This window comes from Pinus tabuliformis, chromosome 7 (assembly GCF_031772625.1).
Source record: "Pinus tabuliformis cultivar Carrire ecotype Pingquan chromosome 7, CPIR1, whole genome shotgun sequence".
NCBI classification, from domain to species: Eukaryota; Viridiplantae; Streptophyta; class Pinopsida; order Pinales; family Pinaceae; genus Pinus; species Pinus tabuliformis.
The window spans coordinates 470399288-470471376 of NC_142293.1; the positions used below are offsets into that span (position 1 = coordinate 470399288).

Consider the following 72089-nt stretch of genomic DNA (forward strand, 5'->3'; position numbering starts at 1 on the left):
GTAAGCGGTAAATTTAAAAAATTTCAACATGCAGTTTACCGCTCCAAATTTCAAAATTTAAAATCTGGAGTGGGCGGTTTCAATTTTGCTCTTTCTCCACGCCCATTTGAATTTGCTGCTAATGCCTTGACCAAAGCGAGTGGAGCTATCCATGGAACTGGAAGGGTCTTTCATCTTGGAATTCAAACGGGTTACAATGACAGCATGTTCCTTCATCAAGGGGTCTTTCACGCGCTATGTGAGAATGGCCAATGTTGTAGGTGCAATTGTCGTTTCTATCAATTACAGGTTGCTATGAAACATAACCTTCCGCTGCCTACCAATGATTACCCACTGCTAAATTATTTTGAGAAAATATTCGCGTGGAATCACAAAGGCAATCTTAAGGTAGATACTAGAATGGAGGATCCAGATTATTGAAGGATAAGTTAATGGAATGGGTTCACAAAGTTGTAGCTTATGTTTGTTGCACATATAACCTAAAGATAGCGAGAAATATATGAAGTAAACGCCCAAACTTGGGAGCAAGAAACTTTGTTGAAGAAATAAAAAACTGCAATCCTGGCATATTTCAGAAGAGCGAAGAGGAAGGACGCTGAAGAAACTAGAAGACAGTGAGAGAATTAGACAAGAATTTTGTCTAGTTGATACATATCCATTTTACACAAGGAACATGGGGTCTCCATGACCGACGGTGGAGGTGAGACAAAGGCAGTGGTTTGGTTTCTATTTGGATTATGGATTTGTGCATAAGTTCAATAAAACTTCACTTCACGGTGAAGTTGAGATATTCGGGCATTTAATCAATAAAATCTGTGCAATAAACATGATGCATTTTGCGTGCATGTCTTGGAATATCATATGTGGCATGCCTGTACTCTATTTCATAGATTTATGGATTTGTGATTTGTGCATTTGCCCAATGGTTTGTCGGTGAGCGTGAATGTAAGACTTGCGCCATATTGTAATATGTTTCTGGATGATTTTGCCAATGTGTTGGAATATCATATTTGGCCCTGTGTGCGTGTCTTACTTTGTAAAACCATCCGGTAAAATTCAATAACAATTCATTTTAGTGGCCAACGAGATGGAAGCTTTTATGGTTTTCCTTACGGAGGAGAGGGAATTTCACAATTTTCCTAGGGAAAACTTAATGGGGTTAGTAAGAGGTTATATGGAAAGTTTAATGTTTAGTTAGTGCTACTAGGAGGTTATATATCTAATTTCAAGGAAATTTGAAACAATATTATATAAATATTTTTAATTTAATAGTAAAAAGATAGAATTTTGTTTTTAAATTTAATCGTTATTTTAAGATTAAATTATTATTATAATAAAATAATAATTTATTGTATATTTAATTATTATGTAAAAAGTATGGAGTGAGCTTTTAGGTAAAAAAGTATTTGAGAAAGCTCTATCTGTAAGAATATGTGTTTCTCTATAGAAGATTAGTTGTTTAAATTCTCCATAAACTTTACCAATAAAATATTTGTGTGGAGGGGATCTTTTTTCCTAAAAGCAAGAGAGTCTCACTCATAAATTTGGTATCTTTTTTCCTAAAAGCAAGAGAGTCTCACTCATAAATTTGGTAGTAGAAAAATTTAATATTTGATTATGATGATTAATATCCATTGAGGTCAAACTCGTGCACTAAGGAAATTATTTCAATTATTAGATTTTCTTTTGGAAATAAATTTGGTCTATTAGATTAAATGTTCAATTAGAATTTTTTAGAATTTTATTTTTATGTTGTTTAAATTCTCCATAAACTTTACCAATAAAATTCTCTTGTGGAGGGGATCCCTTTTCCTAAAAGCAAGGGAGTCTCACTCATGAATTTGGTAGTAGAAAAATTTAATATTTGATTATGATGATTAATATCCATTGAGGTCAAACTCGTGCACTAAGGAAATTATTTCAATTATTATATTTTCTTTTGGAAATCAATTTGGTTTATTAGATTAAATGTTCAATTAGAATTTTTAGAATTTTATTTTTATGTTACAAAAATATTAAGGGTAGTGTTTCAAAATTCCCATAATTTTGTTGACTTAAAAGGTTAGGAGGATTGGCCATGTGACCAATCTTTTGAAAATGAGATATAACCTCTATATACTTAGGAGATTTGAAGAGAATTTGTTTATTTATCTTCAATCTTTTTTTGGGTGAGAATTTGTTTTTCATTTTAAATCTTTTTAGTGTCACAAAAGCAACAAGCTCTTTCAAAATAATTTTGAGAAATGAGCAATACTCTTTCACTTTAAAACTCATAAGAAATTTTTTTTTTCTTTTTTTTTTTTTTGTTTTTTTTTTTTAATTTTTACAATAAAAATCATAGAAATATAATTATTTCTATAAATTTAAAAAATATATAACTATTTATAATTTAATTAAAAAAGTTTTCATATACATTTAGTTTAATCTTAGATTCATTAAAAATATAAAAATATCTCCAACAAACAAATTCAATTTGAAATCATTAGCAAACATGTTTATTTGTCTTATGGTTTATGAAATTAATGTTAAAATGTATTTGTATTAAAAATATATATTTATTTAATAAAAAAACATTATTGTTTATCATTTAAGAGTTAATTTTATAAAATATTGGTGTGAAAAAGTTGTTTTAGGTGTAGTCTAATGAGGCGGAGGAGTTGCCCGGGAAGTTAAGGAAATTCCGGTCATATTTAGAGAAAATCCGGCAAGGATTTTTGTAAATCCAAGTTATAGTTGTTAAACTTCAAAATTTTAGGTGTCCTAGACGTTTTTGATGGTGCTGAATCCATTTCCACAATCAAAAACATGATTCAAACACTGCCTCTACAAGATTTTTTGAAATTTTTTTGCTCGGATTCTGACCACTTTTGGTCGTCTGGGCAATTCCTCCGCCTCGTTAGACGACTCCGTTGTTTTATTATGATTATGTGTTTTTTATAATTTAATATGAAATAGGTGTGCAATTTCTTCCATGATCAACATGAAGTTGACACATGAGATTTAAAAGAATATTAATAAAACAACTCACTCCTTTGAGACCAAGGTAATAGAAAGTAGGTTAGATTGGGTTGATGAGAATTGGAGTGTAAGTCAAAGGGACATCCCTAGGACAGTCAAAGGCAATACGCAAATCCATCAATCATGAGAGGAATAAGTTGGGAAGGCATAGAAAATCCTCCTTTGAAAATCTTGTAACACCAACTAGCTTGGATGAAATCACTGAACATCCTACTACAAAGTGTCATATTTATCATCTTTGTCCATCTTCAGATGGAAAAGTCAAGACGACACTTAGTAGATGCCCAATCATGTTTCCAATGCCATAGGTAAGGCTAGAATTTGGAGAAATTCGCAAGCACTTTTGGAAGCTTTCAACACAACACTGATTTTGGCACAAGTCTTTGCACTTCAAATTTGCACACTTTATGGATACATGAGAGGATGACCTTCTTGGAAAAAAGACGACGTTGTTTTCAGGGTATCAGTTAAATGTATAATTTTTGGTACAGGGTACCCACAACACATCATTGTTCGTGTGCATGGTGAGCAATACATCGTGTGCAAGAGTACCCACCAATGATTTGATGTGATACTTGATGAAGTGGTTGGAATACATTCAATTATTTTTATTATTAATATTTTTTTATCAGTGAGATTCACCCCTATTTTAATATGAATATTTTTCAATTCACCCTCATTTTAATATGGAGATTTTTAACTTATCAATAGGAATCTTTATAGTACCATGATTCAATACCATAAATCCATCTTAACTCTGGATCTAGTAAGCATCGATCAATTCTCTCAATATGCAAACCTCTTTTTATGTGCAAAACATGAAAAAAGTTCACATCTCGAGATTTGATTCCTCTTAACTCTTGGTAGATATGGAGAATTTATGTTGATAAAATGTTCTAATTATAAGACTTTTTATTTTATTTTATATATAGAATGTTGGCATTCAAATATTTTATTTATGATTCACAATTTTCACATTAAAATGTTAATACATGCTCCGCATATTCGGAAGTAGAAACCATCTCTCTGTATAAATGAAAATAAATATAAATGTTACATGTCAAACTCCATATTAAACATTGAACAATTACAAATATCCCTCATACCTTAAATGAGGAAGAAACTTCTAACTTCATCTTCCTCTATGTGATGGACACCAAAATAAACTTCTAACTACTGCAAGTGGTGATTTAATAAGGCATCAATCTCACCTTGATATGTCTTGATGCCCTTCACTTCCATCTTGAATAAGGAACGTGAATGGTTCGTGGCACTTGAACTAGGTTGTTATATTTAAGGTTCTTTCCTAGAGTCCTTCTCTAGTTCTTCTTGATCCCGTGATGTTCCCTCTATGTTGTAGCGGCTACAACCATCCTCCAAAATTTTGCCTTGGCTTCGTTTTAGAGCATCCCTACCAACCATCCTTAGCAACATGTCTTGCACTGCCCAAGTACTTATGCTTTCAGTTGAGTTTCTTTGGCTTATCATCTTGTGTTCGCTAACTTGTTTGCCTTTCCCCCGCAAACTGACTTCTCGTGACTTGGTCTTCGACCGGTTCTTGTGCTAACATGGAGAATTGTGCAGAACTGGAGGGAAACCAACCTTGCTCTCCGGAATTGCACAGTGCATCATGGCAACTAGCTACTCTCCAAAATTGAGCAGAGCATATGACCGCCTTCCCCATGAAAATTGCGCAGAGAATGCAACTTCCTTCCCCAAGAAAATTGCACAAAGCAATCCATCATTGGGCTTGCTCTCAGAATTTGTGCAGTTCTGTTGGCAGCCTTGGCTTTAGTCCAGAAATTGCGTAGAGCTTAAGGGGAAGCTAGAGCCACTCAGCGTAGAAACTGCGTAGAATTCATCCCAAGGCTTGTTGTCTGTTGCAAGTGCTCACAAGTTGACTGGTTCCCTCCAGGACTGTGCAATCTTGCCTTGCATGCATGGGCGACTTTTTCCTCAAAAAGTAAAAGGAAAAAAGAAAAAAGAAAAAAACATCCCTAGATTTTAGGGATCTATTTTTAGCAACTGGGGGTTACATGCAAAAGCCTTTTTAGAAAACTCTTGCCAAGTGTCACTTTTTCCTAGAATTGTGGCATACACGTCATAAGCCTCGATCTTGTCAGAAGTATTTATTCGACACTTCAGAGCTCATTCTTCACTTCGATCTTGGAGCTATGATATTCCCAACGCATCTAGGAACCTTCGGCACACTCATTGCAGCTTTTCCAGGAAAGTCTGCTTTTCATGTCCTTTGCTTCTTTTCTGTCACTTTTTGTATTTCACTTTGTGTGAGTGTTGTTTGCTTGGTTTTATTGAACGCTTGCTTTAGTTTTAATGCATGTTATCTTGTAGGAGCATCCTTTCAAGTTTTGCATTGTATTTCCTTGTTGTTGCATGCAGGTCATTTTCTCATGTGTCCATAAAGTGTGCAGATTCAAAGTGCAAAGACTTGTGCCAGTATCAAGGTTGTGTCGAAAGCTTCAATAAGTGTTTACGGATTTGCCAAATTTTAGCCTTACCTATGGGATTGGAAACACAATCAGGCATCTACTAAGTATCACCTTGACTTCTCCATCTCAATAGGATGAAGATGAGAAATATGCCAATTTGTAGTAGGATGTTCAATGATTTCATCCAAGCCTGTCGATGTGACAGGATTTGCAAAGGAGGATTTTCTATGCCTTAACTTAGTCCTCTCATTGGTGATGAATTTACATATTACCTTTGACTATCTAAACAAAAACAATAAGATAGTGCTTGGTAACAAGGCGGATCCTAGGGATGTCTCTTTGACTTAAACGCCCCTTCTCATCAACCCAATAGGTTTCCCCACCTTGCAGCTGATTTCAAAAATTATCATTTTCCTTGATGACTTCCTCATGTTGTATCTTTAGATCAATGATTTTCATGTCATTACTCTTATGGCTACTGTCACTATCTTCTTGAGCTAAAATTGGATCCTCTACTGCTATGAATGTGGAGTCCTTTTTATCATTCTCTTTCTCTTGAATAATGCAATGGGGTTTTCCAAAAATTTATAAATCATGAACCCTTTCTCTTCCATAAAAACTATGTAGCTTGTCTGTCCATGATTTTTTTTGTAGTCACACAATGTCTCACTTTAGCAACATCATGATATGATAGTCCTTTTAATATTATATTCCTGTCTTCCTCATTAAATTCATCCTACTCACCATATTCAAATGAGAGAGAAAATATTCACATCAAGAGTTAAAAGATGTGCTTCAAATTTCATCTTCCAAAGCATATAATTTGGTCGATGTGTTAGTGTCCTATTTTATAGTAATCAAAGTAAAGCTTAGTATTTTATATTATTTTGGTCAATTTGTAAAGTGCTACTATGATCCGATAGAGATCAAGACTTAGTGTCAATAGGGTATACTAAATTTTGATTGGTAAATAAATTCAAGTTATCAAAATTTTAAAAGGATTTAGGTTTAATAAGTCTAGGGTAATGCATAATCCAAGTCATGAGTGAAATTTAGTTGTGGGTCATTATTCTCTCATCATTCAAGAAAATTAGTGGTGTATTTTTTAGTTAGTTTCTAGGTCAAATTAAAGATTTCAATCATAATATTACCACTGTAAGTTAATGTTGTGCTTTCCTTTTTTGTTGTGCATCTCTTTTTTTCTATGCTTCAACATTCCAAATTTGAAAAAGAAATCATTTCAATTAAAGGATAGCTTCTTGGCTTCAAAAAAAGTGAGAACTAGTTGAAGGAACTTTTCAGTGTGTTGTCGAAGCAGGGGAGGCTAACTGTGATGCCATTCTTCCCACGTCCTTCTTTGTTGAACAGGCCAACAAACCCAATGTTTGTGCCTTGATTCTAAGCATTGGGATTGCCTAGAATAAGATAAGAGGAAAACAGAGTGATTAGGGGGCTAAGGGGAAAACATAGTGATTAGGGGGCTCCTTGTTGCACAAGTCTGCCACTTTCATTTCAACATTTTGGACTTGGACAGTGTTTTGCAAGTGAATATTTACACAGATTAGGGTACGGACATATCAATAAAATAAGTGTTCAGTTTGTGCTTTGCTACGAAGTGCTTCATTTCTTTTGTTCCAAATCAAGTAGAGGAGTTTGATCCTAAGAAGCTGCCACTTTGCTTTAAATTCAACGAACAAAAGGAGTTTGTCACTTGTTAAGGTGATTTTCTAGGAGATGCCTATTGGGAGTATCTGGCTACAAAGTTAGATCCAATTTCGGGCGTCATATATCTTCTCATTGTAGCCCACAAGTTATATACATGAACTGTTAAGTTTGAAGAAACTGGAAATGCAAAGTATATGGTTCAACTGTTTCATGGAAAAAAAAATAGAAAATAACAATCGACATGCACGCATTCTCAAAGCAAGTGGCGTGCTCTGGAAAATCTCTGTTTGTTCAAGGTATCCAACATGAAACTGTGAAGTCGCTGTTGAAAATCCTGCCAAATTCTTTTTCTTTGCACCTAGAAGCTGCACATTATAAGCTAACATTTTAGCTAGTGAAGTGAGACCCCCTGTAGTACCCATCAATTTCGCTGCAACCGGACTCCTTGCAATAGCAGATAAATTGGGGGCAATGTGTCCCATCCTACTCTCAAAAAAATCCAAAACCTTCTTTTTTGTTGCATCAACTGCAAGCGCTCTATCACATGCATCTAAAGTATTTGGCAAGTTTTCTTCTGATATAGGCTTACCACTAGTGGTAGATGCAGTGACAGAAATAACCATAATGATTGCTGAAGGTAAAAGACCCTCAATATCAACCAGAGTTAAATCGATCTCATTTCCAATTTTCTTTACAACTCGAGCATAATCAATTGGACGGTGTACAAGAGATTCTAACTCAGGAAACTTCAACCATGAGTAAAGGGATAACCATGAGCGTAACGACTTATGATGGTTCTACTTATCTGTCATGAATTAATTGCTTAACTAGGTGAGGTGCATTGGATTAGGTGTTGCATTTGGGTTGTTGGTGTGACAAGGGGTTTGGGGGGATTATGGTTGGAGTTTGTTGGCACAAGACTCATATAAGTTAGTTGAGTATGAAATTATTTGGTGTGGTAGTGATTGCATGCCCATAACGCATGAGACAACTTTAGATTAGCATGTGATAGCAATACATGTGAGATAATTGCATTAATGGAAAATGTAGAATTTGAGGTGAAGTTGGAGTTCGTGGTTTAATGAAGGCAAGAAGTGCATAGACATAGCTAGATGTGTGGTGACCAAGGTGACATCATTTTATCAGAAAAACCTTGGCCACATTTGTTTGGGTTAGACAGGCCCACTGGTAGACCATTATGACTTAGATGAAATTCTGTCAATCAACAAGTTCAAGTTTTTCATATTACCCTTCATAAAATTTTATAAATCTTCTATTGTTGATCACATTGGAATGTCATAGTTGCCAACCAATCTCTTTCTGTTTTGAAGCTTCAAGGCTTCTCTGTCATTGGTGGTTTCTTTGTGAGTTCTTTTAGGTAACCATCTAATCAATGGTGATTGGTTGAAAAATAGAATCCCTTTTGATATCCTCTCCCTGGAAATGCAGGCGGAGGTAAGTAGAAAAGAAGGGAAGGTCCTAAACATTTACATGTTTTGTTCCAATAAGCCAGGATTGCATGCCACTTTGCTTTAAATTCAACGAACAAAAGGAGTTTGTCACTTGTTAAGGTGATTTTCTAGGAGATGCCTATTGAGAGTATCTGGCTACAAAGTTTAGATCCAATTTCGGGTGTCATATATCTTCTCATTGCAGCCCACAAGTTATATACCTGAACTGTTAAGTTTAAAGAAACTGGAAATGCAAAGTCTCTGTTAATCTAGGTTGTCATTGATGTCAATATAGCAGTGTTTGTGATGGAAAATTATTTGATACATGACTTCCCATTGATCATAATGCTCATAGTGATGATATGATGAGATGGAGGACCCAAGTCAATTAAGCAACAATTGAACAGCAAATGACGCAGTAGGTCAATTAAACAACAATTGAACAACAGTGTTTGTGATGACAAATTCTTTGATACATGATTGCCCATTGATCATAATGCTCATAGTGATGATATGATGAGATGGAGGACCCAAATCAATTGAACAACAAATGACGCAGGAGGTCAATTAAACAACAATTGAACAACAGTGTTTGTGATGAAAAATTCTTTGATAAATGATTGCCCATTGATCATAATGCTCATTGTGATGATATGATGAGATGGAGGACCCAAGTCAATTGAACAACAATTGAATAAAAAATGACGCAGGAGGTCAATTGAACAGCAATTGAACAACAATGTTTGTGATGGCAAATTCTTTGATACATGATTGCCCATTGATCATAATGCTCATAGTGATGATATGATGAGATGGAGGACCCAAGTCAATTAAACAGTCGATCATGATGGCTATTTGAAATCATCATAAGGTAACTTTGCAGACTCTGTGTGGGCAATATGAAGAATTGTGAAGACTCCTTCATATGAAGACAGGTTGTCATTGATGTAGCAGTGAAGCTGTAGATTGACAGAACACAGTGAAGAAGATTTTGAGAGAAATCTAATACAATCAAAACATTTCTTGACAAAGCAAAACTATAATGTCGGAGCCCTTGGGGTTGGTGCCTCAAAATTGGAAGGATTGATGTCCTTGGAGTAGGTGATCCTAAACACATGGTTGGTGCCTTGAGAAGATAGGGTTGGAGCCTCACAAATGACCAAGTTGGTGCTTGGCAACATATTGGAGCCTTATATATATTGTACCTGATTTATTGTAAAGATTATATTAATAAAAGCATTTATTCCTATTGATCATTTTGTGGTCTAAATATAAATAATTTAACTGGTAAAAATGACAATTGAAAAGAAATACTAATTCACCCCCCCCCCTCAATATTTCCAACAGTCTCTGGTTCAACTGTTTCATGGAAACAAAATTCAGCAACTAACAATCGACATGCACGCATTCTCAAAGCAGGTGGCGTGCTCTAGAAAATTTTTGTTTGTTCAAGGTATCCAACATGAAACTGTGAAGTCGCTGTTGAAAATCCTGCCAAGTTCTTTTTCTTTGCACCTAGAAGCTGCACACTACAAGATGCCATTTTAGGCAGTGAAGAGAGACCCCCTGCAATACCCATCAATTTCGCTGCAACCACACTCACTGGAATAGCAGACAAATTGGGGGCAATGTATCCCATCCTACTCTCAATAGGTTAACTAAATATTGTAGTTGGCTACCACCCCCACCCCCACACATATATCATGTGTTTGTACTTGTGTATACTACTGTTTAATGCACGTTTACATGCATATAATTTAATACTATCCATTTCACATATATGGCATTTTTATTTAATATTTAAACATATAATTTTATAAAGTTCTTACATTGAAATTGGATTAAGCTCAATATTATACAATGAAATTACACAAATTCATGGCATTTAATAAATTATTCATATTGAAAAAAATTAATAATAAAAATGAAATGAATTTGAAACCATTAAAAAGGAACCAATATGAACTAGCAAATATACTACATATTGATAATAATTAACAGCTCATTAAATTAGTAAATATGCTATAAATTGAAGGCAATTAATGGCTCATTAAACTGGAAAATACACTACAAATTGGTGGCATTTAATTACTCATTAAACTAGTAAATATATTATAGGATAATGAATCAAATCAACCAATTAATAGCTAATAGAAACAAAGCTAAAATTTATTAAATTAGTAAATATGCTATAAATTGAAGGAAATTAATGACTCATTAAATTAGTAAATATGTTATAAATTGAAGGCAATTAATGACTCATTAAACTGGAAAATACACTACAAATTGGTGGCAATTAATTACTCATTAAACTAGTAAATATATTACAAGATAATGAATCAAATCAACCAATTAATAGCTAATAGAAACAAAACTAAAATCTAATCATGTTGTAAGGGACTGATCATGTTACCATTAGTCTCCTCCCTAAACATAATAACTCATCTATATGGTTTAGTTTTTTTGTAATAACAAATAATTAAATTTGTACTTGTTAGTAGACCATTGTATATCTACCTTTTGTCAACCATGACTATGGTACTATGTAAATTAAACAATATAACATCTTGTAAGAAAATTTTGGGTAAGAATGTATTCACCAATATTAATATTAACTTTTGTTTAAAGTTCTTCATCGGCAACTATCTTTGAGGATATGGTTGTATTTAAGAAAACAACTTAAAGTGATTGTAGAATCTAAAAGAAATCTTATAATTAAATCCTTAAAATGACGTTTAAAATTTGAGAACTATCAAAATTACTTTAAAATTGCATCAATTGATATTTGCATATGTCATCAATAAATAAGCATTTGAAAATGGGATATTCTTTGGTTGCATTGATTTCTTGATAATATTGTGGAAAATAATAATTTTCATTGACTTTAATGGTAATATATATGACAAATATATTATATTTAATTCAATTTGACAATAATTTAACTTTAAATGATTGGTTCACAAATATTGATTTCAATAATAATACAATCATGTATTAAATACAAGCCCTAAGCCTTTTACAATCTTTCCTAGTGTCATCATTCATTGAACATTTGAGAAAATGAAATTGGCCAATTACATTAATTTTAGCAATATTAATTAGTTGCATTAACTTAAGTGATAATGCATTTCAAAATGATTAGTTATCTCCATGAAGATTAATTAAATCATGTAAAATATATTGTGGTAATTTAGGGGATTATATAGTAAAAGTTGTTACCAATAATGCAACAATTCAATCACAAGATAAAATATAGAATATACATGCATACATATATGGAAGAAAAGAAAATGGAGAGTAATTATGGAGTCAACAACAAGTATTCTTTATTAATATAGGTATGATCTAATTTTAGGTGAGATTCTAATTTTGTTTTGTTTAAAATGTGTTTTTTAATGCATAAATGGATTAGGGTTCTTATTAGGGTGTTTTTTAATGCATAAATGGATTCTCTAATTTTCTAGGAGAATTTAAACAACTAATCTTCTATAGAGAAACACATATTCTTACAAATAGAGCTTTCTCAAATACTTTTTTACCTAAAAGCTCACTCCATACTTTTTACATAATAACTAAATATACAAAAACTTATTATTTTATTATAATAATAATTTAATCTTAAAATAACAATTAAATTTAAAAACAAAATTCTATCTTTTTACTATTAAAATTAAAAATATTTATATAATATTGTTTCAAATTTCCTCGAAATTAGATATATAACCTCCTAGTAACACTAACTAAACATTAAACTTTCCATATAACCTCTTACTAACCCCATTAAGTTTTCCCTAGGAAAATTGTGAAATTCCCTCTCCTCCGTAAGGAAAACCATAAAAGCTTCCATTTTGTTGGCCACTAAAATGAATTATTATTGAATTTTACCGGATGGTTTTACAAAATAAGACACGCACACAGGGCCAAATATGATATTCCAACACATTGGCAAAATCATCCAGAAACATATTACAATATGGCGCAAGTCTTACATTCACGCTCACCAACAAACCATTGGGCAAATGCACAAATCACAAATCCATAAATCTATGAAATAGAGTACAGGCATGCCACATATGATATTCCAAGACATGCATGCAAAATGCATCATGTTTATTGCACAGATTTTATTGATTAAATGCCCGAATATCTCAACTTCACCGTGAAGTGAAGTTTTATTGAACTTATGCACAAATCCATAAACCAAATAGAAACCAAACCACTGCCTTTGTCTCACCTCCACCGTCGGTCATGGAGACCCCATGTTCCTTGTGTAAAATGGATATGTATCAACTGGACAAAATTCTTGTCTAATTCACTCACTGTCTTCTAGTTTCTTCAGCGTCCTTCCTCTTCGCTCTTCTGAAATATGCCAGGATTGCAGTTTTTTATTTCTTCAACAAAGTTTCTTGCTCCCAAGTTTGGGCGTTCGCTTCATATATTTCTCGCTATCTTTAGGTTATATGTGCAACAAACATAAGCTACAACTTCGTGAACCCATTCCATTAACTTATCCTTCAATAATCTGGATCCTCCATTCTAGTATCTACCTTAAGATTGCCTTTGTGATTCCACGGGAATATTTTCTCAAAATAATTTAACAGTGGGTAATCATTGGCAGGCAGCGGGAGGTTATGTTTGATAGCAACCTGTAATTGATAGAAACGACAATTGCACCTGCAGCATTGGCCATTCTCACATAGCGCGTGAAAGACCCCTTGATGAAGGAACATGCTGTCATTGTAATCCGTTTGAATTCCAGGATGAAAGACCCTTCCAGTTCCATGGATAGCTCCACTCGCTTTGGTCGAGGCATTAGCAACAAAATTCAAATGGGCGCGGAGAAATAGCAAAATTGAAACCGCCCACTGCAGATTTTAAATTTTGAAATTTTGAGCGGTAAACTGCAGGTTGAAATTTTTTAAATTTACCGCTTACAGGTGCATTGGTTGAGTCTGTTTACAGCTGCCGGCGTTAGACGTACACAGGACGGGACGAGATTGGATAGAAAGTAGGCCGGAAATGGCGACAAGGTGCGGACGTCGAAGCATTATCAGAAACTACGTCGTTGCCGGAATATCAATGTTATGGATGTATGAACATCCATAGCAATGTCACATCGCATTATAGAAGATGGGGGTAAGCATTAATGGCCCAATAGCATGGGATCTATTGGTTGCCATAAATCCTATGCATTTTATGCTATTGGGCTATTAATGCATAGGATTTATTGGTTGCCAGTGTTTTATGTTTGGTGGGTATTTAATACTTGGTGTATGGTTTTTTTAATATGTATACCTATATATGGCCATCAGGGGTTAAATTTGATGTCGGTATATTTGTATGTATTTAGTTTTTTTATACGTAAAATATGTTCTAGTTTTAAATCTCCATGCTATGTGTAACTTGCCAATAATTTTTAAGAACATTAATATGATGGGCATATTTAAAAATGTAAAGTTTTAATTTTTTTTATTTATAAATTATATATATATATATATATATATATATATATATATATATATATAAAACCTTGCAAGTTGCGCTGAATGGAGGATTTATTAACATTTTTAACATTTAATTTAATAATCCATGGTAATTACTAATAGGTATCCACCCATAACCCGTTACCCGTATCAGTTTCTAAGTCATAATTATAAATATCACTGATATTATAACAGTTTCTAATTTTCAACAAGTAAATCCGTAAATGGTATGGCACTAACAGTAATTAATTCCCAGCTACCCACTGCAGGTAGATGCAAAGTTAGGTTACGAATTTATGGTGATTTTTGCAAGTTGTAACTTCCAGTTCCAAGTTCCAAAATTGTCTCAATTTTCAAATTCCAATCCATCGCGGTCCGCAATCTGTAAGTTATTCAACAATGTGGTGAGTCGGTGACTTTGGTGAGGACTCAGGAGCAGGGCATAAGAAAAACCTGCTGGAACTTCGAATTCAGCCGAGTTTGTGCAGAGAATTGGTGTAAATGGGTCAAATAGACATTTGAGAGGGATATCAAAACCAGCGTATCCACAATCATGGGTTTTAGTCAGAGTAGTAGGAGGACGACACTGGATAAATGCCTTCTTCAATCCCCCTGAATCCTGATGATCTCATTGTGCAAAAAGCTATCAAGTTAGATCCCAAACCATAATTAGCTAGCTGCGATACCCAATTTATTTATATATATACACACTTCAACCTGGCTATATATTCATTAAACATACATTCGGATGTTGCTATGTATACTTGGCTATGTATTGTAACTATTCCGGCCCATGATCAAGTAAAATCCATATGATAACATGATTGATTTAAAAATGGCGGCATGCATCAATTAAAAGACACATTTTTTGATAGAGGGTAGGGTTTATCTCAACATATATGCTTTATCTATGAGAGGAGCATTTTTGCATTCAACTAAACGTTTAAGTAATATTACCAAATCTTTAGGATATGGAAGTAAAATTGAATGTTACATAATGAAATAATGAACCTACTCATATATAGTGTCTTGTGGAAATACTTCCGTGTACATTCTTGCTTCCAGTCTCGGCAGATTTGTGTGCCAACCATACTCCAGGCCCTGGACTACTAATTTGCTAGTGTCCCCTTAACATGGATCTATTCTTGGATTGCATGTTTCACAGAGGGAAGTGAGGTGTTTTACAGCATGTGTAGGGGACATGGGGAGATGCCCACCTGGAGGAAGACTATATATCCTGTAGGTTGTGTTTATTAACAATCCAAAGTTCATTTAGGACAATCTTAGATCAGTACAGTGAACACGTGAACGCTAGCAATAAGCAATATCCAAAACATGAAGGCTAATGGATTATGGATCCCTTACCTGGGTTGTAGAATGATACTTGATTTGCAATCATAACAAGCATGCATTGAAAGCTATTCTGGAATCTGACCCATATTAACAACCACAGTCACATCGCAGTCAGCTCCAATGGTTGGGAACATATTGTTCTCAATACAATTTGCAACTCCAAATGTAGTGAACACAGAAGGACTATTGTTTTGAGTAAAGTAACAAAGTCCTCGTTTAATATCATATCCACAACCGACGGTGGCTCCGATTCTATTCCAGGGATTGCCAAAGAAACATACTTCTCCTGCACCTGCAATGAAGATCTCCCCCTTCTTGGAATGAAATCCAATCGAAACATCATCTAGACCAGGAAATCTGAAAGGAGGGGCCGGCCTGCAAGCCAACCCAATAGCCAGATTGCCATCAACAATCCCAGCACTCTTTGTCTTCTTCTTCGCATTGGGTCTGTAGGCAACTATGGAGACCTCAAAATAGTGACAAGCAACCCTAAATCCCATACTCTCATTCCCATGCATCAGAGGAAGAATGCACTGAACTAACTGTGGTTTTCTCTTGGAGCCAATCAAGGGATTGAAATTGATTTCCTGCAGATCACACGAATTTAATGCAATGAAAGGCTCTGGGGACTGGAAGGTTTCCGTGCTGAGTCCATTGAATTCATTGGGAAGTCTATGGAATTTGAAATGCCAGGCTTCCCAGCCCTTATCTACACTGATCCATTCCTTTGAACTGTCAAAGGGAATTATAGGACTCTGTTCTCTCCATTGCCCCGCAAAGTTGGTTCTTCGCTCCCGTAATGTTCTCTCTCTTATTGACAGGAAATGTAAGGCTGCCCAGAAGCAGCAGCAGAGAGGGCAACACTCCAGAACATACTCTATCTGCCATCGATAAAATTGAAACTATAAAACACAGATGCCAACCAATAATGATATATGATGTTTATTAGCGGATGTGAAATTCATATTACTGCCTCACCTCTTTTGGAAGACTAGAGGACGCAATCTTTTGTAGGGCATCATTTAAATACTTTTGAGAGAAAATTTCAGCCTCTTCCATAACTTTTTTCACCGGGAAAAGCAATGAGGGATGCCCGAAATAAATTGAGGACAGAAGAAGGTGTTAACAGCAGGAAACAAGCCTGTAGCACTCAGGCTTCTAGGGTACACCTTCGACATGAAGTTTTACACAACGCGAAAAAGAGAAATTGCTTTTAGTTTCATTCATATACAGAAATCGCTAGCCCAATACATTAGACACGCGGCTTTGATATATAGACAGCGGGAGTCTTTATTTGAGCAGCAATTGCCTTGTGTAAAACCTTATTGTTCATGGAATTTTCCACGTGGCAGGGACACACAGCCATAATATATGGGACTTACAATAGTAATCTAAACCAGAGTCAAGCCCGCCGCAGAGTAATCTGATACCATAGTAATGATGTCAGATCGTTTTTCCCCATTTATCTCGACATAAAAAGATCTCGATTCAGACGCATTTAACATCTCGATCTCAGCAAAATATAAAACCAATAAGGTTTTCCAAAACCCAATTCCTGATCCTAGAGTGAATCCATAGGAGTACAGGTTCATAACCCATGCCGTTTGCATGACCTTAGTTGGAGGAATATTTTTGGTGTTTTTCGTTGAAATGGGCTCTTGAGAACTTGCGTACCGTACAACATTTGAATAATTAGGATTTATGTGCCCTGTTACCCAGATGCTGTCGAAGTTGTCTTGCGGATACCTGCTCAAATCACCATCCAAAGCTATTCAGTGTAGTCGGTCCTTAATAGAAAGAAAAAATAGCGCAACAGAGTAACTTTAGTACATCAGAATTGACCTTTACACATCAAAATTCTTTACATATAGTATCAATATGAAAGGATGTCTTAAATCTCATGCCCTTTCCCACTTTGCTAAGAAGTCACAACAGAAATACAAATTTCACTCGTATTGAATATACTCTTAAAAATATTCGAATAATTTAAATTTACAGCTAATAATTTACGCATATAAAACATGTACGAACCTGAAAATGTTCACCTGACCGTCGAATTTCCACCAATATCAACTCTCCATACCCCATTCAACATTGTTGCTAGCATAACTTGTCCATACATTCCATCTCGGAGGGTCCTCAACCCAATAGCATTGATAAAGGGATCATCAGTCTCCCAAGTTCTGATCAAGAAAATATACAACATTCTGCAAAAACTAACCAAAATTCAGTCATAATAGACTGGACCTTGGTTTTTTGTTGTTAGGTTAGTCGTACCAATATACCAAGTGTCTCAACAGTGAAAGCAAAGGAGTTTTCAAATTCATCGTAATTTCCAACGGCAAACCATAGCGTTAAAAGGTAAGTCTTATTAGGAGCTACAGGCAACCCATAACATGACCTGTTGACAGGCTTTGGGAAGAAGTGTAGTCTTCTCAAGTAAGACAGATATGTTGCATTCCCAGTGTCTGTGGTTTGATCGTCGTCTATATAGTTAGTATCAGTGACCCATGTTATATAGTTTTCATCAGTGTGACTGGTTTTCCCGCCACAATCGATACTTAGAAATCCTGCTATCCGGAAAATTCAAATTATTAATGAAAGAATAGTTCTTCAATCAAAGAATATGAGCACTAAATACCCAATATGCAGTCAGGAAACAAGTTTCAATAACCATTCAAAACACTTAAAAGTTGCCGAAAACACAAAAAATTGCTAGTAAAACTATCCTAAGTTGTTTTAGTATGTTGGATAGTACCTACTTGAGCAACGACATTAACATCAAATAAACATAACAGCGTGCTCATGGTGATGCAAGAGAGGTTACTTGTTCTCCCCATGGTTGTATCAATTTTCATAAAATTCCAGGGAGCAGGTCAACTACTGCTGCTTAATCAGGGTCTTTTTATGGCATCAAAATGACTTGCACTTAGCATCATCAGCCTTCTTCAAAGAGTTCCGAACCCGGATTTCTGTAATAATACAAGCCCAGACTTACCAGCTTTCACCAAAGGAGGTTTACCACCTAGAATCCTATATTCATACAAGTCAAGCCATCTAGGGCAGACAACTCTGAGCTTCATACAAGCCCGACCACGTAGACCACAAAGATTTAAGCTTCATACATGCCCGATCACCTACACCGCAAAGCTTTGACACATAGCCATAATATATGGGACTTACAATAAATAAAAATCACACATATTACGCAAAATATTATATAACACAAAATCTAAACACCAAACTATCACTTAGTCTACCCATGAGGAACATCAAGAGTTAAAAACGGTCAAACTGCTAAGAATTAAACTTGAAGACTATGCAAAACATTTTCTACTAGTAAACCAGTACTACCCATTTCATGATAAAAGGAAAAGTATGAAAAACATGACAAAAGGAAAAGTCTGTGAGCCAATTGGTTGCCTGAGGAGGCCAGCGTCCAAAGTCACAATGACGTATATATGTTCTGATTTTGGTTAAAATCTAAAAGATATGATAAGTTTGATGGAATTAATGGACTCAGCAGACAAAGTTGAGTTACATTCATAGTTTAAAGAAGGTAAGTGGCACTTAAATGGCAGAAGTCTAAGTGGTTTCCAAAGACTCAATGTTTCTTTTAAAAGACTATATACTGATAGCGTAGGTATGCGACATAGCTGAAGAAATATCTTATAACTAATGCGAGGAGGTGGATTGTTTGGGTGGGTAGAATTTATCCAGCTGTCAACTAAAAACGATGAGAACTAACGAGATATGGAAATTCAATTCTTCCACGCCACTGGAAGCCACAATCCCTGCTTTTCAAGAAGAATGCGAGTCTTAACTGATGATAATTGAAGCACAACGTGTTTGTTATCATGTATTATCATTAACCGTATGCAGTTAGCAAATTCAGAATTAATTGTCAAAACAAACACAGGGATTATTCCCAATTTCCCCGAAGGCACCGAGTGGCATTTATTGCATTCTCAATTTAATTAAATAATTTGTAGAGGCATCTGATTGCATGGACGGGTAATTATATCAGAGATTCAGAGGGACGAGTGATTCAGGAAAAGGCCAAAGACCTTTTTGGTCAACAGATCCTCTAGAAATGGCTTCTTGTATATCCTTTGCATGATGGCTTTAAAAGGGCGTCTTGAAATAGTCAGACAGGACATGATTGTAAATGAATGTTGGGAATAGAACCGACGCCTTTGTATTATGCACCCCCCTTTGAGCTGTCCGTGAGGTGTTGCAGTGAGAAATCTATTCTTCACTGCGAGCAGAACAGCCTGTTTCGAGTACTACAATACAAAACTATTTCGAGTTCAGGGAAGCTTCCAGTTTCCCGCGATTTTTGATTTATTTCTTGAGTTCTGGGAATAGTCTAATAAGTTAAAAGTGTTGGAGATATTTTTTATTTTTCCTAATATTTCCAATTTCTTCCCATTTTCAGGTAGCTGATTTGTCTTATAATTTCGGTGTTTTAACGTCCAAGTTTATTCTGGCCACCGTGGAAGTTTCAGTCCTTATCTGTGAAAGCTACTCTTGAGAAAATATTAAATACTATAAAGAATTAACAAGTATTTTTTTAAATATTCTAAAGAATAAATAGGTATATTTTTTGGTTAATATCATTTCTTGTATCATTGCAAGATTATTTTTTTAATATGGCTTTAGTTGATGAAATGAAATTCATATATACTAGATACTTTATTTTTATTATATAGGTATTATATATCAAAAATGTTTTCAAAAAAAGGGAATCAACTTTCTATCAAAAAATTCTTTGGATGGTCTAATACATCTCAAGCTTCATTGCCCGATAAAGAAGATCATGATTTTGATCTAAATGAAGATTTAGATGTCTTGGGGCATAATGAAGAATATGATATCTTGGAGCATAATGAAGAAAGTGATGAAGAATTTCACCACGGAGAACCTAGCACCCAAAAGAAAAGAAAAATGAAAGTAAAAAGAGAGTTTCGTGATCAGTGGAAAACTAAGTATAAGTGGTTGAGAGAGGCAAAGCATGAAGGAAAAATAGTTATGAAATGCATATATTGTGAAATGCATAAGGCAATGGGGCCATGGGGAATTGGGACTGGTTGCTCCACATTGCAGCATGATTCTATAATTGTTCATGCTAATTCAAGCATTCATAAACTCTCACAGGCAAATTGGATATGTGGAAATGAGAAGAAGGTGAAGTCTATTACAGAACACATTGCATGCATTGATGATATGAACAAAGAAAGAATCATCACTACTATGAAATTAGTATATTGGATGGTGCAAGAGGATCTACCACTCTCAAAATATGAATCTCTTTGTTTGTTTACAATGTCTTTACACACGCCAAATATGCCAAAGAACAAAGATTATACATCATATACAAATCACATGGCTGCAAAAGAATTCCTTTTTGCTATATCTCAGTATCTTGAAGAGCTACAAACTTCCAAAATGCTAGATAGCCCTTTTTTTCATTGATGTTAGATGAAAGTACAGACCGTAGTTTAGAAAAACATCTTGTGGTTTATGCCACGTTTTTAAACTCAAAAGGATTGGGTCCTCCAATTTCACAGTTTTTAATGCTCATAAATGTTTGCGATGGAAGAGGGAAAACAACTTATGATGCAATCAAACATTTAATGGAATCAAGGGGCATTTCAACAGAAATATTGATAGGAGTTTCCACAGATGGCGCTTCTTCAATGGTTGGTAATGAAAATGGTTTTATCACTTTCTTGAAGAAAGATGTACCTAATCTTGTAGGTGTTCATTGCATTGCTCATCATGAAGCCTTAGCCGCATCAGATGCTTCAAAAAAAATACCTGAATTATTATTTGTTGAGAAATTAGCAAACAAGGTATATTCTTGGGTGCAAAATTCTACGAAAAGAAATAGTCAACTTATTTCTCTACAAGAACTTATGCAACTTGAAACTCTTCAAGCTCTTCAAATCCATGGAGTTAGATGGCTTTCAAGGGGACAAGTCATTGAAAGACTTGTTGTACTTATGCCTCCCATGTTAACATTGTGGAAAAATGAAAGAAAAGACTCATGGTATGATAAGGCAAGAATCTTTTCAGTAAAATTTTCGTTACATATGCTTGCAGATATAATGTGTGAATTAAACAAGTTGAACAAGCAATTCCAAGAAGAGTACATTGATGTCAGCTCTTTAGGGGCAGCCATAGATGTCACGGTAAACACTTTGAAAAAGTGGTTTTTAAGAAGCGACACATTTGCAGATGGCACATGTTATTTATCTAAATTTATACATGCCTCTAAATTTGGCTTTCTAGAAATTTGTGATAAGGAGGGGCTTGTTCACAAGCATGAATTACAATTTGTAGCAATTCCACATGCATATGTTGATTGTGTTGATATACAAAAACAATCATGGAAATTGTGTATTGAAGGTTCAATAGAAAGTTGCAAACAACTTGCAAAAGATTATGTTCAAGCTCTCGTAGAGAATTTGAACAGAAGATTCCCTGATCTTGCATTTTTCAACTTAGCAAGGTTGTTTAACCCTTGCCATTATTTAGAGGATGTTCATGGCAGAGAACGAAATTCAAAGCGTTGGCTCGAAAATATTTTTCAACACTTACAACATCCTTATTATCAAAGTGAAGAAAACAAAAATACATTTGATTTTGAGGCTTGTTTGAAAGAGTTGCATCCATTTATTGACACTCTTCGTGTTAATTGCGAGGGATCATCCATGAAAGATGCATGGAGAATTTTTTATGTTATAGGGTTGCATACAAATTTTCCTAACATGTCAAAATTATGGCAGGCGATACTTACTATTCCTGCAAGTACAGTTGCTTGTGAGAGAGGATTCTCAAGACAAAACATAATAAATGATGTCCGAAGAACAAAGCTATCATTAGTTGCATTGGATGCCTTGATGCAGGTGTCTCTAACAGGGCTTGATTCATCGATGGTGGAATGGGATAGGGTATTTGACATATGGAAAGATGCTAAAGAAAGAAGAACCTTAAATGTTTAAAGTTTTTGCTTTTATTTTTATGTTTGTAATAGTGGTGTTTTAACAATTACCTCTTTTGGTGAAACTATCCAATATTTAGTTTGTGTACACTATGATATTGAATCTACTTTTTGAACATTTACATAGTTCATGCACATTATGTTTTTGGTTTGAAATTATTTCACAACTATTGTTCTTTTAATGGGATTAACATGGTAGTGACTTAAACGGAAAACATGGTATGTGTGAGTGAATTATTTTTGTAAAATTTGTTTCAACAATATTAATATTCATTATTTTCATGTGAAAGTAATTATGAATATATATTTTTTCACTTTATAATATTATTTTTTGTTGTTTCTATATATATTCCCCATCTATTTTATCACTATTTCCATCTTAAACAAAAAAACTTAGAACATTTGAACAATCTGGAAAATTTGCAGAAAAGTTTGATCAACAGGTCTCAAAACAAAGTGTAGCAATGAGACTTGAGCTGAATGGTACAACAAAGAATGGAAAATTTGAACAATTATGAGTACAATTTGAAATTAGATGAAACTTGTACAAATAAATTTTATTGCAGAAAAGTTTGATCAACAGGGCTCAAAACAAAGTGTAGCAATGAGACTTGAGCTGAATGGTACAATAAAGAATGGAAAATTTGAACAATTATGAGTACAATTTGAAATTAGATGAAACTTGTACAAATAAATTTTAGAAGTCATATGATGGCCAGTTTAAAAATAAAAACGTCATAAAAAAAATTCCTTGACGGGTAGGGTCACACGTCAAATTTAACTATCTTTTATTTATAACACATGAGAGAAACAAATGTATTATAACACATATATAGTTTGAGTGGGCCTAATGGTTAAGAGTATGTGTTTCCTCCTGAGAGGTCACAGGTTCAAAACTAGAGGGGGTAGAGTATGTATGCCTTCGTGTCCCTTGTCCCACAAACAAGGGCGTCTCATACACCAGTTTGATGTCTGGCTTGGCTGTGACCTTAAAAATGGATATTATTTAATTAATTTAGATTTTATTATTTATGTAAATTTGGTGTCTGGCTTGGCTGTGACCTTAAAAATGGATATTATTTAATTAATTTAGATTTTATTATTTATGTAAAATGAGAGTTTTTTTTATTTGCATAACGTAAATTTGAATTTCACATTTTTGAAAAAAATCAAGTTATATGGATATAAATAGTTCTCTAAATATCATTTTGTTTGTCTAATATTAATTTCTCCTTAAATATCCATTGTTTAATATTTTTTATGAAAATAAGATTAATATATAAAAATGGTGGTCTATGGTTTAATCCCATGAAAATAACAACTAGATTCATAATAATTATTTGAGTAAATAAATATTAGGGGAATCTTGAGATCAACAGTAAACCTCAAAACAAAAAAATGTATTAACAAAATAAAATTTAAAAGAACAAATAATATTCAAAATGATAATAGAGTCTTTAGGAAATAAGATTAATATATAAAAAAAAATGTGTTGTATGGTCTAATCCCATGAAAATAGCAACTAAATTTATAATAATTATTTGAGTAAATAAATATTAGGGGAATTTTGAGATCAACAATAAACCTCAAAAAAAAAATGTATTAACAAAATGAAATTTAAAAGAACAAATAATATTCAAAATGATAATAGAGTCTTTCAAAAAATAAGATTAATATATACAAATTGTGTTGTATGGTTTAATCCTTGAAAATAACAACTAAATTTATAATAATTATTTGAGTAAATATTAGGGGAATTTTGAGATCAACAATGGACCTTAAAACAAAAAAAATGTATTAACAAAATTTATAATAATTATTTGAGTAAATAAATATTAGGGGAATTTTGAGATCAACAATGGACCTTAAAACAAAAAAATGTATTAACAAAATGATTCAAATGGCGCTGGCACTTCTTGGATGCAAAATTCAATTCCTTATCTAGTGTGCCCACTTGATGTCTAAAAATTCAATTCCTCATCTACGAGATGCCCACTTGATATTTGAGTAAACCTACACTTGATATTTGACTAAACATACATAAAAAAAAATACTATAAAAAAAGTTTTCTTTCTTTTCATTTATAATTCATAATTCTTATCTTATTGTTTTAACTATTATTTTGTTATTTTCCTTTAAAAAACCCATTTTAAACCTCAAATTTCTCTTAATAAAAAAAACATGTTAGAGTATCAATAAATAATGATTTTTTTTCGAAAAATATTGTGATAAACTGAATATGGATGATTACAATTGGATATAGTTTCCATTTCATATTACTTAGCAATCAATAATATGATTCTATATGTATTCTCAAAATAGAATGAAGAGCCACATTTTACAATAATACTCAAAAATACCAACATGATGATATCTAAAATCCTTTCATAAAGTGTCCTCCCATTTGCTACTAAATTTTTGGATAGAATGGGGTGAATCGAAGAAGTGGTAATGATTGCATTCCAATCCTTTTATGCTCCACCAAGAGCCAAACAAAGAGTGTCCATCCATTTAACATGGCCCACATACTTATTAAGGCATCCTTATTCTTAGGCAAATAATTAATTGAATTTTTAACCCATGTTTTTTTTTAATTTATCTATGAAATGATCAAATATTTTAAGCATCAACTTCATTGGGAGAAGAAAAAAATAAATTTATATCCATTTTTTTTTATGAGAAGAAGAAATATTTAGAAATACATTCAATGATATTCTTTAGATACGCCTCCATTATCTCTTGATCATAAAATTTAACCAATGTGAGTAGTCATTGTCCTTTCTCAAATAGAATCCTTCAAAGGTTATTTATGTGTTTTATTTCCTATGTTCCCTTCTAAGGTTATTTATGTACCTAAGGGTAGCAAGCATTCTAAAGTTTCTAAAATATTGATCAGTTATCTATTATTTGTTCTTTTAAATATATATCAGTTATTCATATTTATTCTATGACTTTTCTCTAATAATCATCATTAGTTATTGGCCTCCATAGGCTCTTGGTTGTAAGATATTTTCCAAATAAGAAAGAGTTCTTGAACCATGAAGCTCTACTAAACCACCAATGTCATCCATTTCCCAATATTTTCTCTTTAAAAAAGCTAAAACAAAAAAAATCCTCATCGTATTACTTATTGACTTTGGAACAAATGCATATAAACATAGCATACAAGAATGCACCCAAGAACAACTTTGAATTATCTTTTCTCTCATAACAAAAACTAAAAAATATCCTCATTGTATTAATTATTGTCTTTGAAACAAATGCTAGAAAAATATAGTATACAAGATTGTAGTTAATGTGCAACAACCATGCATAACACCCACGTACTGATTTTGAACACACTGAAAAGACTTTGCAAAATATATACGCTTTTTTGAACACATTGAAAAGACTTCGCAGAATATATATATGTTTTTCTGAACACACTAAAAAGACTTCGCAGAATATATACGCTTTTCTGAACACACTGAAAAGACTTCGCAGAATATATACGCTTTTTTGAACACACTGAAAAGACTTTGCAAACTATATACACTTTTCTAAACACACTAAAAAGACTTCGCAGAATATATATGCTTTTCAGTGTGTTCAGAATTTGTACATGGGCGTTATGCATGGTTGTTTCATACATACATTGATATGTTTTATGGAAGTCGTGTATGTCTTCTAGGGTTTTGCAATATGGCTTGTTGATGACATTTCATCTGTTCTGCTATGTTTGTTGTTATTTGTCAATGATGTCTCTATCACGATACTCTGTGTTTGACTGCACTGGTTGAGTTGAGTTGGTTATGGAATGAAATGTTGATTAGTAAATATGTCACTGTGTTGTGATATGTAATTAGATTAATGATCTATGATTGATGTAGTAGTTGGTTCAGTGGTTATTTCAGTATTACAGTGATTCATATTCAACTGTCAATATATTGAGATTTGTACACAGGTCATCTTTAGAGGAATCATGTACATACACAGGTGTGCTTCATAGAAGTAGCATATACATTCTGACATGTGTTTGATCAGGGTTTACAGTGACAACATTTGGTTTATGTGATGAATAGTACATGGTCTAGTATACTTATGAGTGGTTATGCATTGATATGATATGATATGAATTTATTTGATCTAGTTGCATTGGTTGACAAAGATTCAGTGATTGATTTGATGATTCAGTTGGTTCAATGATTGGGTGATTTGATTCAGTGATTGTTTTTACAATTGTTACTTGGTTTGAGCTTAATGATAGAAGTGGGTCCAATATGAAAATATGATGAAAGGTGGCCTACATTTTTGATGTGTTGAGTCAGGTGGATCTAGTATGAAACATTATGAAACGTGGTAACCAAGAGGTGTTGATGGTTGGAGCCTTCATTGAGGGAGTCGAAGCTTCCTTCGAGTAGTAGCTGGAGAATTTGTGCAGGGGGTAGGAGCTCCCTTCTAGTAGGAGTCGATAAACGAGATCAGGGGGTTGGAGCTCCCTTCCAATGGGTGCTGGAGAATGAGAGAAGGTTGTAGCCTTCTACAGGTGGGTCCTTGTATACTAGTATGAGTCTGCGCCAACACAAGATTGTAATATGTTTTCCTTTGTAATAAAAGAAGAAGACAAAGACGACAATAACGATGGTTTTGTCCCACATTGGGTTTCCACATAAAACCTCAGTGTTCTATGTGTGTTGCTTATGTTTTGTGTTAGCTTCTCTTTACTTCTCATGGTTTCTTTTTAATAAATGAATAATGACATAATGATGCACTAGTTAAAGATGAATATTTGATAGAACATACAAAAAGTTAGTTAATTGAATATACGTGGCTTTACTTCATAGAAGTCGCGTATATACGTGGTTTGCATAAATGACAGTAGCGTACAAAATGAAGAATATTAAATGAAAAGTTTAAAGTGAGTTTAAAATACTAATTCACAAACCCCCCTTCCCCCTCCCCTCTTAGTCTTTTTCCCGACACTAAGATATCTGAGGGAGGTCAAATTGCTTGGGGAAAGAGGTGCCTTGCTTGTCCAAGGAAGGAAAATTAGAATTTGTATGACAATCATTAAAGTGTGGTTGGTGTGCCTTTAATAGGTAGGTCTATTGAAGAGTCATTGCGCTGAAGAGTCTAGTGAATGTGATTGTTCTGCATGCATGTTAGTTTTTAATGTGTTGGTTGTGCATGCATTGTGATTATTATGTTTATCATGCATAGTAGGTTAGACATGCATTGTGGTGGTCATTATTGCAATTGTTTCATCATGATGTTGTTGGTGTCATTATGTATATTATGCTAATACCAATTGATGTTGCATACAGGATAGCCTCCCATGAAACACACTAAGGTATGATTTGATTATGTCTATATTTGGTTTATCTAACATGGCATGTTTGTAGGCGATAAAAGATTAGATATGACGAGCAGAATGGTGGATTACAATTCACGTGACTCTCCTTACAGATCATCCAAGTAGAAAGGAGATGAGTATTCTCTTGATTTAGCAGATACACTAAGAAGTTTGAAGCAAAAGATCAGAAGTTGCAAGGCAGACAATAACAAGTTGATTGAGTCACAGGAAAGACTTGTCAAAGCTCAGGAAAATCAAGTAGAAGGTAATGCAGTAATCCTTCATATCCTATCAAATTTGCATTGACAAGAACAGTTGAGGATCATCCATGGGAAAGAGGAAAGGACTAATGAGGAATATGATATCAGGTCTCAATCATGATACATGTTGGACATGGATGATACGTTGAGAGGTGGTAGATGGTTGGATACACCTGACAAGATGCATTAGAGGCCCTCCATCAATCCAAATGGTGACACCAACACTCCTTGCTACTCCGATAGTGGATGAGATGCCTCAAACCTTTTACTATGTATTTGAGTAAGAAGCCCCATGAGAAGTTCACCCATGTGATTTTTGTCACCATACCTCTCACCCTACATCAGTCTCTAGCAAGAAAGAGAAACAAACGAAAACAACTACCCCAAACTCAACCCCTTTCAATGTTAGAAGCCATATGTATATGCAAGCACTTTTGTATATGCATATAGATATGCAAGCAGATATAGAGAAATCCACTTTCATAAATTCGCTTTCATTCCTGCATATGAAACTGTCAATATATTTAATCTCTTTTTGATATTTAAGCATAGTTTCATTTCTAAGTTAAGGTCCCACCCACAACGGTCATGCCGGCTCCCAATTTTTATATACACACATATATTAAAGTGCACGTATATGAAAGAAATATTTTGTATATGTGTGAATTTTGTAATTGCACACAAATATAACAACATGCATATCTAACAACTACACATGTATATGTGGAAGCGCATATAGGAAAATATTTATACAATATTATTGTCATATTTGTTGTTCTCCTAATACTTCAAATTTTTATAGGTACTCTATAAATGGGATCTCATGCAAAATGATGCCATGCATGTCTGCCACTTGTCATTGGTGAATGATTTAGTTAAATGTTGTGTCAAAAACATTAACATCTTTTCATAAAATAAAAATTAAAAAAAAAAAAAACAAACAAACAAATTCTTTTTCAAAAATTTGAATTTCCTATATGCACTTTCATATAACACTTCATTTCTAGGGGCTTTAATGGAATCCATATGACCAAGTGCAGGGACAAGAAATTTAATAGGTATTTCACCTATTCATTTATATTCATATCCAAGCTTAAAATTTTATACACTATATTTCTTTATACTCGAAGGCCCAAATAACCAAATAACCTGTTACGTGCGAAATCAAGACCATTTTTGGAACCTCAACCAAATTCTTTTTCTTTTGATGAATTCAGATCATGACTTCAATCTCATGTCCATGCTACCTACAACCCTAGACAATAGGATTCTTGCATGGCATGGTATGGTCCTACTTGAGAAAATTAAAATAAAAAGAAAAAGTCTACCAAACAAATCCCAGTGCAAGTCCTGAGACTTCGGGAGTTCTCATGTGGAAATTTTGAGAACCAATCAAAACTTTCCACTTGGTTCTCTTGCCATGTCATGTTTTCCATGTCACTACACATCATCTCTTCCATGTCACTACCATGTCATCACTTCGATGTCACTGCCACCTAATCTTCCAAGTCAACACATTTCCATGTGTTATTCTTTGCTACCTCCATGTGTCATCTACCGCCTATCCAATTAACCACCTAAAAGTGAAAAAAATGAGTGTCACATGTCATCACCTTTGGTTGCCACATTGATGTCCTCTGCCACCTAGACCCACCTGTCATTCCATCTATATCACCATTCTGTTGGGGTCCACATGTTGGCTAAGGTAAGGAAATATAGATCTGACTATTTTCTTAAGAATTTCTCGGTTGCACTTGTGGAGGCCCAGATGCCTAGATATAAACAAATTATCCAAATGTATCATATATCTAGTTATTAAGCCAATGTGATGCGCAACAAAGGGCTTGATTACTAGATGCCTCAATGCATCCCGAGATGGTCTGGATTCAATTATAAGATGACAAGTGGTGGGCATGCATGGCCTCATTTTTCATGAGATACCATTTATAGAGTACCTATTAAAATTTGAAGTATTAGGAGAACAACAAATATGACAATAAGCTTTTATAAATATTTTCCTATATGCACTTCCATATCTACATGTGTGGCTTTTAGATATGCATGTTTTTATATTTGTGTGCAATTACAAAAGTCACACACATACAAAAGTTTTCTTTCATATATGTGCAATTTAATATATGTGTGTATATAAAAATTGGGAGCCAACATGAGCATTGTAGGTGGGACCTTAACTTACAAACAAAACTATGCTTACATATAATGAATGTGTTCATACTTGAACATTTGTATCAAGTATGAATCTTGGAAGGCTATATACATTTGTCTATGTTTTTCATTCATCATCATGAAGAGTTACTTGATCAACAATGAAGGCTTTGGTCTCGGCCAACCTTTGTTGTTTTATTCTCATTTCGGCTTGAAATATTTTCCTTTCAAGGGCCTTGGCTTTAAGCCTTTTCTCTTCATTTATGGCCTTTCAAAGGGCCTCTACTTTTGAAGGGAATTGCTTTCTTTGTTTTTCCCTTTTCCTTATTTTGGGGTAGTGGATAGGAAGCAAGTCATAATATTCTCTCTATTGCATTTTGTTCCATAACTCTTCATATGTGAGCATGTCTTGGAACATGAGTTCTTAGGGAGAGACTAATGTTCATATGGATGTAAGAGTTTCATATACTTGCAATGCTCTTTAACTATATGATGGGGGTTGTGTCTTTTAAAAATTCTTGTGAGGAGCTCAAGCTCCTTTTTTTCCTGCCCAAGGAAACTTTGCCAGATCATAGTTGTATATTTTGATAGCGAAGCCCGACCATGACCTTGTATTGATGTTTGCTAAAAATAATGTTATCCCAAATTCCATAGCTTAATCGACATATTTTAACATATAAGTGTTTGAAACTTATTTTATGCATTCCCATGGTTTATCTTTTATGGTTTTTATTTCATGTTATTATGCCATGTTATGTATATGTATATTTTATGATTATGGTAATGGTGTCGGTGTCGGTTGCATCACCCCAGTTGGGTGAATTGGAGATGTTTCAAGTCCCAATATATAAGTATCAAATTCTTGATACAACATCATTGGTGATTGCTTTAACCCATACAAGGAATTTTTTAGCATGCATATCAACTCTTTCTTTCCTTTCACAACAAATCCTTCTAGTTACTGCATGTAGTTTTCTTCTTCTAGATCCCTAAAAAGGAATTTTATGTTCACATCCATTTGTTCTACTTCAAGATCAAAAGCAGTACAATAGATATAAGAAATATAATAGAAGTAAACTTAGGAACAAGAGAAAAAATATCAACAAATTTAATTCCTTGTAACTGGGAATAACCCTTTGCTACTAACTAAGCTTTGCATTTCTCCTTTTTTGATAGCATGTTTGTACCATGTGCATACTTAATGCCTTGTAAGTTAGGAGAATGTTGAAACTCTCCAGGTTGTCCTAATGATAACAACTCCTCCTCAAATTATGTTATACAAGGGGGAAATTTTACAAGACATCAATGGTGTAAAGACATGAGTTTTTCACCATTGGGAAAGGTTCAATTCCAATGAGGCTTCCCTAGACCCATGGGACACCTTGACTGATTGAACTTGTGGTTACACCCAAAGAGAGGATGAAAGATTGAAATGAGCAAACTCACAGTACTTGCTTACATCTTGAGGTAGGAAGTTGTCCATGCATTCTCCCTTTTCACTAATGATCATACCACTTTTGAGCTTGGTGTGATTGGTAACCTATTTGATCAATTCTATCGTTGGAAATGCTAATGCCCTTCCCATTACCAAATGTAAAGTTGATTTCTTGATAAAATTGAAAACAAAATAATCTACCTTTCATTGGTATTGTTAACTATATGGTGTGAAGTATGTGTGTTATTAGTTCTTGGACATAGTATACACGTATTTCTAGGATAGAATCATCATTGACAATCATATTCTTTCTTTTCTATCCCCAAATCAAAGGATCCTCATATCCAAATTTCTCTTCAACAATGAAATAACATCTGATCATCTTCCTAATTTATATTCTTCCTCATGTATCGTCATAGGGATAGATGTTATGACTGCTTCCTTAGCCTTCATATTTGGATTATTTGGATATTTCCACACTAAAATAGCATTTCTTTGTTTGACTCTACATGCAAAAAAAAAAAAAACCAATTTTTTATATAGAAAAAGAAAAAGAATGGCAAATGTTTGGAAATTACCATGAAGAACTCTAAAGTAAGGATGATTTCACCTAGAAATCAATGCATCTAGTGCAAGCGAGGGTTTAGCACTGTTTTGGACAGGTTCTCCATCAGTTCTGGCAGCGCACAGAGACCGATTCGTTGATCTCCTTCTCAGAGGTCGTGTACTGGCCCGACAAATGACAGACGGGGGGTCCACTGGGACCCCATCTTTCAGAGAAATAGTTATGCAGAAACATTCAACTCAGGAAGGTTTTAATATCTCTGGGTATGAAGCCCGAAAAGACAGCTCGGGGACAAGCCGTGGAAGAGCAACCCAGAGGCAGAAAGATCCAAATCACGGACCAGAGATGCCAGGAAAAGTCAGTAACAGGCAGGAGAAGCACGGAAACAAACCAAATGCAGGCCAAAACAGCTCAGGCCCAATAATAGCCCCGTCAGACGAAGAAAAGGAACAAAGGGAGGGAAAACGCCCCATAGAAGATGAGGACAAAATGGAAGCTCCCATCCTCAGCCCTGAAAATACCCAGCAAGGAGTCTACAAACCCAAAAAAAAGGAAGCCCTCCGTGTGGTATTCTCAGATCCAGACATTCAGGTCTACAGAGACCACATGATGGAGCATGCAATCATCTGTAAGTTTATGGGTTTGTGGCCATCAGAAAGAACTCTTTGCCAATGGATCAAACAACACTGGAGACCAAAAGGTGATGTCAAACTTCATCTTGGAGCTAAGGGTTTTTTTACTGTTGTCTTTTCTAACCTAGAAGATAAGTATAGGATCTTCGATGGAGGGCCTTATTTCCTTTCATCAGCAGGCCTCTACATGAGGCCTTGGAAAGCAAACTTCGTTCCAGAGAAGGAAACTTTCACCCAAGTCCATGTATGGATTCGCCTCTTCTCTTTACCTATTGATTACTGGGGCTTAGCTACACTAAAGTGCATAGGAGATCGACTTGGCACCTTCATTAAAGCCTCGGAGGCAACTATGCAAAGGAAGTACACCTCCTGTGCCAGGATCTGCGTTGAAATGGACGTCTCAGGTGCCCTACATGAAGGACTGTGGCTAGAGTTCAGAGATGAAGATTACTTTCAACCTATCGACTACGAACAGATCCCCTTCCAATGTAGGAAATGCCATGAACATGGTCACCTCGTAAGGGAATGCCCATTAATCAAACCTGTTGAAGAAGCCAAGCCTAAGTAGCTGGCCCAGAACCGGGAGGTTTTCAAAAAACCTAAACCACGACAAAGGGCCTACAGGAAAAGAGTAAACAAAGCAGTAACAGACCCTAGCATAACTCTTAACCCCTTCAGCATTCTGGACTCAGAAGCAGACTCAGAAGGAAACAACAAAGAGACAAGGTTACCAGAAGATCCTCAAAAAACTATGACAGACCATCGATCAACTGATGCAGGGGAAACCACCGAAAACGCAGTAATACAAATGCATGAAATAGCAGATGAGCGAGATGAAGACACAGACATGTTAACAAGCGATGGGGAAGACCTAGAACTCAATGAAGTTCTAGAAAAAGAAGGGGTAAACCTGACAGAAATGGAAAAACGCTGGAGAACACAAGGGCTGGAAAATATCCCGGAGGAAGAAATAAAGAAGATCAGTGACCTCTTCATAGCAAGACAACAAGCTGCGCTAGACAAACAAAAAAAGAGATTAGGAATCATGAAAAGCACAGGTAACCAATCCAAAAGTCTTTTTCTTCATTCATTAGGATGGAAGCAAAACAAAAGAGGAGGCAGAAGGACGAATGGAGAGGTTCTTCATGATTTGGGTATCTTTATGATCAATTTAGGCAAAATGAAGGATCTTCATGCCTTCCTGACCTACCAATAACCTCATCATCATCAATGAAAATCATCTCCTGGAATACAAGAGGGCTCAACAGCCTAATCAAACAAAGACTTCTCAAGAGGAAGTTACAACAGGAAAAACCAGATATTATGCTCATTCAGGAAACAAAATGTGCCACTGATCAGCTGGAGAACATCACCAAAAAGCTAGGAAAATCCATCAAATACATAGAATCAGCCAGTCACGGATGGGAAGGAGGCATTGCAACCCTCTGGGACTCCAGAGTCATTGAAATCACCTTTATGGAAGCTACCAGATCTTACATTGCCACAGAATTCCAACTCACAGGTAACTCTGAAACCTACCTCTGCATAAATGTCTATGGTCCTCAGCGTTTAGAAGATAAAACTTCGTTCTTCAACTCCTTAATGAAGTTAAAGCTAAGACACCAGCATTCAAAGATCATAATGGGAGGGGATTTCAACATGATCACCACCCTCCTGGAAAAAAAAGGAGGCCTCCGGCGACTAAACAGAGACTCTGAACTCTTTGTTGACTTCATGGAATCAGCCCAACTGGTCGACATCCCCCCAAAAAATGGGCTCTTCACATGGAACAACCAAAGAGGAGGGGAGCACCGGATAGCCTCTCGTCTTGACCGCTTTTTGATCTCAGAAAACATCTTGCTGGAAGGAACAACAGTTAACTCTGATATCCTCCCCTGTGGGGGATCAAACCACTGGCCCATCGCCCTGGAAGCTGCTTTTCTTGAGACCCCCAAAAACAGGCCATTCAGATTTGAGAAATTCTGGCTAACGCACCCAAACTTTTCTGATCTGGTGAAGAAATGGTGGGAAGAGCCCAAAAATATAAGGGGAACCAAAATGTTTAGACTCCAATCCAAACTAAAACACATCAAACTCAAAATCAAGGAATGGAATGCTTCCGAGTTTGGTAATATTTTTAAGGAAAAGCACAAGATAGAAGACAGCCTAAGTCAAATTCATAAGGATTGGGCTTCCGGGATTAATAGGGAGAACTCAGATGAACAGGAAAAGATATTAATGCAGAAATGGCAGCTCTGCTGCCAACAGGAAGAAATCCTTTGGAAACAAAAGTCTCGTATCCAATGGTTGAAGGAGGGAGAGCAAAATACTAAGTTCTTTCATAGATCAACGATGGATTACAGGGGGGCTAACAAAATCCTGAAGCTGACTAATACTTCTGGAGAGGTCATCCAAAATCATAATGAGATTTCAACTTTGCTCACTAGTCATTTTAAGCAAATTGCCCAGGAATCCCAAGAAGATCGATCGGAAGCGAGAGAGGAAATAATTCAGGCCATCCCCCAAATCATCACTCCAGCACAAAATGCCTCTCTGTTACGAAAAATCTCAATGGAGGAGGTGGAGGAGGCTGTTAAAGGCATGCCAAATGATAAAGCTCCGGGCCCTGATGGTTTTACTATAAACTTCTACAAAGCCTGTTGGCAAACAGTCAAAACAGAGGTCTGGGAAGTAGTTGAAGATTCACGACGATCAGGCTCAATTCTTAAAGGCTTAAATTCTACTTTCCTAGCCCTTATTCCCAAAGAAGAAGAAGCCCTGACTCCAGAAAAGTTCAGGCCCATAGCTCTGTGCAATGTGATTTATAAAATCATCTCCAAAGTCATCGCTAACAGGCTAAAACCTATCCTCCCAGACATCATCTCGGAGGAGCAGTCAGGATTCGTGGAAGGCAGACAAATTCTGGACAATATCCTCTTGGCGCAGGAGATGATACATACTTTGCAGTCCAGGAAAGTCCCCGGCATGATGATCCAGCTCGATCTTTCAAAAGCCTTCGACAAAGTGAATTGGAACTATCTGGAGGCCACTTTAATGGCTTTTGGTTTTGATAACAGGTGGACCAAATGGATTCTCGCTCTCATCAAGTCAACAAATTTCTCTATTTTAGTTACTGGCTCCCCCTCGGCCACCTTCTCTCCTTCCAGAGGCATAAGGCAAGGAGACCCACTGTCCCCCTTCCTTTTTGTGATCCTCATGGAAGGGCTTAGCAGATATATTCACAGAGCCAAAGCTGAAGGGAAAATCAATGGTTTGCGCCCTTTCCTCTCCTCCCCTGCAACTACTCACCAGCAATTCGCAGATGATACTATGCTGCATGGATCTCCAACTGTCAAAGAAGCCAAGGCTTACAAGTCTATCTTATCTCTTTTCAGTAAGGCATCAGGTATGGACATAAACCATTCCAAATCAACAATTTTTTTCTTTAACACCCATGTATCTATTCAAAGTCATCTCACCAGCATCCTAGGCTTTAGAAATGGCTCTTTGCCCTCGAAATATCTGGGAGCCCCGCTCACCACCAAGCCCTGGCAAAAGATCCATTGGGAAAGGCTCATAGAAAGCATGGAAAAACGATGCAATCACTGGACCCTCAGGGCACTCAACTTTGCAGGACGCCTTGTTTTAACTAAAGCCATCCTGCAGGCCTTACCTCAGTATATGCTTTCAATCCTCCCGGCGCCAAAAGCCATCCTGCAGAAAATTCGATCCATCCAAAGATCTCTTTTATGGAGTGGCAGCGCAGAGAAGAGGAAATGGGCTCTAGTGGCCTGGGAAAAAATCTGCAAATCGAAACTTGCTGGAGGGTTAAACCTAATAGACCCTGATACTAGCAACAAAACTGGGGGAGCCAAACTATGGTGGCGCTGGCTGAAAGAGACAAACCTCCCCTGGGTCAGACACTGGAAGGCGAAATATACTCCTCATTGCAGAAACCAAGACCTCACAAGACTCCGAGAATTACTGGAAGGCTCACCAATCTGGAACCTAGCAAAAAGAAACCGTAACATAATTCAGGACCACAGCTTCTGGGAGATCCGAAATGGGGAATCAACCCTCTTCTGGGAAGATGCCTGGCAACAGCACCCAAAGCTTGAAAGCCCAGACCTTGCAAATTACAAAGCAAATTGCCATAACAGAGGCAAATCCACCGTTCATCATTACTGGACCCCAAATGGCTCTGACCAAGATTGGAGAGAATGGACCCTTCCAGCTACTGAAAACCCTAATGAGGAAAATAACAGCATACAAGACCTGATTAAAGTCCTTCACAAACGGAAAATTAGGATAACCACAAAGGCGGACAAGCTAAGGTGGGGTATGAAGGGCAATGGAAACTTCACTCTTAAAGAATCCAGAGAGCAGATGGAACTCATGGAACAGGGGGAGACTGTCCCTTGGTACACCCAGGTCTGGGATCCCTTATTCTGGCCAAAAATTCAAACTTTTCTATGGCTCCTTATGAGGCGCAAGACGCTCACATGGGAGAACCTGAGAAAAAAAGGCTTTGAAGGCCCCTCCTTTTGCCCTATGTGTAATCAAGCAGAAGAGACTATGAATCATTTGTTCAATACATGCGATTGGGCTAACCACATCTGGCAAGGGATTGAAAACATCATGCAGCAAAATAGAAGAGACATGGACTCCATCCAAAACACAATCACCAATTGGCCAAGTAACTACTCGGAGAACCCTCAAATCAACAGCATATGGAAAGCTCTGCCTGGTTTTATCACTTGGACAATATGGAAAGAAAGGAACAGAAGAATTTTCCAAAGTGAACACAGGGTTTTAGAACACCTGAGACTTACCTTAATGGAGAATATCCGCCAATTGATTCTGGTGAAAAGCAAAGTCGACCCTTCCATCCAAATTTCTGCGGAGGACCAGAGAATCCTGAAGGCCTTCAACATCAGCTACAACCAAAGCCAAAAGACCCAAGCGAAACAACAGAACATCAACAACACTCCTACGGATTGGACTTGGCCACCTGAGGGCTTCCTGAAATTGAATTTTCATGGCGCTTCGCGAGGTAACCCGGGACCAGCTGGCATAGGAGGCCTCATTCGAAACCAGAGAGGTGAAATAATACATATCTACAGTCAAGCGTTGGGCGAGGCCACTAACAATGAAATGGAATTCGGTGCAATGGAAAAAGGCTTAACAATTCTACAACGAAACCAGACAGAAAATGCAGTAATTGAGGGCGACTCTGAGGTTGCCATTCTGATGGCAAGGAAAATCTATGGGGGAACGCCGGCAAGCAAGGCTACCAAGCACTGGCGCCTAGCTATGGTCACAGAGAGCATAGGGAAACTGCTCGGGAAAATGAAAGGTCTTGTCTTCCAGTCGGTAAGAAGGCAGGCTAATTCGGTTGCCGACCACTTGGCAAACCATGGGATCGAGAACCCAAACGGAACGGTGGACAGCTGTTGGCATCAAGTTGAGAGTAATCAATTGAAACAACGATGCTCTCATCTCGCACGAATAGACTTGGTGGCAGCTGACAAGGCAGATCGCCAGACTGTCTAATTCTCCACAATAAAAGCATGGATTGGTCGACGGGAGGAGAGCCATCAATACACAGCAAGCACAGAAGGACAACAGGCCTGAGGGGAATTATGTGCACCGCAGGTCACAGGAAATTGTACACTAACTTGATCTGGAGTGACATAAGCCGGCGCAGTTTCACAGGACAGAGGGACACTTGGCACCCCCAGATCCGTGCAGGAGGAGGTGATCAAAAACATTCTCAATCATCTCAATCCCCCTACACTCCTCTGAATCGCAGCATTTATGTTGATCGGACATGCAATTTGCATACCACGATCCGCTCCACCGCCCAAAATCTTCCCGCTATCAACTATATATCAACCCTTGTAACCCCTTGGAGCATCAACTTTTCGATGCTCAACAGCCAGAGACCTTTGAATTGCATTCTCTCTCAGGCAAGCACCAATCAAGAGAGTGCTCCCATGGCAGGAGAAGGATGCCGCAACCAGTCTGCAAACAACGACCTGCGGCTCGCAAAGGAAATTTACGAGCGGAGAACGTCTGAAAGGAACAAACGGAAGATTATAGACCTGGAGGCCTCTGCTCAGGAGGAAGAGAGTAAACTCTCTGACCATCAATTAGGCCAGGAAGTTAACTGGTTGCAAGATCCGGGGACGACCAGCACACGGGCGACCCAATTCGTCTGCACCCAAGCTGAAGCGTGGAGAATGAAGACCATCCTGGCTAAGGCCATGGATGTTCAAGCGGAGCAGGCAGAGCAGTTGAGAACTCTTCAGCAGTTCGCAGCTACAATGACAAAGCAGCATATGGTGGTGGTCCAAAGCAGTGAATTCAAACTTACTGCTCTGCACGAGGAGGTAGACACCATAAGCGGGAAGCTCATTGTCCTGATCAAGTTGCTCAGGAAAAACATCGAGCCAGATAGTAAGCCTCCAGAACCTCATCGGGGCGGTCCGTCATCGGGTAATCAAGCCAATGCCATCCACTGCAAAGAGGTGCACCTGGTGCCAGACTCTTCAAACAATTTCTGATCAGCCTTCCTGGTCCCTCAGTTGGACTTTGTCTTGTTTTGTTCTGTTTTATTCCCTCTGTTATGTGCTCGCAATTTTGGCCTAAGTCGCCCTGCGCGGTGTACCTTTTGGCAGCACTCTGTTTCTCTGTTTCTATCATTTTCAATCCGTTATCAGCTGGTAAGGCCTGCTTCGTAGCGGCCAGTCATCTGCCTCGGCAGAATTTTTGTACTATATGTTTCTTCTGTTAATATCAAAGCTTATTTACACAAAAAAAAAGGATGATTTCACCTAATGTAAAATATGTAGGTTGCATCTCAAATAACTTAATCATAAAACAATAATCAAATATAATTAAGTGATATCACCATGTATGGAAACAATAGTTGCTTCATTGTTTCACTTTTGTTTGAAATTTTTTTATGGAATGAAACATTACAAGATTCTAGGTGAATTTAAATCCAACTAGGTTTGACTTTTGTTTGAATTCTTTTTATGGAATGAAGCATTACAAGATTCTAGGTGAATTTAAATCCAATTGGGCACCCAATCTATGTTATTTATGACAAAATTTATGAATTGTCTAGTCCTAATGTAGTAGTGTATGCTCGAATCGACATTGATGGCTGGTATGATGTTCCAAGCACATGAAACTGCCATTTGGTGATTTCAAAAGGATTTTGGATGCATTCTTCAATGATTACCCATTAGTGGATGACATCATGGATTGCTAATTAGTGTTATGTATTTCGAGTTTTGATGTTTTCCTTATGGTTACATTGATGCTATACTAGGTAAATTCCATCAATTATTGATTTTCAACCATCACAAATAACATTTTCAAGTTAAATATTTGTTGATTGTGTCAACGGTGACATGGAATTACATGGTTTGATGTCATTGGGCCTAATTTATGACAAGATGGACTCGCTCGAATCGAACTTCATCTTTTAAATGGATGGTTGAGAAATATTATTAGTGCCCTATTGAGTGATTTGGTTAACATCGAAAATCAACATTAGGATTTCACTAATGTCCATTAAGTCATTGAATGTTGACGACCTTTTGGTGATGGATAAACTCTATGGTATCAATGAAATCCTCTAGGTAACACAATTTTCTAGACACTTATGGTATTTGTTGGCCATTGATGAATTCTTTTGAGTTACATCATGTCTAACCAAAGATATTTCATTGTCACTGATAAGCCTATTGATGATCGATGAAATGCATTGTGTCACACATTTTGTTACCCATCAAATCTCGTTCAACACTGATAGGGTTGTTGGAGGTCAACGAAATATTTTGGGTTACATATTTTGCTACTCATCAAATTTCTCCAATTATTGATAAGGGTGTCAAAAATCGATGAAATATGTTAGGTTGCACATTATGTTTCCCATTGAATTTTTCCTAATGTTGATAGGCTTGTCAGTGGCTAGTGAAATATTTCGGGTAGCACATTATGCTACTCATCAAATTTCATTGATCATCGGTAGGTTTGTTGGTGATAAGATAAATATGTTGGTCACTTGTTATGTTATGCATCAAATTTTGCTAATGACCAATGAACTTGGGTGATTTTAAGAAATTATTAAAGGGATATTTCTAGAGTCGATGAAGAGGGGATATAGGGACGACTGAGCAAAGAAACTCACAAGCAGTGTATCTTCTGAAAAGGGCCAGATCAAGGGGTGGCCTACATGACAGAGGATACTAGGAGCCACTAAAACATGATTTTCAAAGAAAAAACTCTTTGACCATGAAAAATTCTGGAAAGGAGTTGCACCTTCATACAAAGAAGAGAAGGAGGTATATCTAGTGTTACCATAAGGGGAGTCATGGAAGGGAACTGTGAACTGGCCACCTTCAAGGTTTGAGGTTCCCGAGGGAAGAACCGGTCCAACAACATCCTCAATTAGGTCTTCTGAGTTTGTTCTTGTCACAAAATGACCATCCAAAATGCTACCTTGGAGAGGAAAGTGTGCCATCAATGAATCCATTGTTTCCTAGCCACTAGGGGAGTTGTTTCTCACCTCGAGGACTGGTTGTCGATGAGGTGAAAATGGTTTTACCCTCTAGTGGGTCCTCCAAGTAATCGACTAGTGTTTCTTCCATAGTAAAAATATTTACCATAACATGCATGTAACACTGACTCCTGTATTGTGTGGCCGTTATGGGGGAGCTTAAACTTTGTTTGTTAATCATACAATGTGTTTAGCTCTGGTGAATTTTTCATTGATTGGGAGGGTTAGACTTAACCCATTCTTCCCTCAAAACGAAAACCAAAACGTGGATTTATGTCAAGTAGGGGCTTACATTGAAACATGGAAGCAAGTGGCAGTATTGAGACCTATCAGATCAAGTTAGTGGGTGCCATCAGAGGTCGTTGTTGGAGTAGAAGCCACCTACTAGGCCTCCACTCCTATTGTTATTCATTTATATAATAAATTATTTACTAAATAAAGGCATAACTTAATTATTTGTTAAATGAAGTTAGTGTTCTTCGTCAAAATCCTATGAGATAGCTCACTAGCTAAAAATATTAACATGGTAAATATTAAAAAATTGCAAAACTCATCAATTATATCAGTAAAAAGAGCTCCTAAAATCTAACTATAAGTTGAAACACTTAATTTTTAGTTTTTTAAGAATTCATTTTCTACATTTAACCTCCATGCCTCAAATGATATTTTATTTTAAAAGTTATTACAAATTTTTCTCTTATGTGTTGGCTTCATCAGTTTGATATGAATTATATTAGTAGACTTGTTTATTTTGGAATAGGGATTCCATAATTTCATTTTAATTATCAATAATTGCTAGGTAAATGATAATTATTTAACCTCCATGAAACATTCTAGAATATTCTTAATGATATTCACAAATCAAAAGTTGAAATTGATCTTCAAAGTAGTTATTCCATTTTTGTCATTTTAATTGAATTGATTAATTAAATAAAAATGTCATTTGAACAAGTGTCATGAAATGAGTTATGGTTTTTGGGATATGATATTGATGAACCATGGTATTGGTCCATAGTATTCTAACAAAATCTATTTACAAATTAAAAATCTTCATGATAAAGTGACGTTTAATCCTTGAAAATTTTTGTTACATGTTTATTTAAATGCATACATATTTAAGTTATATGTTAATTCCTTTTATGGTTAATAATAATAATAAAAATAATTTAATTATTTTTACGATTTTTGCACCAAGAACAACTGTATAATTCCCTTAGTGCTCAACAAGTTGACACGTGTTCCTTTTAAAATAAAAATAAAATATTCTCTAAATGAAAAAAATATATATAAAAAAAAAAAAAAAAACAAAACAAAAATGAAAATACATATTTGATTCATTTTAATTAAAAGTATTATAAAACATCAATGTTGGGTTGATATTACAATGTAGTGTGAATTCCAACAAAGATTTATTGGAACTACATGTTGAAATTGGGTACCCTAGAAGAAGTTTAAGCCTCATGAGATTTGATCCTTCTAGCCTACTTACTAGATCTTTAGTTAAAATGAATTTATACCATGAGATGTATTATAAAATCTTTAAATACTTATTATGGATTGATGTTTATTAATACTTATCAATCATTTAATTTATAAAACTATAATAGTATATGTTTTTAACAAAATTTGATAGTTTATCCAAATACACCGTAAAAACTACAATTTCATTTGGGCTAAATGTCATTTACGATCTTTCAGATTTAAATGGAATCGTCAAATACAATAATAGAGTCCTGTTCGACCCCAAACTTCAAATCTAAAATATATACATTTCATTTATATATTCCTTTCCTGATATATAAATATATTTCCACATTCTTATTTTCATTATTAAAATATGAGAATTTAATCTAAAATCACTAAGTAAAATAATAAATTTAAAAACATATGAAAGAATTTAATTAATGTTATTTATTTTTTACTTTTAATTATAAATATATTTCACTCTTTCTTTTTTCACATTTTTATTTACATTATTAAAAAATTAAAATTTAATCTAAAATTACTACGTAAAATAATAAATTCCAAAAATAGAAAAGAATCCCATCAATAATATTTATAAGATAATAATTCATTTTGCAAAAAAACCAAGGAATATGAATATGAAGTGAAGTTAATGCCAAAAATCTCAAATTGCTTATTAACTCTAAGATACAAAAAGTCCAAAAGTCCAGATTGTGAGTTATCCTAAATATAGATTATGTTGCTAGTGGGTGTACTTCGATGGTGTTTGTTAAGAATATGTGATTTTTAAGCAAAATTCCAAAATTCGTTTAATCCATATGAGAGATCTTCATGGCAGAGGAACTATCTTTGGTCATTACTGGAAGTAGTGAAAGAAAAAAGAAAAGATATTAGGTAAATCTAGATTTTTGGTGACTCTCAACTAATAACCAAATGGACTATCTTTCAAATCAGTATTGAGAGCATTTGACTTAGACTTATTTTACAAATCTTTCAGAATCTATGCAGTGTTTTGATTGACTGTCCTTTAAATCCATTGTCAAAGAACTCTAAACTGTCAAATCTAAATTATATACATTTCATTTTTATTTCTTTCACTCTTAAATATAAATATCTTCCTTTCCTGATATATAAATATATTTCCATATTCTTATTTACATTATTAAAAGATGAAAATTTAATCTAAAATCACTAAGAAAAATAATAAATCTGAAAAATAGGAAAGAACCCGATTAATGATATTTTTTTTACTCTTAGTTATAAATAAATATCTTTCTTTTCTTATCTACATTTTTAAACTATTAAAATTTAATCTAAAATTAGCACGTAAAATAATAAATTTGAAAAATAGAAAAGAATCCCATCAATAATATTTATAACTATAAGATAATAATTCGTTTTGAAAAATTCCAAGGAATATGAAGTAAACCACATTAGTTGGTTCGAAATGTCACCAAATAACATTGATGTGATTAATCCAAAAGACATGCTTATTACAATATGAAGTGAAGTTAAAGGCCAAAAAGATGAAATTGCTTATTAACTCTATGATATAGAAAGTCTAGATTGCGAGTTATCCTGAATATAGATTATGTTGTTCGATGGGTGTACTTCGATGGTGTTTGTTAATGAGATGTCATTTTTAAAGCAAAATTCATTTAATCTAGATTAGAGATTTTCATGGAAAAAAAATTAACAACTAACTGTGAATTTTTTATTTATTAAGTCTAGATTTTTGGTGACTCTCAACTAGTAACCAAATAAACTATCTTTCAAATTAGTATTGAGAGAATTTGACTTAAACTATTTATACAAATCATTCAGAATCTATGCATTGTTTTGATTTATTGTCCTTTAAATCCATTGTCAAAGAACTCAACCCACAATAATTAAACTATCTAAGGAAGTTTTGGAGTTCTCTTGAAACATTCATTTATTGAGAAATTTGTGATGGTTCCATAATGATGGAGTCTGTTTGAATGCATGAGGATGAGCGCATTGAGAACATATTCACTTTGTCTGCCAAACAAACTAATGCATGCCCCCCTTGCCTGGTCTAATGCAAGTCGTGCATTAATTCCTTCATTTTCATCCACCATCCCAATGCTGGAAATTCTTTAACTTCCTTGCTGCCATGGCCATATTTAGTACATTGTCGGGCGCGGCGCTATGAATAGCCTCCATAAGTTTCTCACTGGAAGAACGAAGCCTCTCAACATTGTGTATAGGAGGTATGCAGACAAAAATGATGCACGAATCCAGAGCTTTTCTTCTTCCGTTTTCAAAACATGGGAACTCTGGATGATCTCTTCTTTTGGGAAAGGCTTCGCAAATTTTGCTTGTTCCAGAAGATCTATATGGTTCAAAAGTTGATGAGACCTTCCAGCAATCAATTCATTTTCTGTCATACAATTGTTCAACCCTTACCGTAACTATAGGGTCCAGAGATTTCCTTAAAGAGTGCTCCGGAATGCATCTCTTACACTTGCCCTTAAAACCCCAGTTCTTTCACTTGGCTTGGTGCTGCAACAAGGGAAGGAGGTATCAAAGTAAGGAACAATGATCTCTTCTCTCCCGATGGGCTTGGAAACATGTATAAACATGGCATTTCCGACTACCAGCAAGCTCAAGTTCCGCAGGCAGGAATCATTAACGAGGGATGACAATAGGCAAAGTCTGGTATATTTCAGTTCTCGCAGACCAAGTCTGGCTTCCTTTATTTTGGATTTTGAAACAAAAGTCTATACGCCTTCATCCAATGAGTTCAGTCTTACAATTTCCCGAATACAGTTAACATCCACTTGCAAAATTTCATTTTTTACTTCTTGGCCAGCAAGGATTTGATCGTCCGTCTTAAATAGATGTATGGCAGGAACCTAAAGGTTGTTGGGCAACCAATTGGCTCACAGACTTTTCCTTTTGTCATGTTTTTCATACTTTTCCTTTTATCATGAAATGGGCAGTACTGGTTTACTAGTAGAAAATGTTTTGCATAGTCTTCAAGTTTAATTCTTAGCAGTTTGATCGTTTTTAACTCTTGATGTCCCTCATGGGTAGACTAAGTGACAGTTTGGTGTTTAGATTTTGTGTTATATAATATTTTGTGTAATATGTGTGATTTTTATTTATTGTAAGTCCCATATATTATGGCTATGTGTCAAAGCTTTGCGGTGTAGGTGATCGGGCATGTATGAAGCTCAGAGCTTTGTGGTCTACGTGGTTGGGCTTGTATGAAGCTCAGAGCTGTCTGCCCTAGATGGCTGGACTTGTATGAATACAGGAATCTAGGTGGTAAACCTCCTTTGGTGAAAGCTGGTAAGTTTGGGTTTGTATTATTACAGAAATCTGGGTTTAGAACTCTTTGAAGAAGGCTGATGATGCCAAGTGCAAGTCGTTTTGATGCCATAAAAAGACCTTGATTAAGCAGCAGTAGTTGACCTACTCCCTGGGATTTTATGAAAATTGATACAACCATGGGGAGAACTAGTAACCTCGCTTGCATCACCATGAGCACGCTGTTATGTTTATTTGTTGTTAATGTCGTTGCTCAACCAGGTACTATCCAACATTCTAAAACAACTTAGGATAGTTTTACTAGCAATTTTTTTGTGTTTTCGGCAACTTTTAAGTGTTTTGAATGGTCATTGAAGCTTGTTTCCTGACTGCATATTGGGTATTTAGTGCTCATATTCTTTGATTGAAGAACTATTCTTTCATTAATCATTTGAAATTTCCGGATAGCAGGATTTCTGAGTATCGATTGTGGCGGGAAAACTAGTCACACTGATGAAAACTATATAACATGGGTCACTGATACTAACTATATAGATGACAGTCAAACAATAGACACTGGGAATGCAACATATCCGTCTTACTTGAGAAGACTACGCTTCTTCCCAAAGCCTCTCAACAGGTCATGTTATGGGTTGCCTGTAGCTCCCAATAAGACTTACCTTTTAACGCTATGGTTTGCCGTTGGAAATTACGATGAATTTGAAAACTCCTTTGCTTTCACTGTTGAGACACTTGATATATTGGTTACGACTAACCTAACAATAAAAAACCAAGGTCCAATTTATTATGACCGAATTTTGGTTAGTTTTGGCAGAATGTTGTATATTTTCTTCATCAGAACTCGGGAGACTGATGATCCCTTTATCAATGCTATTGGGTTGAGGACCCTCCGAGATGGAATGTATGGACAAGTTATGTCGGCAACAATGTTGAATGGAGTATGGAGGGTTGATTTGGTGGAAATTCGACGGTCAGGTGAAAATTTTCAAGTTCGTACATGTTTTAAATGCGGAAATTATCAGCGGTAAATTTAAATTATTCGAATATTTTTAAGAGTATATTCAATACCAGTGAAATGTGTATTTCTTTTGTGACTTCTTAGCAAAGTGGTAAAGGGCATGAGATTTAAGACATCCTTTCATATTGATACTAGATGTAAAGAATTTTGATGCGTAAAGGTCAATTTTGATGTACTAAAGTTACTCTGTTGCGCTATTTTTTATTTCTATTAAGGACCGACTGCACTGAATAGCTTTGGATGGTGATTTGAGCAGGTATCTGCAAGACGACTTCGACCGCATCTGGGTAACAGGGCACATAAATCCTAATTATTCAAATGTTGTATGGTATGCAAGTTCTCAAGAGCCCGCTTCAACGAAAAACACCAAAAATATTCCTCCAACTAAGGTCATGCAAACGGCATGGGTTATGAACCTAGACTCCTATGGATCCACTCTAGGATCAGGCATTGGGTTCTGGAAAACCTTACTGGTGTTATATTTTGCTGAGATCGACATGTTAAATGCGTTTGAATCGAGATCTTTTTATGTCGAGATAAATGGGGAAAAACGGTCTGACATCATTACTATGGTATCAAATTACTCTGCGGCGGGCTTGACTCTGGTTTAGATTTTTTTTTTTCTGAGTTGGACTAATTCTATTAATAAAAAATATGGTACAAGACGATACAATCAAGAGAGACAGAAAACCGGCATCTGGAAATGGTAGGACTATCAACCTCGGTTCCGGAGGAGTGAAAAAAGCAAGAAGCTACAACATATGGCTAGAAGCAAAACACTGACTTCTACCCAGAATGGGCAGAAGCCTCAACAAGAAGCTTTTTCCCTTTCCTTTTTTTGACTTCGACCCAACCATCTTGGGTGAATGAGCAATAACAACTTGAAGATTGGGGATCTCCACAGGGGGGCCGTCCTTTTCTGAATCAGAGAAGGAGGTCATATGGACGCATTTCTGGGCGATGGCTGTATCGGAGGAATGCGCTGGACCATCGGTGGAAGGGACCACGGAATGAGGGGCTTGATCCAATTCTGCATCGCTACCTTCATCTTCAGAGCTAGAGGATTCAGAATCCACGACTGAAGATGGAGAGCATGGAGCCCATCGTTTGCACTTGGGCTTGGAGAGGTTATCCTTATTCTTTTTTGCCAGGAGAGATGGGCAGGGGTTTTGCAGATGCCCTGATTGGTGGCAATGGCGGCAACAGAATGCAGTATTTTCGTAATCTGGTGTCTGGGTCCAGACAAAGTCAGTTATCTTGAGATTGATTTGGTCTGGAAGTCCTTTGCTCAAATCTAACTCCGCACATATTCTGGCATATGTGTAGAGACCTTTATTTTCCTGCCAGTAATCTCCCATAATGAAACTGCCCAAGGTGTTGCCTATAGCTTTATAGACTGCACCATGCCATAAGTGGGCAGGTAAGTTTGGAAGCCTGATCCATACAGGTGTCCTGGTAATGACTGCAGTTGCTGGATCAAAATCTGGGAACCAAGGAGTCAAGAAGAGCCCTGCAGTTCCCATGAACCAAGGGCCTTCTTCTAAAGCCTTTTTATAATGCTTATTGTCATCAAATAGAACAATGAAGTATCCTTTTGAATAGAAACTAATCTTATAATTATGAGTCCAGTTTGCATGGATCCATGCATAGAGATCCCAAGATCGTGGCCACAGTTCGTTAAATATGCAGATGATGGCTCTTTCTGCAAAATCTTGAAGTTGGATTGCCAGACCTTCATGGGTGATTTCAACAGAGGGAACTTCCTCTATCTTGTCAACCAAAAAAGGCTTGGGTTTGAGGGCTTCCGGGGGTTTGGGGTTCTCAGAGTGTACTGCATCTTTGTAAGAGAAAGGAGGAGCAGAGGATGACTGTCCCGCTGCACCTCCTCTCAAACGAAGGGTTAACACCAAAGAGCTATTTCTGGTAATGCTGTAAGAAGAGAGGGGAAGAAGGTCTTCAAGTTGTTTACCTTGAAAGAGAAGTCTTTGAAGGCCTGAAGGGATCCCAATCTGTCGTTCTAGATCTAGTTTGAGATCCAGCACCAGATCTGAAGAACTGACCCATTGCAGGATGGTTCTGCCTATAGGTTGAGAAATTTGGATCTGAAAGGAGTCAAAGAAGAGCCTAGACATAGTGCCAGGGCCTCTTGTGCGTCCGAGAGCAAATCTGCCATGGCGATGATAGGGAGAGGATTTCTCCTCTACAAGCATATCTGGCGAGTTCGAGAAGCAGATCCGCTGCTTGCTTATGACAGAGATGACGACGGCACCATCTATGCCAAAGAAAGCCCTGTGCAGAGGCTTGTTAACCTGTCGTTTCAGCTCTGCAACCCAGTCGATGTGTATTGCCAGCATTGGTACCTCTGCAGGCAGATCTAGCAGGTTCGAGAGGCAGATCCACTGCTGGCTTGCTGCTGAGGTGAAATCTGTGGGATTTCCAGAGAGGGTCTTATTTGCATTGTGAACAGTTGTGAAAGCGACAACAACAATGCAGTCTGGATCAAATGCAGGGAATGCAGCCGCCCAAAGGGCGGTATCATCTATTCCGTGGAAAGCCCTGTGCAAAAGCTTACAATCCTGCAGATTCAAGTCTGCAGTCTGGCTCTTGATCGGAAGGCGGCCAACTCTTGGAGAGGCTGAGCCAGCGCTAACCAGAAAAGTCAAGCTACAAACCCTAGACACTCCTTTCGCCATCGCTCGGGTAACTCGTTCCTTCAATGGGAAAACTACATGCAATTTCTCTTTCCGAGTGCACCAAGGTATTGATATCGACTCTGGTTTAGATTACTATTGTAAGTCCCATATATTATGGTTGTGTGTCCCCGCCACGTGGAAAATTCCATGAACAATAAGGTTTTACACAAGACAATTGCTGCTCAAATAAAGACTCCAGCTGTCTATATATCAAAGCCACGTGTCTAATGTATTGGGCTAGCAATTTTCTATATATGAATGAAACTAAAAGCAATTTCTCTTTTTCGCGTTGTGTAAAACTTCATGTCGAAGGTGTACCCTGGAAGCCTAAGTGCTACAAGCTTGTTTCCCGCTGTTAACACCTTCCTCTGTCCTCAATTTATTTCGGGCATCCCTCATTGCTTTTCCCGGCGAAAAAAGTTATGGAAGAGGCTGAAATTTTCTCTCAAAAGTATTTAAATGATGCCCTACAAAAGATTGCGTCCTCTAGTAATATGAATTTCACATCCGCTAATAAACATCATATATCATTATTGGTTGGCATCTATGTTTTATAGTTTCAATTTTATCGATGGCAGATAGATTATGTTCTGGAGTGTTGCCCTCTCTACTGCTGCTTCTAGGCAGCCTTACATTTCCTGTCAATAAGAGAGAAAACATTACAGGAGCGAAGAACCAACTTTGCGGGGCAATGGAGAGAACAGAATCCTATAATTCCCTTTGACAGTTCAAAGGAATGGATCAGTGCAGACAAGAGCTGGGAAGCCTGGCATTTCAAATTCCATAGACTTCCCAATGAATTCAATGGACTCAGCACGGAAACCTTCCAGTCCCCAAAGCCTTTCATTGCATTAAATTCGTGTGATCTGTAGGAAATCAATTTCAATCCCTTGATTGGCTCCAAGAGAAAACCACAGTCAGTTTAGTGCATTCTTCCTCTGATGCATGGGAATGAGAGTATGGGCTTTAGGGTTGCTTGTAACTATTTTGAGGTCTCCATAGTTGCCTCCAGACCCAATGCGAAGAAGAAGACGAAGAGTGCTGGGATTGTTGATGGCAATCTGGCTATTGGGTTGGCTTGCAAGTCGGCCCCTCCTTTCAGATTTCCTGGTCTAGATGATGTTTCGATTGGATTTCATTCCAAGAAGGGGGAGATCTTCATTGTAGGTGCAGGAGAAGTATGTTTCTTTGGCAATCCCTGGAATATAATCGCAGCCACCGTCGGTTGTGGATATGATATTAAATGAGGACTTTGTTACTTTACTCAAAAAAATAGTCCTCCTGTGTTCACTACATTTGGAGCTGCAAATTGTATTGAGAACAATATGTTCCCAACCATTAGAGCTGACTGCGATGTGACCGTGGTTGTCAATATGGGTCAGATTTCAGAATAGCTTTCAATGCATGCCTGTTATGATTGGAAATCAAGTATCATTCTACAACCCAGGTAAGGGATCCATAATCCATTAGCCTTGATGTTTTGGATATTGCTTATTGATAGCGTTCACGTGTTCACTGTACTGATCTAAGATTGTCCTAAATGAAATTTGGATTGTTAATAAACATAGCCTACAGGATATATAGTCTTCCTCCAGGTGGGCATCTCCCCATGTCCCCTACACATGTTGTAAAACACCTCACTTCCCTCTGTGAAACATGCAATCCAAGAATAGATCCATGTTAAGGGGACACTAGCAAATTAGTAGTCCAAGGCCTGGAGTATGGTTGGCACACAAATCTGCCGAGACTGGAAGCAATAATGTACATGGAAGTATTTCCACATGACACTATATACGAGTAGGTTCATTATTTCATTATGTAACATTCAATTTTACTTCCATATCCTAAAGATTTGGTAATATTACTTAAACATTTAGTTGAATGCAAAAATTCTCCTCTCATAGATAAAGCATATATGTTGATATAAACCCTACCCACTATCAAGAAATGTGTCTTTTAATCGATGCATGCCACCATTTTTAAATCAATCCTGTTATCGTATGGATTTTACTTGATCATCGGTCGAAATAGTTACAATACATAGCCAAGTATACATAGCAACATCCGAATGTATGTTTAATGAATATATAGCCAGGCTGAAGTGTGTATATATATAAATAAATTGGGTATAGCAGCACACTGATTATGGTTTGGGATCTAACCTGATAGCTTTTTGCACAATGAGATCATCAGGATTCAGGGGGATTGAAGAAGGCATTTGTCCGGTGTCGTCCTCTTGCTACTCTCACTGAAACCCATGATTGTGGATATGCTAGTTTTGATATCCCTCTCAAATGTCTATTTGACCCATTTACACCAATTCTGTGCACAAACTCAGCTGAATTCGAAGTTCCAGCAGGATTTTCTTATGCCCTGCTCCTGAGTCCTCACCAAAGTCACCGAATCACCACATTGTTGAATAACTTATAGATTGTGGACTGCGTGGATTGGAATTTGAAAATTGAGACGAATTTTGGAACTTGGAACTGGAAGTTACAACTTGCAAAAATCACCATAAATTCGTAACCTAACTTTGTAGCTACCTGCAGTGGGTAGCTGGGAATTAATTACCGTTAGTACCATACCATTTACGGTTTTACCTATTGAAAATTAGAATTAATTACCGTTAGTACCATACCATTTACAGTTTTATCTATTGAAAATTAGTAACTTATATAATATCAGTGATCTTTATAATTATGACTTAGAAATTGATAGAGTAACGGGTTACGGGTGGATACCTATTAGTAATTACCGTGGATTATTAAATTAAATGTTAATAAATCCTCCATTCAGCGCAAATTGCAAGGTTAAAAAAAAAAAAAAAACTTAAAAATTTTTCATTTTTAAACATGCCATAACATTCTTAAAAATTATTGGCAAGTTACACATGACGTGGAGATTTGAAACTAGAACGTATTTTACGTATAAAAAAGCTAAATACAAGTATACGGGCATCAAATTTAACCCCTGCTTGCCATAATCGAGGATGGTGTATCGTACATCTTCAGACCTGCACACCCCTCTAATTTCAGATCAAAAGTTATATTCTTAAGATTTGATTTTCTATAATCAATATCAGATTCTTACTAATGTATTAATGCATGAATGCAATGTATGTCGTTGTTTATTATTTACTTCGTTATTGAAAATAAACAAGAAGTTATATCTTTAAGATTTAATTTATTGTTAATCAAATACAAATGAGTATTAAAATATTAAGGTAATGTAGGTTGGTGATATAGTATTTAATTTTTATTTATGGAAAAGTAAATATAAATTACAATTAAGAATAAGAAATTTAATTCATATTAATTTATGAGAAATTGAAAATTATATATTTTATTGGAGTTTAATATAAAAATAAATAAATGAATAGTATAAATGTGAATTTTGAATTGTTACATAATTTTAATATAAAGTGTATATAGTTTTAATATATATATTATAATTTTATTTATATCTATATATATATATATATATGTTACAGGGAACCGGCTTTGGAACTATATGAGAACGTTCTTTTTTCAGTGGGAGTTGCAATGGGAGCTTGGAAAAGTTCTGAGAGCTGTGAAGACAGTTTTTTTTGGAGTTGGTTCTCTGAGGTTGGGGAATACAAAGCCTGTAGACAAATATGTTGAACTGCCCACAAAACATGAGCCTTTGTTGAAAACTCTCCAGGAAGAAAGGCCAAAAACATCCTTAACACCGATATCCTTAATTGAGAAACTAGAGCAATCTCTTGATGAGTTAAGGCAGCGTGTGGCACCTCAATGTAAGGGCGATATGGGATGTCATGCCGATGAGTATTTATTTTGTTGTTTATGTATATATATCCCAAAACATTGTTTGCATATTGTATGAGAAACTAGAGCAATCTCTTGATGAGTTAAGGCAGCCTGTGGCACCTCAATGTAAGGGCAATATGGGATGTCATGCCGATGAGTATTTATTTTGTTGTTTATGTATATATATCCCAAAAGATTGTGTGCATATTGTATGTGGCAGTCAATGCTTAACCATTAGAGTTGCTTTACTTTTTCTCTTAAAAATAACTAAAGAAACATAGGTACAATTGTTCCTTTGTATTTTTAACACAGATTGTTTCAAAGACTGGTCATGTGTCAAAGAACTCATAATGAACTTGACATTTTAATATTTTATATATATAAAAGGTAGAGACTCTGGGAGAGGGACACCCAGAGAATATATTTATATATAAGAGAGATTATATATTTAAATTGATTTTAATATTTGAAAATTTTGATTTAATATTAATTTTGATTATTATATATTTAATTTTAAAATTTTTTATTATATAATATTACCACTTCCGATTAGCCATTTTTTGTAAATTTTGGGGAAATCTCTAGTTGTTCCCCACACTCATACCCAAGTTCCCAACGTTCCGACTTTACAGAAACTCGTGAAACATATATATATATATCGATAAAAATGTAAATAGAAAATTAATTTTATATAATTATGGAGTAATGATAAAATTATTTAAATTATAATAATACCAATACTATTTTGGCTTAAAAAAATTAGAATAATGATATAATTTTTCTCAATCAAAGATAAGTATAAGAATAATAATAATAGAAACATATTTTTTATAAACAAATATAAATATGTTGTATAAATTTATTCTATAATTAAAAAAAAAAAGAGAAAAGGAAGATAAGTATAAAAATAATAACAATAATAATAATAGATACATATTTTTTATAAAGAAATATAAATTTATTATAAATATGTTGTATAAATTTATTCTATAATCACAAATTAAAAGAAAAGAAGAAGATAAATTATTAAATAAGAATTGTAAAATAAAATTTATAGAATTATAGTCTAATATGTTAGTTTCCCAAAGGAAAAAAATTATTAAACATTTTGAAATAGTTATCAAATTTTAATTTTGTTGTATATTATAAAATTAAATTCATAATAAGGTATCATTTAAACTTATAATAACTTTAACTATATTGAATTTCTCCCCATTATTTTATGTTTTAATCATCTTCAAATGTAACATATAGCGAAATATTATGAGTTATTTTCATCTAGTTTAAAATTGTAATTATGTTTTTGTTACTACTAAACTATTGGGCTTAAAAATAGGCAGAACAAATACTGTTATTTATTATTTTAAAGACTTTGGATAGATTATTAAAAGAATAAAAAAAAAGGAAAAACGATTATAACAACTCCTGAAGCAGTTGGAAACAGTTGCCACCACTTTTCTCCAAAAGGGAAAATGAAAGGGGAGCAAGGGGGTTGCAGGAATTTTCCTTGAGCTGGGTTGTGATACCAGTGGGAAGATTTCATTTTGACAGCAAACAGTCGAGTGGGTATGGGACTTGAGGTTGGAGAGTAGTCCTAACTCCCAAGATATCCAACTATATTAATTCCAACCGATAGGAGCAGGAAGTGCTCGATGGGGGCCCGTAGACATAATTGCCAAGTCCAGGGCTGGGTGGTGAGACCTTCCAGAGGGACCATTAATTTTCATGAAACAAAAAACTCATAGGAGATAAGTACTGAAGGAAAATTTTAATTACGACAGTTAAAATGGTATGCATTAGGAGTAATGATCCCATTTCTTGTCTTAAGCTAGATGCTGAACAATTATGGGAAACATTTGATTACCAGACTCATTCACAACCTAGAGAAGAAAATAGATGCATAGTATTCTGCTAGTTACACTATTCATTTATTCTAAACCTAGCAGTATTATAGTGCCTTGAACTTATTTAATATGTGTTGTATAAAGAAGAAAACCACTGTACTGAAGTAGCTTGAATTTATTTAATATTTTCTATGTAAAGAAGAAAATTACTTTACTATAGAATCGTGGACTTATTTAGTATCTACTGCATAAAAAGGAACAAAACTACTACTATTATGGCAATAGAGTTTCAATTTCTATCCATAACTTTAAATAACTTGGAATGGAAATCAAATTATACAGTCTGTACATTTATACCACTTTACCAAAAAAAGAATTAAACAGGGTTACACTGCATACCAAACAAGAAGGTCCACAATCTTATGTATGAGTACTTTTGCGATTAACAGGAGCGAAACCAAGAAATATAATTATACAAGTTTATGCAAAAATTGAGTATACTTCTGCATTTCAATACTCATGCCCGTGCTAATAGCACTGACTAAATTAATATCGCATATACATCAGACCATTCATAGATTTATTGCAAAGCACAAACAGTTAACAAACTATAATTAAGAGAAGTATGAATCTCAGAGAAATTCAAGAACTGAGATAACATATATATTCTGAAGTATTCCTCTGTCCTAAATTTCGGCTCATCCATTCTACCTCTACACAGTCTTCATATAAACTACAATAAGAATGTTATTACAGCCTACTGGGTACGGACCGAGGCTTGGCAGCGGTCCATAACCTTCCTAGCACTTATTATAGACAAAAAAAAGGGTTCATAGAGCCAGAATAGGCAATGAATGTCGTAACCATGCTAACAAACAATTCAAAGAATTCAGAAGTACTCTTTGAGCTCCGGCTGCAAACCCAACCGGATGCGTTAATTCTCTAACCTCCATTCTCTAATAAACCCTCGCGGACATCGGATTGTGGTGAGGGTTTGACTGTGCCGAAGGCTAGAAAACTCCCCCACCTCATTTTGGAGTCGAGCAAGCATCTCAGACAAGTAGACGGACAATGGAGGAAAGGTAACGAACCTATAGGGAGCAGATAGGCTTGGTTCAGGTTTATGACTCTCGAAAGACTCTTCAAACAACAACAGGATCAAACCATACCTGCGAAAACATCAAAATAACCTGTTAGAACCAAACCTCGGGTTGAATAGCAACAAAGAATGCTTAGACAACAAAAAACATGGTAGGGATTTAGTACCTGAGGATAAGGGCGCCACTGCTGGAGCACCAAGTGCTTGGAAAAGAATAGCAATCATCATTAATCAGAAATCAGAGACGATTCTTAAACCATAAGGGTGTTCGGATCATAAAGAACCTGACCTCGACGATAGAAGCTCATTTCTATTCGACTCTCGGGGTGGAAGAAATATTCCAAACTTTCCATCAGACCATACCTGTACCAACGTTGGATTAAGCTAAGAATGAGTAGGTATTTGTGTTTCCAAGCAAAGAGCAGAGTGGTTCGCTTACCTCCTCGTCTTTGTATGAGTTGTTGCCTCCGGAAACAGAAAAACCCTCACTCAGGAAGAGGTAAACCCTTACACCATCGTTCTTACCCTGCGCGCTAACAGAGTTGTGTCTCCACCTCACAATAGTGCGGAATGAGATGAAAAATCATAATAGGATTTCATTTCAGGTTAAATGCCTCTGCCAATTCACCGGATGCTACGTACCAAACTTACCATCGCATTAATCGCCAAGCAGAGGAGCCTTCACCTCTATCGAGGTGTGGGCAGGTGGCACACATGTACATGGCTTAAATCAGATTGTCATGCAGGAACCCTGTATGTCATTTAATTCCATTAACCACGCCAAGCTAAGAGTTATTCGTGACCCTCCCCATTCGTTTACACATCGCCTGGATTGGGTTAAGGTGACATGTAGGCTGGTTAATTAAGGAGGATAAGTAATTTTATTATTATTATTTATTTCAGGGTGTTACAAATGGTATTAGAGCCTAGATTCGTACACTGAGGCTTCTAGGTTGTTTAAACAGTCAATTAAGTTGTGATGTTCCGATATATATGTATATAAATAGCAAAATAAACTGAGTTTTGACTAATTGTAAACACAGAGAAAGAGAAAGAGAAGGTGAATTAGCATCAAGAGTACAATGCATAGGAGTCCCAGATCATCGAGCCAGCCAGAGGTACATTATGTGGAAGCCAACCTAGAATTATGGGTGCAATTGGGAGAAGAATCGAGACAGGCTAATGCTGCCTTACTTGAGACAGTACAACAGCTTCGAGCAGAAATGATGAACCTTAGATCAGACAATGAACGTTTATGATAGGAGCAGGAAAAGATTCTTAAAATTTTGTCGGATCGGAAAAATCAAAGAGGACCAGATCCCAGTACAGAAAATAGGGAAAAGACCCCAACTGCTCATAATGAAGAAGATCAGGCAGAATTTATGGAGGGTCACAAAGAAGAAGATGAAGGGCGTTCAGATAACATTTTTTACCAAAAAAAAAAGGTTAACTAAAAAAATTCAGACCCTCACTGTTCGAAGGAGAGTCAGAAGAAGCGGCAGAAGCCTAGGTGATAGACATGGGTAAATACTTCTGGATTTATGAATATACTGAAAAACTTAAAGCGAGGTTGGCAGTGTACCAATTACAAGGAAAAGCCACCCTCTAGTGGGAAGAGATTAAAATCGTAAGAAAGATTGATGAGGAGCAAGTAACATGGCAAGAATTCTAGAAACACTTTAAAGACAAATATTTAACAGAACGTTATTATGACGAGAAAGCAAAAGAGTTCCATGAATTGAGACTGGGAACCCTGACCATGGATGAATACGTAGCACGCTTTACTTTCTTGTTGCGTTATGTTCCATATATGCAAGAACAAAAATCTAAGATTCAATGATTTATTAGCAGTTTGCCCAACTTCATGAAAAAGAAATTAGAATTCGACTACCCCAGAACCATGGACGATGCAGTTTGAAAGGCTCGTATCTATTATCAACAGATGAAGCAGAAAAATGAAGGTTCTAAAGGAGTTGCTGCCAAGAAAATGAGGAATTTTCCACCAAATGGACATCCAAAAACCATGCATGGCAGAAACAATCAGCAAAGGACTTTTGGAAAGTTTGCAAGAAACCCACCCAAGGCTCAGACATTCACTGAAAATAGAAAACCTGAAGGAATTAGCAGGACTGTTACTGAGCAGCTAGTGAAACTGCCACTACAGTGTTGGGGATGCGGAGAGGCACATTATTACAAAAATTTCCCGCAGAGAGCTCAGACTGAGCAACTTTCTAACATGAAAGAAGCCTATACAATAGGGGATATCACAAGGAGTATGCCCAAGATCAATGCAGTGTTGGACGATCATCAGGCTGAATATCATCCCACCATGATCGAATGCGATGGTATGTTTCTATTTTATTTGATCCAGGTGCTAGCTTGAGTTATATTAGTCCTAAAGTGGTAGAAAAATGTCAACTGCAAAGCAGTAAATAAAAACAGTCGTGGCTAGTTCAACTAGCTACTGGTACCAAGAGGAAGGTGGCAGCCAAAAAAGAAAATTTCCCTATTATAATTTCATGACAGCCTATCCAGGTTAACCTAAATATTATTCCCTTAGGCTCATATGATGTATTAAGAGGGATGGACTGGCTGGAAGGTCGTTGTTCCTTGGTAGATTGCAAAGAAAAGTCTGTAAGTTATCTTACTGAGTCGGGACAGCGGAAGGAAATTCAAGGAATTAAAAAAATATCAAGTTGTGCCCTATTATAGCCAATCAACTCAGAAAATGCATAAGAAAAGGGTGCCAGATTTATGTTGTTCAAGTAGGGTACAACAATGATAAAAATAAAATGACCTCTTTGGAGAATATTCCTGTAATATAGGATTTCTTAGATGTGTTCCTCGAATCTATTCCAAGATTACCGCCGAGGTGATACATTGACTTCACAATTGAATTAATGCTTGGTGCAACCCCTATTTTGAAAACCCATTATCGTATGAGTGTTCCGGAATTGACTGAACTCAAAATGCAGTTGCAGGAGCTGTTGGATAAACGATACATACGCCCAAGTGTGTCTCCTTGGGGGGCCCCAGTGTTATTTGCATGCAAGAAGGACAGAACCTTACAATTATGCATCGACTATCGCCAGCTGAATAAGCTGGCCATAAAAAACAAATACCCGCTACCTCGCATCGATGACTTATTTGACCAAGTACAAGGAGCTAGCATTTTCTCGAAAATCAACTTAAGGTCTGGATACCATCAAATCATAATAAAGGATGAAGACATCTGTAAAACTATGTTCCGAACTCGTTACGGACATTACGAGTTCATGGTACTGCCTTTTGGCCTTATCAATGCACCAACCACATTCATGAGCCTAATGCATGGTATTTTCCACCCTTTTCTGGATAAGTTTGTATTGATTTTCATCGACAATATACTAATATATTCTAAAAACCAAGAGGAACATGAAAGGCATTTGAGAACGGTGCTGCAGATTTTGCGGGAAAACCACCTATATGCAAAGTTCAACAAATGCGATTTTTACAAAGATCAAATTCAATACTTGGGCCATGTTATGTCAACAAAAGGAATAGCAGTGGATCCAGAGAAGATCAAAGCTATTATGGAATGGATTGCATCGAAAAATGTGGTTGACATAAGATCCTTCTTAGGCTTGGCAGGGTACTACCGTCGATTTATCAAGGAATTTTCAAAAATTGCCTTCCCAATGACTTCACTTCAGAAAAAGGGATAGGCTTTCCTTTGGACAGCGGAATGCCAACAAAGCTTTGAGCAGCTAAAACAATTTCTCACAACCGCTCTAGTGCTAAAGGTAGCGGATCCGGAAAAATCCTTTGTAGTATGTATCGATGCAAGTAAAGAGGGTATCAATGGAGTACTAACTCAGGAAGGAAAGGTCATTGCATATGAGTCATGAAAGCTAAAGGATTATGAACAACGTTACTCTACCTATGATTTGGAGTTAACCATAGTAGTACATGCACTAAAGATGTGGCGGCACTATCTCCCGGGGAAGAAATTTTTTCTGTTAACTAACCATAGCAGTTTGAAAAATTTCTTTAATCAATCCAACTTAAATGCTCGCCAGGCCAGATGGACCACATTTCTGAGTGAATTTGATTTTGACTTGAAACACATCAAAGGAAAAGAAAACCAAGTAGTTGATGCTCTAAGCAGGAAAATACATGTATCTATGAGGTACACTTCAGTCATGCGCAATCTAACCTACCGGAGGTTATCCGGGAGGCTTCCCTCAAAGATCCGGAATATGCATTCTTATGGCAGCAAGCTTCAGAAGCCCAGGAAAGAGGGAAGCAAGGTGAGTATGCAATTAATTCTGATAAAATGTTAACATTCAGAAATCGAATTTATATTCCTAATCAGATTTCCATGAAGCAGATGTTACTCGATGAGTTTCATAGGAAACCTTACGCTGCCCACCCAGGGTACCAGAAATTGTATTTTGCTATCAAGAGAGATTATTTCTGGCCCGACTTAAGAAAAGATGTGGTAGATAATATAAATGCTTAGAGTGCCAGTTAGTGAAAGCAGAACATCAACATCCTATGGGTCTGTTGCAACCACTACCCATTCCGGAATGGAAATGGGAGACCATAACTCTGGATTTTATTACAGGGCTACCTCGTACCAGAAATCAACACGAATCAATCATGGTGGTCATGGACAAGCTAAGAAAAACTGCTTATTTCATCCCTGTAAAATCCACCTACAAAACAGTAGAGATTGCAGACATATTTATGAGAGAAATCTTCCAGCTACACAGGATACCCCGAGTGGTGATCTCTGATAAGGATGTAAAATTTACATCCACTTTCTGGAAAAATCTTTTTGCAGGACTGGGGACCCAAATCCATTTCAGTACAGCTTACCATCCGCAGATAGATGGTCAAACAGAACGAGTAAATCAAGTTCTGGAGGATATGTTGCGCATGTTTGTAATGCAACAACCACAGAAATGGGAGGATTACCTCCACTTGGTAGAATTCACCTACAATAATGGGCATCACGAATCTCTAGGTATGAGCCCCTTCGAGGTAATTTACAGGCGAAAGTGTCGAGTACCCACAGATTGGAATAGTCCAGAAAACAAATTAGCATTGGGTCCCCACATGCTAGCAGAAATGGAAGCTACCATTAAGATGGTTTGTCGGAACTTAAAAGCGTCACAAGATAGGAAAAAGGTGTATCTAAAAGTGAAACCTTGGAAGAGCACCTTGCAGTGGAAAGGCTGTGCAAAATTGGCACCCCGATACTGTGGGCCTTTCCAAATTTTGGAACGGATTGGGCCTGTGGCATATAAATTAGCACTACCAGGCCACATCCGAGTACACAACGTCTTTCATGTGTCCTTGTTAAAAAATATATTTACGACCCTCGACATATTATTAACTAGGAAAGTATTCAGGTAATGATGATAGAAAAGTAATATGATTAAAGGATTATTGTTTTTGAAATGTTCTGACAATATAATATGAATGTGCAGGTAGAACCCGAGGGAGAATTCCTGGCAGAGCCTCTTCGTATCCTCGATCGGAGAGAAACCACCTTGCGGAGGCGAGCCATCATCCAAGTTAAAGTGCAATGGAAGCACTTTGGCCCGGATGAGGCTACCTGGGAGGAAGAAGAGATCATGCAAAAAGCTTATCCTGCGTTGTTTACATAGAGAAAGAACACCAGGGATGGTGTTCCTCTCGAGGGGAGGGAGCTGTAACATACAACGAGATATCATGAGTTATTTTCACCTAGTTTAAAATTGCATTTATGTTTTTGTTACTATTAAAATATTGGACCTAAAAATTTGCAGAACAAATACTATTATTTATTATTTTAAAGACTTTGGACAGATTATTAAAAGAATCAAAAAAAGAAAGGAAAAACAGTTATAACAACTCCTGAAGCAGTTGGAAATAGTTTCCACCACTTTTCTCCAAAAGGGAAAAGGAAAGGGTAGCAAGGGGGCTACAGAAATTTTCCTTGACCTAGGTTGTGATACCAGTGGGAAGATTTCATTTTGACGGCAAACAGTCGAGTGGGTATGGGACTTGAGGCTGGACAGTAGTCCTAACGCCCAAGATACCCAACTGTATTTATTCCAACCAATAGGAGCAGGAAGTTCTCGGTGGGGGACCGTGGACGTAATTTCCAGGTCCATGGCTGGGTGGTGAGACCTTCCAAGGGGGCTATTGATTTGCATGAAACAAACAACTCATAGCAGATAAGTACTCAAGGGAAACTTTAATTACTTCTGACAGTTAAATTGGTATGCATTAGGAGTAATGATCTCATTTCTTGTCTTAAGCTAGATGTTGAACAATTATGGGAAATATTTGATTACCAGACTCATTCACAACCCAGAGAAGAAAATCGATGCATAATATTCTGCTCATTACACTGTTTATTTATTCTAAACCCAATAGTACTATAGTGCCTTGAACTTATTTAATATCTGTTGTATAAAGAAGAAAACTACTATATTGAAGTAGCTTGAATTTATTTAATATCTACTATGTAAAGAAGAAAATTACTTTACTGTAGAATCATGGACTTATTTAGTATCTGTTGTATAAAAAGGAACAAAACTACTACTATTATGACAATAGAGTTTCAGTTTCTATCCATAACCTGTCAAACTGTAAATAACCTGGAATGGAAATCAAATTATATTGTCTGTACATTTATACCACTTTACCAAAAAAAGAATTAAACAGGATTACAATGCATTCCAAACAAGAAGGTCCACAATCTTATGTAGGAGTACTTTTGCGGTTAACAGGAGCGAAACCAAGAAATATACTTATACACGTTTATGAAAAACTGAGTATACTTCCGCATTTCAATACTCATGCCTGTGCTAATACCACTAACTAAATTAATATCGCATATATGCCAGACCATTCATAGATTTATTGCAAAGCACAAACAGTTAACAAACTATAATTAAGAGAAGTATAAATCTCGGAGAAATTCAAGATTTGAGATAATATATATATTTTGAAGTATTCCTATGTCCTAAATTTCAGCTCATCCGTTCTACCTCTACACAGTGTTCATATAAACTACAATAAGAATGTCATTAGAGCCTACTGGGTAAGGGCCGAGGCTTGGCAGTGGTCCATAACCTTCCCAGCACTTATTACAGACAAAAAAAAAGGTTCATAGAGCCAAAACGGGAAATGAATGTCGTAACCATGCTAACAAACAGTTTGAAGAATTCAGAAGTACTCTTTAAGCTCCGGCTGCGAACCCAACCGGATGCGTTAATTCTCTAACCTCCATTCTCTAAGAAACCCTCGCGGACTTCGGATTGTGGTGAGGGTTTGACTGTGCTGAAGGCCAGCAAACTCTCCCACCTCATTTTGGAGTCGAGCAAGCATCTCAGACAAGTAGATGGACAATGGAGGAAAGGTAACCAACCTGTAGAGAGAAGATAGGCTTGGCTCAGGGTTATGACTCTCGAAAGATTCTTCAACCAGCAACAGGATCGAACCATACCTGCGAAAACATCCAAATAACCTGTTAGAACCAGATCTTGGGTTGAATAGCGACAGAGAATGCTTAGACAACAAAAAACATGGTAGGGATTTAGTACCTGAGGAGAAGGGCACCACTGCTGGAGCACCAAATGCCTAGAAAAAAAATAGCAATCATCATTAATCACAAATCAGAGATGAGTCTTAAACCATAAGGGTATTCAGATCAAAAAGAACCTGACCTCGATGATAGAAGCTCATTTCTATTCGGCTCTCGGGGTGGAAGAAAGATTCCAAACTGTCCATCAAACGATACATGTACCAACATTGGATTAAGCTAAGAATTAGTAGGTATTTGTGTTTCCAAACAAAGAGCAAAGTGGCTCACCTACCTCCTCGTCTTTGTATGGGTTGTTGCCTCCGGAAATAGAAAAACCCTCACTTGCGAAGAGGTAAACCCTTACACCATCGTTCTTACCCTGTGCGCTAACAGAGCTGTGTCTCCACCTCACACTAGTGCGGATTGAGATGAAAAATCATAACAGGATTTCATTTTAGGTTAAATGCCTCTGCTAATTCACCAGATGCTACGTACCAAACTTACCATCACATTAATCGCCAAGCAGAGGAGCCTTCATCTCTATCAAGGTGCGGGCAGGTGGCACACATGTACATGGCTTAAATCAGATTATCGTGCAGGAACCCTGTATGTCATTTAATTCCATTAACCACGCCAAGCTGAGAGTCATTCATGACCCTCCCCATTCATTTACACATTGCCTGGATTGGGTTAAGGTGACACGTAGGCTCGTTAATTAGGGAGGATAAGTAAATTTTATTATTATTTATTTATTTCGGGGTGTTACATCAAACTTGTTATAAAAAATTAAGATTATCAACTTTAAAATGCTTCTTATATGATCCATGTATACACGATTTATTTTCGTTTTTTTTTGAAATCATAAATAAAACTTAAACTTAAAAATTCCTTTTTCGTTATTTTTTGATAAATGAAACTCAAACTTAAAAATTCCTTGCTAATATTGAATATTAAAATGAAATAAATAATATTTATTTAATATGCTATTTTGATTGACTTTACTTACTTTAATATTTTATTGTATGTATTATATATTAAGTATATTATTTTTATTAAAACAATATATACTTTAATAAATTAGGGATTAATATTTTTAATTATGAGATAAAGAAAGAATAATTAAATGAAAAATGATTTAATAGATTTAATTTCTATTTATAAATATAATTTAAAAAGAAATTTTAATTTTGAAATATGTTTTTATTTTTTTATATATTAATTGTTTTATTAGTAAATTTATTCAATATAATATTAATGAATAAATCAAAATATTTTTTTTCCTTTTTAATTAACTATGAATCATTTAACCTTGATGGGGTGACTGAGCAAGACACATTTAATGTAGGAAGCGGGGAGGTGAGTCTCCCAAGGGAGGTCCTGACAAGTCATGATAGCAATTAAAGCCAAGTGGTGACAAGGGAGTTACTCGCCTAGAAATTTCGAGAGACAGGCGAGAGTTAAAGGCTAGACCAAGGTTTTCTTGCGGTAGTTGTTCTTCCAGGTTATGGGAATGTTGGAGGGTGGCAAATCGGTCGTCAAGTATGCATATGTCGCCAACCTGTGCATGCCCATTATTTTGAGCACCACACGTAGCATTGGGGATGTTGGATGGAGGTGTGGTGACCTTTTTGTGTTCAAGGTGATGAGTTGTTGGGTTTGAGACCTTGGTAAAAGTGGGCATGGCAAATTCCATGGTGGTTGGTTGTGCAAGGGGTGGAGCAGGACTTCATGGTGCTGCTTCGTCGTGGGTGCACCAAACAAGGAAGCTCTTCTCTGTGAGCATGATAAGTGTCGGATTTTCCTTCTACCCCCCTTGTCTTTGAGCAACAATTGGCATTACTGCCATTGTGGTGTTATTTTGTTTTGGGTAGGATTTTCCTTATGAGTGTTTTGGAGATTTTTTCGGGGTGGTAATTATATCCTACAGTCCTAGTTGTATTTTTGTGGTGACTATTAGTTTTAAAGTTGAGTGTGGCTATTGGCGGCATTGGTTTCACAGTGTCTCCCCTCGTTTGTCTTGGTCTTTGGTGGTGTGGGGGTTTTGTCCTAGTGGAGGTTCTGGTTATTGGGTCTTTTAGTTATTGGGGGGTGTGCATTCTCATTGGCATCATGGCGGTCATTTTTACTCAATCATGGGGGGAGCCCGCCTTGGGTGACCAAGGTACTTAGGAGGATAATTCAAATGAGTCATGGTGGTTAGTATCAGGGCGAGGTATGCTTAGACAGAGGGAATGTACCAAGCGTGGTGGGGCTCCCCGTGGAGATTTTCTAGTGCGTGATGACAGGGCGGGTGTAGGGGAAGGCGGGGGAGGGGGGTGGCTGAAGGGGCCTTTGATGGTGAGTTGGCTCATGAGAATTTGCTAGTGCCCAACCGAATAGCTGCATCGCCTTCACTGGAGTCTCTTGACAAGAAGACACTGAATATCACAGTGCTCCTAGTAGAGTTATGTTAGCAGCGGCATGATGACAAGAATGAAGCGATTTCCTTCATGAATGATTTACAACACAATCAGTGGGTGATGCTGGATAGAAATGATTCCATATGGAAGATCTAACTTCTCAGCTACGCGTCTTTGGAAGATATATATTAATGATTGATATTTTTGTTTGTTCAAATATATTCCATTAGCTCATAAAAAAATTACATAGTATTTGCAGTGGATGCATTACTCTCCTGGCCTCACTTCGACTAGATGTATTAACCAGAAGAAATAAACAGAAAATAAGAGAAAATTTCCAAAAACTATAGTGTCCATATCTCAAAAACACATAAACTCCAAAAAAAAATAATGATAATACATAATCAATCAACATTAAAAATTATAGGAAAAAGTGGAGACCTACTCGATGTTAAAAAGATCAAAGGAGGTTGGATCAAACTATTCATTTCCTTGTGTTAATTGCAAACATCCTTATTCATCAACCAAAAGGCATACATAGAGCCCAATATTCCTTGGAGAGCCAAAATTCTTATTGCTCAGTTAAAGACTAATTGTCATCAACTTCATTGTGAAACAGGGCACTGGAAAAGGCCAAAAGAAATATGGGAGGAAAGAGTATGCATTTTTTGTTCTTCCGGAAAAGTGGAATTCATTTTAGAATGTGAGGCCTTCAAAGACAACAGGGAAAATTATGCAGATATGTTGGCAACTAGCTCTTGGGATAGCATATTTAGCAAGGGGTTTGTCTAGAAGCTGGGAGCATTTATTATGAAGCTTTACAGAAAAAGGGTCGAATACATCAAGTAGATGAAGAAGCAATCTGTCCCATAGGTTATCTTTAGCCTCGTGGACATTAAAATAATTTCTTTCTTTCTTTCTTTCTTTCTTCAAGTCACCAGGAGCACTTCTTCATTTATCTTCCAACCACCCCATCCAGCCAGCCCAAGAGCTAGTCCTCTGTCAAGCTCTCGCAATCAAGCTCCGTCAACCCTAAAATTGTTGAACATTTAAAAGGTCACGAGGTCTCAATAAAATTATAATGTTAAATAATTACATGTTAAAATTAAATTATATTAATAATAAATTTAAAATAATTTTTTTCCCCATATAAAAAAATTAATGATCACAATTTTGGAAAGATGGAATATATAAAAAGAGTTATTAAAAAATAAAATTATGATTTCTTTTAGTAATATTTAAATAATAATTTTAATAAAATTAACTTATACAAAAAAAATAATCAAATTAAATTTATTTATAAAAAATAAATAATGTCAAAAGAATTTAACGAGTATAACGTATTGTGTTAGAGGGAGATTATGTTATTTTTTAATCAAAATTTTGGGAGGTTTTAATTTTGAAGTGGGATTATTATTAAGATTTTTTAATGGAATGAATTGAAAAAGTTAATATATAAATTTGAGTTTTTGCTAAAATAATGATGCAAGTAGATAAGATTTGATTTGTTGTATTTCATGGCATTAGTTATTTATAAAAAATAACAAATGTTGAAGAACATCATATATGGGAATTATATTATGTGAATCTTGAGAAATTATTGGATATTTTAATTTTAAAATAATGATTAATGAAATAAATAAATAAATAGAATTAATATGTTAATTTGGGTTTTTTTTATAATAGTTAAGTCGAGAAAATCATTTTTTTTTATTTCAATTTAATTTCCACTTGTAATACAAATGTTTTTTTGTTTACTTGTTAGTTTTATATAATCAACATAGATACATTTTAATTCTGGATTTATCAAATCTCGAAGGTGCAAACGTTTTTGTTTAGTTTAAAATTTGAGGAAAAGTTTAATAATTTCAGGTCAAGATGGATATACATTGGTTTTAAATATCGTTTCAAAAAGAGTGGGAAAACCTATCATAGCTCAGTTGTCAATCCAATAGTGAGGACAGTGATCACTAGTTGCTATCTATGAATGCAAGCTGACTCATCACTGTTATTCAAGGAAAACCACACCACCTTAATCACTATGTTCCATAAGCTCTTGCCAGATGCCTCTGGATTCTGGATCTTGAACCTTTTCCTTACATCCAAAAAAACTCAACTCTTAGCTAAATAAAAGTAATTTGAAAACACATATCTATATATTCATTCTACTTTTAAATTTATTTTAAATAAATTTATTTTATTTATTTTCATTTTCATTTTATTTTTATTATTTAAATCAAAATATTTAGATAACATAGTATAATAAGATATTACAATGTCTCTTAAAAATACAAAAGATTGAATTAAATATATTTTAATATTATTATTAATCAAAATTATCATAATAAAATTAAAATATATATTTTTATATAATATAAATAAAATAATTAAAAATATGTTTATAACAAAATAAAAATATAATATTGAGTAATTTTTTTTCCCGTAGAAAAAGTCGTAATTTCTATTAGATCAAAGAAATTACATTCTGTAGATGTCTAAGCATATGCATAATGAGGCTGACTGCCTCCCTAACAGTAGCAAAATAACACAGTTTGTTGTAACCATGTACAAATAGCACAAAAATAAACTGTTTTTGCCTCCACGCAGGGAGTTTACTGGTCTCATATGGATATTGTATCATAAGAAACAGTGATAAACATGTAAATGTGCTCCGCGCAGGGAGACTTAAATATATAACTTTACTAAGAACCCCATGCTGTAGCAAAACTGAAAGAGTGTCTGTAATGAAAAACTATCAGATGTTTACAGCAGCTGCATCACCACTACCTTGTAGAAGAAAAAACCCGTGTGACAAAACCAAAACAAAAAATCACATGTGTAGGTAGGATGGGACCGTCTTCATAGCTGTATCTCCCTTTGAGCGTGTAGATCTACAAAAGGCCTGTGATAGTGTTGATGGAAGGTTCCATCCACTTCTTCCTGTATTAACCAGTCTTCTTCTTGCCTTTGCGCTGCCTGCTTGGATAGGAGGTCCGCCCTTGAGTTGCGCTCCCTGTAAATATGATAACAATCAAATTTTTCAAAAGCTGCTATAAGCCTGTGTGTCTCATCCAGAATATGTCTCAAAGAAAAAACAGTGCAGATAGATTTTCTGTTGAGCCAGTTGCAGACAAGTTTTGAGTCTCCAAACAGTTGAAGTTTTGTGCAGCGTTTTCCAAGTGCAAAGTGGATAAGGTGTTTGGCAGTAGAAAGCTCGGCATAATTATTTGTGCCCCTTCCCAGGTATATTTGTAATTTGAAGCAGTGATCTTCCCTAAGGAAGAGGAGGGCTCCGCCCCCACAGCCATCCGCTTGTGCTGAGCCATCAAAATAGGCCCAAGGGTATGATTTATCGATGTGTTCCGGGGAGATGGATCGAGGAGGGGCCTGTGGGGGGTCATCAGGGAGGAGTGCAAAATCAGCAAGGATGTGTGTTCTAATGGATGGCCAGGATGGGATTTTTTGGTCAAAAATTGCTCGATTCCTCGCCGTCCAGATAGCCCAGCACATGAGGAGGGGGATGTTCCTATCTTTGCCCGAGTGATTCTCCAGCCAATTCAGCCAGGCTTCAATGATTGACTGCCCTTGCCATTGTTTGAGGGAGGGGGATTGAGAGGAAAGGAGGGACCATTGTTCAATGACAACAGGGCAGGTCAGAAAAAGGTGTTCAGTGTCTTCCTCATTACGCCTACATAAGTGACACCAGAAGGGCCCATGGAAGGATCGTTTTTTCAAATTGGAGCCTGTGGGAATTTTGTTGAAAAGGATGGCCCACATAAGCATACGCGATCTTGGAGCTGCTTTGAGATGCCATATAGCTTTCCACCACTGCTGAGCAATTTCTGGTTGAAATTGTTGCATGAGCTTTTGGTAACCTTCCTTAGGAGTGTATGAACCATTTTTTGCAAGTGCCCAAACTATCTCATCTTCTTCTTCCGTTATCCTGATGTGTGCTTGTGTGAGGGCTTCTGTGTAGTTCTCCCATTCATGCCGCCACTGTTCCGGAATGTGGAGATCTAGTGTTGTCTTCCAGGCCTGTTGGAGAAAAGTGGAGTTTTCTGGGTCTGCAATATGTGCTATATGAGAGACACCTTGGTCCATAAGATAGGTCGTTAGCTGCGCTGGAAGACGATGGGCATTGCCACATCCTATCCAGGGGTCTACACCTATACGGACTGCGTTCCCCTGATGTATTCTCCATTCTAGGTGCTGCCGCTGCTGATGGGTCAGGTAGACCTTCAGTAGTGGGCTGGTCCTGTATAATGGGAGCCTGTTGGGCTTTTTGGAGGAGGGGGTAGTCTTTGTAGAGGTGTCCCACTTGGTGGCATCTTCTGCATCGATAAGGGATTCCTTCGTAGTCGAGCTTCTGCTTCCTTGAGGAGGATTTCCACTGTATGGTGATGTGTTCCGGCAAGCCCCCTCTGGTATCTAGATGAACAAGAACCCTGGCGTACGCCATCATCCCCGTCGAAAGGTAAGATTTATCAGATTCCATGAAGGTGCCCAAAGAGTTCCCTATTCTCCTGAAGATATCCTCAGACCAGTACTGTAGTGGCAGGCCCGGTAGTCTGACCCAGACTGGCCCGACGCCAATCTGTTCCGTCTCCGGGTCAAAGAGGGGCGTCCATCGTTTGAGAAGTACCGGAGCTTTTTCAAAGTGCCAGAAGGATGACAGTACCCAGCTCGTGTGGTCTGCCCTTGCGAACCTCAGTGCAAACCAGCCTCGCATGAAAGTCTGGACAGAGGGGATTTCCGCCAGATATTGGCCCCAAATCTCTGTGGCCCAGGTCTTCAGTTTTTCCGCTGAGATATGCCTGCCCCGTATGCGACCTACAAGTACTCTGTCCGCTAAATCCATAGCGTCTCCCCACTGTATGTCTTCTTCGAGTCTCAGGAAGACGTCCTCAGATCTGGATTTAAAGCAGCGTTGCTTCTTCAAGGGGCGGGAGGACATGTGGCTAGGGTTTTCAGGTGCCCTAGATCCTGCCGGGGGAGAGCTCGGGGGGGGGGGGGGGGGAATGGCCTCCGGGAGAGGGGGGATAGCGTGGTAGCTTCCAGAGGGGGCAGGGGGAGCTGGAGGGGGGATAGGGTCAGCGGGAGCAGGTATCTCCTGAGGGTCAGAAGGCAGATTGGGAAGGGAGGGAAGCCCCGGCTGAAGAGAAGGACCAGTGTCGGTAGGGGAGGATTGGAAGCAATCTGCAAGGAATCCAAGGGAAGCAGGGGATGGAGCAGAAAAAGTGGCCCAGGAGGAGGGATCAACAGGGAGCAGAGAGGTGGGCAGAGACGGATCGGTCGTCTGAGTAAGGTCCTCAAAACTAGCGGACAAATTTTCACTGTACATACCTCCAGAAGTCGAGAACGTGGATCGCCAGATGGAGCTTTCTGCCAGCGGGGAGTCCGAGTAATCCACCTCGTCGATGTCCATGTCGCCAGCTGCTAGAAACTGCCTCGAATCTAGGTAACCGCCAGAGACCGGCACCAACAGTAGGGAAAGACCGTTAGGGCTGTACAGAGCTGGAGATGTGGATCAGAAAAAGCATA

At 36.5% G+C, this 72089-nt stretch overlaps 2 protein-coding genes and 1 long non-coding RNA gene across 7 annotated transcripts; 2 read left to right on the forward strand and 1 right to left on the reverse strand.

Moving 5' to 3' along the window:
* The first annotated feature begins 33567 nt into the window (after positions 1–33567).
* LOC149247982 (uncharacterized) lies at positions 33568–38369 on the forward strand. Its single transcript, XM_089446710.1, has 3 exons — positions 33568–33874; positions 34003–34338; positions 34561–38369. The coding sequence occupies exons 1-3, from the start codon at positions 33568–33570 to the stop codon at positions 38367–38369; spliced, it is 4452 nt and encodes a 1483-aa protein (XP_089302836.1).
* A 7713-nt stretch (positions 38370–46082) lies between these two features.
* On the forward strand, positions 46083–47775 carry LOC149247983 (uncharacterized protein At1g24485-like). Its single transcript, XM_089446724.1, has 3 exons — positions 46083–46167; positions 46597–47170; positions 47421–47775. The coding sequence occupies exons 1-3, from the start codon at positions 46083–46085 to the stop codon at positions 47773–47775; spliced, it is 1014 nt and encodes a 337-aa protein (XP_089302850.1).
* A 15787-nt stretch (positions 47776–63562) lies between these two features.
* LOC149247984 (uncharacterized) lies at positions 63563–64715 on the reverse strand. Of its 5 annotated transcripts, XR_016265696.1 has the most exons (4): positions 64442–64715; positions 64292–64347; positions 64169–64205; positions 63563–63993 (listed from the first exon to the last, which is right to left on the reverse strand). It is a non-coding gene; the product is annotated as an uncharacterized LOC149247984 (long non-coding RNA). The 5 variants fall into 5 exon arrangements; XR_016265695.1 differs by lacking the exon at positions 64442–64715 and having other exon boundaries at positions 64292–64429; XR_016265699.1 differs by lacking the exon at positions 64292–64347 and having other exon boundaries at positions 63953–63993.
* Between the last annotated feature and the right edge of the window lie 7374 nt (positions 64716–72089).

Coding starts and splice junctions, on each gene's coding strand:
- LOC149247983 (XM_089446724.1), top strand. CDS start 46,083: ATGAAGCTCAGAGCTGTCTGCCCTAGATGGCTGGACTTGTATGAATAC. Junction 46,168..46,596: donor ACCTCCTTTGGTGAAAGCTG/GTAAGTTTGGGT, acceptor TCCGGATAGCAG/GATTTCTGAGTATCGATTGT. Junction 47,171..47,420: donor AAATGCGGAAATTATCAGCG/GTAAATTTAAAT, acceptor TGATTTGAGCAG/GTATCTGCAAGACGACTTCG.
- LOC149247982 (XM_089446710.1), top strand. CDS start 33,568: ATGACAGACCATCGATCAACTGATGCAGGGGAAACCACCGAAAACGCA. Junction 33,875..34,002: donor AGGAATCATGAAAAGCACAG/GTAACCAATCCA, acceptor GGCAAAATGAAG/GATCTTCATGCCTTCCTGAC. Junction 34,339..34,560: donor CACAGAATTCCAACTCACAG/GTAACTCTGAAA, acceptor TCATGGAATCAG/CCCAACTGGTCGACATCCCC.